General features: G+C 44.1%; 1 protein-coding gene across 1 annotated transcript; it reads right to left on the bottom strand.

The window, feature by feature from the left end:
• Window positions 1-3,053: 3,053 nt before the first annotated feature.
• Window positions 3,054-20,542, bottom strand: LOC126512504 (phosphoglycerate kinase 1-like). Its single transcript, XM_050160284.1, has 3 exons — window positions 20,441-20,542; window positions 4,303-4,338; window positions 3,054-4,142 (listed from the first exon to the last, which is right to left on the bottom strand). The coding sequence occupies exons 1-3, from the start codon at window positions 20,540-20,542 to the stop codon at window positions 3,435-3,437; spliced, it is 846 nt and encodes a 281-aa protein (XP_050016241.1). The 3' UTR covers window positions 3,054-3,434.
• Window positions 20,543-72,089: the final 51,547 nt, after the last annotated feature.

Consider the following 72,089-nt stretch of genomic DNA (forward strand, 5'->3'; position numbering starts at 1 on the left):
GTGTCAGAGAAGAGGAGTGTGCAGGTATGTTGGTGTGGGTGTTCTTGCCTGTGCAAATGTGTGTGGAGGGCAGAGATTGATGTCTGGTGTCTTCCTCTATCACTCTCCACATGGAGCTCACTGTTTTGGTTGAGCTGGCTGGCCAGCAAGCCCCAGAATTCACCTGTGCCCCCTGCCCTCCAACACTGGAGTTAGAGATATGTGGTGCTGTGCCCAGTTGTCAGGTGGATTCTGGGACTCTGACCTCAGACACTCATGTGTGCAGCAAGCACTTTACCCACTGAGCCATCTTCTGGCTCAACTCAAGCTGTTCTAGTTATAAAAGCCACCTCCTGGGCCAACTCTCTGGTCATCTGTTGCCAGCATCATTATAAATATGGATAGTCTCCTTGTGAGCGCTCCTGCTTCTGCCATTATCTGGGTGATCTGTTATCGACACAATTAGAGCAAGGTTCAATACATAAGTTAGGACATGTTCCTGCTCTGCCCCAAACTCTCCAAGGCTTCCTGTCTCACTTGGACAGAAATCTAGAATCTAGGCGTCTGTAGATCCCATGACCTTAGGTCAATGTCTGGCTCCCTTTCTTATTACTACCTCCTCCCTTGGGCACAACATCGTCTTTCTCGTTTGCCCAACTTGGCTCTGTCTTAGTGTATGGCCCCTGACTATGGACTTGGAGACCAGGGTTTGAGTATAAATCACTTGTTTGGAAAGTGCCCTTAGGAAACCGAAGGGGAGCTGGGAAAGAGGGAAGCACTCCTCTAAAGGATTGTTATCAAACCAGCAACCACTAGAGGCAACTGATCAAATTTCTATGGCAAAATCAGATCCAGCACTAGCCATGTAAATCATGGGATAATGGTGTTATCTTGCCCAAATAACAGAGGCCTGGGGAACTTCTCCACCAACTGTTGCCTGCTCCTGGGCTGTGTCTGTTCTCATTCCTTTTAGTGGCTTTGTGTGGGAACAGAGCAGGCTCCAGTGCCCAGAAAGAGCCCTGAGGTAAGAAGGATATGAATGCCGGGATGTTGATATTGGGCTGAGATGAAAATAATAAAGTTTAATGCGTAGATGTGAACAGGACCTGGGAAATGTCCACTGCAGGCCATAAGCTGGCTTGGATAATCACTTGCTGTGCCTTCTCACAATAATTCTCCAGAGCTCCTAACATAGGCACTTGTCTCCTGTGAGTTGTCTTTCTTCCTCCATTAAATAAGAGCTCCACAAAGTGGGTGCACTTTGGCCTGCTAGGTTTGCTGCCTTAATCCCAGGAATGGAGTCTGGTAGATTGCAAGAGTGAAATAAAAATTGAATGAATGAATCAGTAAATGAAAGATGATCTTTTCAACTATTTTGTTCCTATGTTTGCCATCTGAGTTTAATCCTTAGGAATGAAGACTAACCTATAGGCGCCTTTATGGCTGATGTTCCTGTTGTTTTATATTAGCTCTTGATTGTGAATGGCTTTGAACATACCCGCCCCCCAATCACACTGAATATCTTTGTTGTGTACATATTCATGTATGTGCAGGTACACATGCAGGTTTGCACACATGTACCTGTGTGCACATGTGCATGGCACTTCAAGGACAATCTTGGTTGTTCTTCACACACCATTAGCCCTTTTTCCTTTTTTGAGACAGGGCCCAGAGTTCACAAGCAGGCTAGCCTGGCTGGCCAGTGAGTCCCAGGACTCTGGGTCTCTCTGTTGGCATTATTAGAACATGCCATCACACCTGCCTTTTTTTCTCCACAGGAGTTTTGGGACTTGAACTCGAGAACCCACGCTTTTTTGCAGTAAGGATGTTTTGCAGCGGTTTCTCCAGCCCAATAGTGAAAATCTTATTGTATGTCAGTCCCTGTTCAAAGTGTAAGGAATGCTGTGGTACATCAACAAGGAGTGACTTTGGCAGGAAGCAACAGAAACACCAAAGGAAATGGCCTTACCCAAGTGAGGGTTTTAATTTTCTTGTGTAATTAGAAGTCTAGACACAAGCAGTCCTTATTCTTTTCGTCACTCTGAGGGGCCATCAGGGACTATGTCTGCTTCTCTTTCTTGTAGTCCCAAGTTTGTTCCCCCAGCATCAGCAGCTTCTGTATTCGAAGCAAGAAAGAGAAATGGCAAAGGGAAATTTTATGTTCCAGCGAATGCTCCCCCTTGGCATGCTTTCCTGGAAACCTTCCCCCATAGATTCTTACCCACTTAGTATCTTCTCCTGTCAACAAGAGAGCTAAGAAAGATGCTTTTAATTTCTAGTTTTTTTCTGTTTGGTGGACTCTTTGTTTGCACACACAAATCTGAGGGAAAAGATACAGTTAAATTGGGAGCCACCCACACTAGCAGGAACCGAGTAGGAAGCATGGCCTACCTGGGCTGTCACCATAGTGCAGAAAAACAGACTGTAAGGCCGTGAGCATCCCCTTCTGCTTGCCAGCTGCTCCCAACAGTCCTGAGTGCTGTGCAGTGGTCAGGGAGGGGAGGAGCCAAAAGGTGACTCAGATTCTGCCATTTACCTGGAGTTAGGGAAGAGCTGAGCTTGGAGCTGGCTTCCGGTGGCAAGAGAGAGGCAACCTCACCTTGACTGACCCACTGTTGCTTATACTCTAGGAAGAGAAAGTGGTAGAACCACGCCCACCTAGCTCTGTAAAAGAGAAGATAGCAAACGTGCTCTGTGAGCCCCCTTCTGCTCCCCACCCCCAGTCCCCCACCCCTGCTGGTGCCTTTTTCTTCTCTCCTTCACACAAAGCAGAAGTTTAAGTATTTCCTTGATAGGAAATGACCATGGGAGGTAAATATGCTAATAAGCTTTTGTTAGTTATTTTCATTTGAATTGCGCGCGCGTGTGTGTGTGTGTGTGTGTGTGTGTGTGTGTGTGTGTTCCTCTTGACAAAGTGTGGCACTCAGGTCTCACACAAACTTTTGTATACAAGCAAAACAAAACAAAAGAAAAAAATAATCATACTTTCCTTTGCTCCCCTGTCAGGACAAGGTGGGTGAAAGCGTTCTTTTCTTTTCTTTTTCTTTTTTCCGGCGGACATCTTTATTAATAATAGACCATCAACTTCTCCAAACCTCCAGCTGGAATTTCATCTTATTTCCATGCTGAGTCATGAACAGTGACAAAGCCAACCAGAGGCTACTCGAAGAGGACTAAGCTTCCATAGCTCACTTTCTTCTACAGGCAGAATAGAAATAGATGCACTCTAGAATGCACAATGGCTTTAGTCACTATGGAATTTAAATGGGATCTTGAAGAATGTAGACAAATCCCGATGAAGGAAGGACGAGCTGAGATGCTGTGCAACTGTTTAAGGGTTTCTGGTGCTGCATCTCGGTCACTAGCTGAATCTTGCACTAACACCAAATGGAGATGCGGAAAACACACTAAGTTGACTTAGGGGTTGTGCACAGGAACCAAAAGGCAGGAAAATACTAAACATTGCTGAGAGCATCCACCCCAGGAAGGACTTTACCTTCCAGGAGCTCTAGACTGGCACCACCCCCAGTGCTCACATGGCTGACTTTATCCTCTGTATTCCATTTGGCACAGCAAGTGGCAGTGTCTCCACCGCCTATGATAGTGATGCAACCCCTAGAAGTGGCTTTTACCACCTCATCCATGAGGGACTTGGTTCCCCTGGCAAAAGCTTCCCATTCAAAGACCCCAACAGGTCCATTCCAAACAATCTGCTTGGCTCGAGCCACAGCCTCAGCATATTTCTTGCTGCTCTCAGGACCACAGTCCAGGCCCATCCAGCCAGCAGGTATACCAGAGGCCACAGTAGCTTGGCCAGTCTTGGCATTCTCATCAAATTTGTCAGCAGTGACAAAGTCAACGGGCAAGGTAATCTTCACACCATTTTTCTCAGCTTTAGCCATGAGATCTTTGACAATCTTGGCTCCTTCTTCATCATACAGAGAAGTTCCGATCTCCATGTTGTTGAGCACCTTAAGGAAGGTAAAAGCCATTCCACCACCAATGATCATCTCATTGACTTTGTCCAGCATATTATTGATCAGCTGGATCTTGTCTGCAACTTTAGCTCCTCCCAATATTGCCAGGAAGGGTCGTTCAGGACTCTCCAAAGCTTTGGCAAAGTAGTTCAGCTCCTTCTTTTCAACCCCCAGGGAAATAAGCAGCTGCAGACATTGAAGTTTTTCTGTATCACATGTATTTATTCACATATATATTTATGCGGGTTGTACAGGCTAAAGGAGTGTTTTCAGGAGGGAGCCTGTTCTCTCCTGCCAGCATGTTGGTCCAAATCAAGGTGCCAAGCTTGGCAGAGAACTTCGTTACCCACTGAACCGTTTCTGCAACCCGGATGTGGACAATCTGTAATAGAACAGTTTGAGGGAAATTCTGTTAATGAGTAGGCAAACCTGGTGACTGAGGAGCTTATAAAAGGAAGTACTAGCTGTTAACTCAGTTCTGTGTCTTCCAGAGCCTGTCCATGGCAATGCAGAGCTGGGGGTTCATACATGGCCTCAGAAACACTTTTGCAGGCTGCTTCTTTTTTTTAATATTTATTTATTTATTTATTTATTTATTTATTTATTATGTATACAATATTCTGTCTGTGTGTATGCCTGCAGGCCAGAAGAGGGCACCAGATATCATTACAGATGGTTGTGAGCCACCATGTGGTTGCTGGGAACTGAATTCAGGACCTTTGGAAGAGCAGGCAGTGCTCTTAACCTCTGAGCCATCTCTCCAGCCCTGCAGGCTGCTTCTTATTTCAGAAGTCTGGCTCATACCTAAACTGCCCTTCCCCTGTAATCAGATTGATGACTATCTTAGTTATCATCATAGAAACTTCATCCAGTAAATGATGGAAGCAGCTGCAGAGATCCACAGCTAAGCCCTGGTCCCAACTCCAGGAGTCCAGACATAGAGAGGGAGGAGTGATACTATGAGCAAAGAGGCCAAGACCATGATGACGGCTGACCCCAACTGACAGCTGGGAAACCAACACAAGACCAAACTAGGCCCTCTGAATGTGGGTGACAGTTGTGTGGCATGGGAAGTTTGTGGGGTCACTGGCAGTGGAACCAGTATTTATCTCTAGTGCATGAACTGGTTCTTTGGAGCCCATTCCTTTGGAGGAATTCCTTTCTCAGCCTAGATACAGCGGCGAGGGCCTTGGACCTGCCTCAAGTGATGTGCCTTACTTGACTGACTCCCCACAGCAGGCTTCACCCTCTCTGGGGAGTGGATGAGGCATGAGGAGAAGGTGGGAGGAGTAGGAGGACGGGAGGGAGAGGGGATTGGGATTGGTATATAAAATAAGATTGTTTAAAAAACAAGTCACTGTCATGGAAGAATATGGCAGGATTTGGTTTTGGTTCTACAATGCCAAAGCCTGACTGGCATCCTTACTCTAGACAAGAACTCTACAACTGAGCTCTGATGCCCCCACTGATAGCCCTGTGTGTGTGATCATAATAGGCATTTTAAGGTGGTTGGACTTGTTTCTCCTTGAGCCTCAGCTGATGTGAGTTTTCTTTTTACTGGCCATCATTTTCTAGTGGTGCCTTATGCTGTGGTCTGTTGTTTTTCACACAAATTGAGAACTCTGGTGGCCGCTAACAACACCCTAGCTCAATGAGAATCAGCAAGTGCATTTAAGTTCACTTGTAAGAGAGTCAACGGGGAGTGTAAAAGTGTCAGTAAATGCCATGGTTGTGACGTTGCCCCATGTCTCGGTGGCTACTGATTTTTCATTGTTTTGCAGAATAAATGCTTCCCATCTTCGTTCATTTTTAGGTTGGGGTAGGGTCACTCTGTGTTTGCCCTTTGAGTGGAAACTAAGTGCCCTTTCAGCCCAGATGTCACCAGGATCCTAAGAAGACTCAGTGCTTCTCAAAGCTGCTGCGTACTGTGAGAGGGTATTCTCTTCTCTCTAGCCATCTCTGTTCTTTATTTGCATGTTTCAGATTGCATCCTCTGCCGCCATTCTTTCCCTCCATCCTCTCCTATTGTCCTCTTTTCCTTCCATCTTACTTTTTGTGGTGCTGGCAGTGAAACTCAGGCCCCACACATGGGACGCAAATGCTACGGGAGAGTTATCAGTATTCTGTCAATCATATTTTAAATAAATGCTGATTGGCCAGGCAGGAAGTATAGCTGGGTCAACCAGACAGGAAGTAGAGGCAGGGCAATGAGAACAGTAGTATTCTGAGAAGCAGGAAGCTCCCTCCACACTCCTGCACAGACCACCGAAGAGGCAGGATGTAATCTGCCCGGCTGTGAAATGTATGGAGCCATGTGGCTAACATAGATAAGAATATTGGGTTAATATAAGCTACAAGAGCAAATAAGAAGACTGAGCTAATGGGCCAATCAGTTTTATAACTTATGGAGATCTCTGTGTGATTTTCTTTGGGGCTTGCCAGCTGTGGGGAACAGGGCAGGGCAGATACCCCCAACAAGCAGGTCCTTTATGTTACAGGCAAATACTCTACCACTAAGCTGGACTCCTTGTCCAAAGTTTCTCTTCTGAGTTGTAAGATCTGTAATACAGCCAGGTACTGTATGCTCCCATGTGGTCCCAGCTACCTGGGAAGCTGAGCCAAGAGGATGCTGGAGTGAGTACCACCTTGGAAACCGCACGAATCTATCATGAAAGGGGAGAGGAGAGAAGGAAGGAGGAAGAGGTGTGGGGGATTCTGTTTAATAATGAGTTCGGACATGATGTTAAGGACATCATCTTCCCACTTTCTCTACATGGAGAAGCCCTCCATCTTTGCTCATGTACTCATAAAGCTTTATACTTCATTTTTCTTCTTGCTCAGAATCCATCCTGCCCTTGCACAGACTTGGCAAGTATTCTACATCTGAACCATGTCCCAGACTGTTTTCTTATGTGTGAGAGAGTCTGTCTCCCGAGTGGCTGGGATTATAGGCATGTGCTACTACTCCACACAGCTAAAAAACCAAAGCAAACCAAAAACTGTGTTCTTGATTCCTGAATTCCATGACACCAACACCCTAATTCTACTTATAGAATAAGCATAAAAACTGAAAGCTATTGAGAACCAAGATTTGTTCTTAAATGTTACTCGGATGATTTAAACATTGTATTACGTTAACACGAAGAAATTATTTATAACGATTTATAACCCAATCCTTAAAATAACAAGAAGAGATAGTGATATTATTCTGAGTGAGAGGGAAGCAATAACATGTAGTTTTGGACGAATATGCTTTTTTGAAATGAGTTAGGAAATCTGAAATATGAGGCTGGAGTGTGGCCGTAGAGTGGCCAAGCCGGAGAGTGTTAGCCAGCATGCATAGCAGCGGGCCCAATCCCCAGCATAGCCCCAAACCCAAACTAAACAAACACCCCCAGAAGACACCGTCTCTGAATATCAAGTCCTGAATAGAAAGGATGTAACTCTTTTCTTTCTTATTTTGTATTTTTCTGCTAAGTTTAGATGATCTTCATAGCGACCGGATGCGTCAGATTCTGCAGGAAGAAAGGCTGGCTCTGTAGTCAGCGGCAGAGCACCTGCCTGTCACGTGCAAGGCTTACAGGTCCATCCTGAGTCTGTCTCTCTCCTGTCTCTGTCTCTTTCTCTCTCTCAGCCCAAGACAAAAGTAACAGCGAGTATAACATAGGAGCTGAAGAACTGACCGTTCGCTTAATGTGTAAACAGAATCGGAGTGGCTGCAATTTCCTACACAAGTCTGGGAGGAGAGATGCATGGGTCTTCCAAAGCTCAGCATTTTTCTACTAACTATTTAGAGGGCTTTATGAATACTATACTGTTTAAAATAAATATAAAGATGAAGGGTTGAAATGGCAGTCAGACTCACAATGAAAAGATGCTAGATAGCCAGACATGGCGGCTCATTCTTATAAGCCCAGCACTCGGGAGGCAAAGGCAGGAGGGTCACCGGTTCTAGGCCATGCTGAGCTAAAGAGGGAGATCTTCTCTCAAAGAGAAATTTGAAAAGGACTGAGGTTGTCGTTTAGCGAGCAGCACTTGTCTAGCCCAGGCTCGGCATTGTGAGGTACTGGGTTCCATCTCCAGTGTTGAAATAGAAGCGGCGGGGCTGCATCCCCAACACCCCGGCCGCTTGCTAGCTCATGCCCGAAATAACAACACACAAACTGTATTCATTTAAGAACTGCTTGGCCCATGAACTCTAGCCCTTACAGGCTAATTCTCGCACCTGGAATAGCCCATTTCTAATAATAAGTGTAAGCACCCCAAGGTGCGCTTACCGGGAAGATTCTAACCTCTGTCCATCCTGGGTTTGAGCTTCATGAGTCTGCCTCAGAGCGCATAGCTATCGTGTCTATCCGGCAGAGCTGAGCATGGCGTCTCTGCTCCAGAGAGCAGAGCAGAGTCTGACCTCACTTCCTCTTCCACCCAGCATCCTATTCTGTTTATTCCACCCACCTATGTTCTAAGCTATGAGGCCAAGCAGTTGGTTTATTATAATTAACCAATTACCTTCCTCCATCACTCCAGTACAAACACACAAAAAGACAGGGAAAGAACAAAGTCATAGGAGAACATGTACAGATGGCCTCGAGGGAGAGCTGTGCTCCTCAGCCATCCACATGAGGGGCTGCTAGAGCCTGGCTACTCTTGTTCTGTAAGGTGAGCGTGAGAAGCACACACTGTGTACAGATGATGAGGAACTGTGAAAAACCCGGCATGCCACAGGAACTCAATTAGAATGATTGTGTTGGGTTCCCCCCTTATTTTTATTTTATTTTCTGATTTATTTCATATTTATTTATTTTTTATGTGTATGAGCATTTAGCCTGAATGTATTTCTGCACCATGTGTATATTTAGTGCTTGTGGAGACTAAAAGAGGGTGTCAGATCTCTAAGAACTAGAGGTACACAGGGGTTGTGAACCACCATGTAGGTAGTGGCAAATAAAGCCGCGTCTTCTGGAAGAACAGCCAGTGGTTGTCATCTCTCCAGCTTTTCCTTTCTGTTTTTGAAGATAGGATCTCACTCTATAGTCTGTGATGGCCCCACTCTTGCCATCCTCTTGCCTCAGATTCTCAAGTCCTGGGAGTACAGACGTGAGACACTGTGGCTACAGATTTTGGATTGCGATGTGTGCACGCTTGCCACCCACTGTTGGAAAGGAAGAAGAGCCCGAACATTACAAACTGCCGTTTTCTGTGAGATGTAGCTTTTCCTCTTGAACGTCCATTTCTGTGGGCTTCCTTCCAGTTAGACTGCCTAACGGGGTGACTGGCTTGTCCGGTCGCTTTATCTCTTGCCATTTAAACACACATCCTGTTGAGATAACCCCCGAGACTGTACTACACAGCCAGGAAAACTGTAACTGTCCGTATTTTGTCCTGTTCCTTCTGGTTGTGGGTGCCATTGATTAGTGAACGAGAAAGCTGAGGTCTATGAATGGAAGGAAATGTCCTCTGCAGGGAAGCTCTCTGCCGTGCTTGCTAAGTCTGCGCAAGGAACTGGGGTCAATAAAGTGACCAAGAGAGCATTCCTAAGTCGGTTTGTCACAGAGCATGGCCCCTATAGCAGAGATAAGACAATGGCAAAATGTTAAAGGACCATCCCTGAAAATCTAAAAGTGACCCCCAAAAGCCAGAAATTGAACCCAAAATAGGTAAAACAGACAATGGCTGTTGACAACGAAGTTATTCTCAGGAAAATATCACCAGCGTTAATGATTCTGCTGTGGTTGTCTGATGGAGAGGTGCTCTCAAGATGCCTTGATTGCTTGGAGTTACTTCAGTTATGAATTTTAATCATATAAAGTGGTACCTAGTGGCACCTAAACATATTGAAGGACATAAAGGATGAGTTAAAAATCATTCGCAGTCATTGTGGGCATCAGTTTGAAGACAGCCTTGGGAAGCGTTTTCCATAGATTTCTGTGTTGATCGTGATACAAGGGTGGAGGGCTTGTCAGTTTTCATTGTGGACACTTGTCATTTTTTGTCATTATTTCTTATATGAGGGAAAGCCTGACTTTTTATAATTCAAACCTGACTGAAACAACTTTAATAGAATTTGTTTTGGCGTATATCCATTGTGCATAGTGATGGGTTTTGACAGGCATTTTCAGACATATATAATACGTTGTGATAATCGCCATTCCTCCACCTTTCCCTCCTCCCTCCACAGATATATTTCAATTTCATTCTTATATGATGAACTACTCTTTTAGTTAACTTACATATTCATTTCAGATATGCTAAAATCTTTGTTCCTGATTGATTTTAAAATTTGATCCTAACCTTTAGAAACTCAGCTTTAATAAAACGTAAATTCACCCTGTAACCTGCTAGGCGACCGAGCCCTACGATGTTAGAATGAGAAGGGCCTTAAAGAGCATCGTTTCTCTCATTTTTGTTTGTAGGATAATTACTACCGAATTGTTAACCGCGGTGATATGTTAATGAGAATAATGTTAATAATTTAAGATGTTATTTTTCATGGCCTATTTTGATTTACAAATCTGCTTAAAACGAGAGAGGGACTACAGCACAACCCTTGCCTAGAATGTGCAAGACAAAGTGTTCCATCCCCCACACTGTCATGTATTGCAAACTGGCCCAAACATATACATTGATGGAGGTTTGCCTCGAACTTCTAATCCTCCTGCCTCTATCTGCCTCCACCTCTAGAGTGCTGAGATTATAGGCATGCACCACCATGGCCAATTTTGTGTAGCACTAGAGATGGAATCCAGGGTGGTGTAGGGGTTCCTTCTCTTTGTGTGTTGCTTTCCTTGGTTAATGAATAAAGAAACTGCCTTGGCCTAGTTGATAGGGCAGAACTTAGGTAGGGAGAGAAAACAGAACTGAATGCTGGGAGGAAGAAGGGCAGAGAGGGAGCCACCATGGAGCTTCCAGAGTCAGACATGCTGAATCTTTCCCAGTAAACCACTGGCATGTGGCGATACACAGATTAATAGAAATGGGTTAAATTAAGATGTAAGAATTATCCAATAAGGAACTAGAGCTAATGGACCAAGCAGTGTATTAATAAATACAGTTTCTGTGTGGTTATTTTGATGTAAGCTAGCTGGGCAGCTGGGACAAACAAAGGGCCCCCCTTTCCATGGAACACCAGGGCTTCATGCAAACCCTCTACCAACTTAGCAACATCCCAAGTCTGTTTCCGAAGAAAATTCATTTGAAAAGAGTTTTACCAAAGATGTCTGTGTTGACCAGAACAATTTGGAACTTTATAATAAAACCGATAAAAATTCAGGTAGCTCTTCCTCAGTTGTGCACAGAACTCAGCCCTCTAAACAGCCAGGGTTGTCCCTCTCACATTGTAGAAGAAGGTGGTTTTGTGTGATCCACTCCAACACTCTAGTGTCCAGCTCTCTCTGCCCACTGCCTTCCCTTGAGTAAACTGGAAAGCTAACAGATTCTCTCACTAGGATGAGTTCTACGAAGGTTTCCAGGTGTTCTTCTGCTATCCATGTTTTTACCTTTGGGGGACTCTGAGCCTTTAACCTGAGATGGACCAGTAGCTACTGTATACCAGGAAGCTGCACATCGCCCTTTCTGGTCTTTAGATAAGACACTGGAATGTGAAGAAACTTAGAGACTGCATACAGGAAGTTGGATTGATTGCCTATTCAGTTCTGAATCTGTGTTTACTCAGGTCTTACATCGATGTTCTTTCTAGCCCACTGTGTAAAGACATTTTTAGTCTGTAACAAGTGGCTGTGTTTTGAATTTGAGTTGTTGCTGTTCCCATAGCAATCACTTGTTGTCAAAAATGAATGCTCCCCTCACCTGGGGGCTCCTTTTAGTACCATTTGCTTTACCTTTACCCCACAGAGCCCTGTCCTCCCAGCTGTTGGTCTCTCACTTCCTCCTTCGGTTGGAATAGTTCTCTTGACCTTGCATCAAATGGCCTCTCTGTTCTGCAGACCCTCAACCGGTCTGGTGTGAAATCGCAGGCTAAACTGTTGCCTTTTAGCACACCTCCAGAACTTCTGATGGTGTCAAGAAGGAAGCCTCTGGGAGGAGGTGGAGGTGTGGCTTTCTAAATCTGGGTCACATCTACTGTACAAGTGTAAACGTTTTGTATTATTGTGTTTCTTTGATGTTTATCTTCTTGTTTAGGATGTATAATTTTGATTTGCATTTATAGTAGCTACATAAAGTTTCTTTTAAAATTAATCTGTATATTGCCATGTTGCAGTGACTTACCGGCAAAGATTTGGCATGTCTGACTCTGGCAGCTCCATGGTGTCTCTCTTACTCGGCCCTTCTTTCTCCCAGCATTCAGTTCTGTCTTCCTAAGTTCTGTCTTATCAACAGGCCAAGGCAGTTTCTTTATTCATCAATGGTAATCATAGCACACAGAGGGGACTCCGGCATTACACTACACACGCCACACCACACACACAAATACACCACATATACACCACCCCACATATACACACCACACACATATATGACATACACCACACACATACCACACCACACACATACCACACACACACACACACACGAATGTAGACAACAAGACCCATCCTGAGTGTGGTGGTGCCATCCTGGGTCTGAGGTCCAGGAACAACAGAAATGAAAAAGAAGAAGGAGTAAGTGAGCTGGGCACCAGCTTCCCTCTTTCTCTGCTTCCTGGCTGTGAACATAGAATGACCAGCTGCCTCACACTTCTGTCACCTCGGCTAGAGCGGCTTTCCCACTGTGTCTTCCCCACATGGTAGACGGTCCCCTTAAACCATGAGCCAAAACGAGCCCATCTTTCCTTACATTGCTTCCGTCAGGTATTTTTTTTTTTGTCACAACAGGAAAACGAACCAGCAGAGAAGGTGCTAAAAGGTGGAGACTTGGCTGGTTGTTGCCCTGCCCAGCAGATAAAGGTGCTTGCTGCTGAGCCTGATGGCCTGAGTTCAATCCCTACAATCCACATGACGGAATGAGAGAACTGACTCCTGCAGGTTGTCCTCCAACCTTCATACAGTTCAAAAAAAAAAAATGAAGTGGAGACATAACTGGGGCACATGTGCATTTAGGTCCCTGACCTTTGGAGTTAGGGACAGACAGGTCTCTGGAACTTATTGGTTAGGCAGTCTAGCCCCATGTCCATGAGAGACCCTGTCTCAGAAACAGAGTGAATCACTTCTGAAGAACAAGACCAAAGGTTGACCTCTGGCCTCCACACTCAAGTATATGCATGTGCACTTGCACACATGTACACACACATGCAGACATAGACACATATGCACATGCATCAACACCCTTGGACACACACACACACATTGGCACCTGCACACATACATGCATCCACACATGTGGACAAAGACACAAAGAGGAACTTTAAGATTTGTGAAGTTAGAGTCCTCAAAAGCAGGATTTGTGAACTCACAGAGAAGTGTGTGAGTCTTGACCTTTTCTTCTGCCCCATGAAGACACGGAATTTGTTCCTTCTGTTCTTCACGTGGCAGAGTGCTAAGAGAAAGTGCCATGTAAGAAACAGGGCCTCAGCACACAGCAAGACTGCTGGCCCCATTGTCTCCAGTTCTCCAGCTTCCAGAGCTATAAGAAATTCTTCCTGGAGTTTATAAATGGTGTAGCCTGGGGGTATTTTATTATGGCAACTGGGATGAGCTAAGGCACTCACAGAGCCACAATGAAGAAGATGCTTGCTGGCACCACACAACATATCTACCTATCTTTTCTTCCTCAGTTCCCATTAGAGCCCCTCACATCTAGGATTCACTAAGAACTCATTTTCTGTTTTTGTGGTGCTAGCTGGAATGGTCAGAACGAGGGGTAGCAATATTAAAGATATTGAATTGAAAGAAAGAGTAAATAAACAAGCATTTACACACACATCATAACTAACCAAAACTTTGATAGCTCAACACATACAGTATTACACTGTATAATATTGAGTGCATACAAAGTGTACATTCTAAGCATAAAAATATAGAATGAATCAAAGAAAAACAAACAGCCCTCTGGCCCTGACACGCCCAGTGCAGAGCAACCAAACAGCCGGTTGAGGAAGGAGCAAGGCATCCTAGAAAAGGTTTCCAGCCACAAACGCTTGGGTGGTCTGTCCCAGGTAGGGAGCCAGTGGCCTGGGTACCTCTTGGAATATACCCATTAACCTCTCGCTCCCTCTGCTGGCCTTGCCCAGAATGTGCACTACGTTCTTAACAGCCCTGGCTGGAGTCCATTGAAACTGCTGGTGATGGACAGAGCGTCCAGCAGCTGCCTTTTCTGCAACAGTTGTAACCTGAAAGCCTTCATCCACACAAGCAGTTTGATTGATTGTCCTTATTCAGATCCAAAGAAACTCTCAGCCCTGACCTCTCCTGTCTCCCTCTGTCCCAGGGAAGGGAACTGAAGGCCGGCCACCCTGCCCACATCCAAGGTTCTCACTTGGCTTCCTAGGGCTCCCTGCTACCTCTCTGGTTGCTCCTCAACTGTATTTTGCTGCTTTTTCTCTCCTCTCTCACCCTCTGCACAGCCTCCACCCCAAACTGGTGCCATTTGTAAGTCAAACACTTCACTGTGCAACCCTGTCTTTAGCTGCAGAACAGAGCTAGGTTAGCCGCTCTAATTAGACAGCCTCTTATGTCTCCATTTGTGCGTAATTCAAAGCTGTAAAAAGCTTTTCAAAATAGGTGTGTGCTCGACTTGACAGTTGTGCTAAAACAATGCCTCCGATGAGGAGGAAGCAAGACACACTTGCCGCTTCCCCTTCCAGGATTTAGAGAGAGTTGGCGGCCCCTCCCCCGTCAGGAGACAAGCGTCTCTTTGGGAACAACTCTCTTTCTGTAGCGCCATCGGAAGCCGCACGCGTCTCTTTTGCAGTTATTCGAGGCCCCCTAGCCTGCAACACAGTGACTGAAGAGTGAACTAGGACTTAGGGAGGCTGTCTGCATCCCATAAATAAACAATGAGAGCCTGGCCATTTCATTACAGAGCTTAGATACACAGGACAGATGGTCCGTGGCAGCGCTGCACGTGCGTAACCCATTTAAGAGACGACGTTATAGGGTCAGAGGCATTAATGTGCTCTCCGTGGCCTTCATCTGCTCAAGTTACGAGTTGCGAGTTATGGTTAACACGGCTTCAAAGCTATAGGTCAGGCGAATTACTGCAGTCAGTGACACCGAGAAGACCGGGGAATTGGTGAACGGCAAGAGGATGAATTTTAAATTGGCCTGGGGATTTATAGCTCTGAGCTTAATCTAATAGATGCTATTAGCCATCGATCCTTCTCATGGAATCGTAAGTGAAAAAAAAAATCAATTCAAGTTTACCTACATACACACATGAAGAGGTGATTAAGTGGTCAACTCATTGATTCGTCTGAGAGGTTCGGACTTTCAGATAGAGATCGTTCTAGGTGCTCGAAAGTTGTTATGGTCAGAGTCAGGGCTCTAGCAAACCTCACAATCGAGGCGCAGCCAGCTGCCCTCAGTCTTCAATGTGCTACGTCCTGGTTAAGGCGTGGCCCTGCCCATGACTGACTCATCACATCGTCTCTAATCAGTCCTGGAAGGCGGTCCCACAAGGTGTGAGAACTGCGCGAAGTCTTTCAGAGACGCTCAGTCTTTCCCCTCCCACAGCACGAGACTCCTGGGAGAACTCTAATTTCTTGGGGTTCATTGTTTCACAAGGAGCAGTACGAATAGCTCTCTTTAGAGCAATGGTTCTCAACCTGTGGGTTGAGACCCCCGCCCCCAGGGTCGCATCTTGAATATCCTGCATATCAGATATTTACTTTACGATTCAGTACAGCAGCAAAATTACAGCTATGAAGTAGCAATGAAGTAATTTTAAGGTTGGGGGTCACCACAACATGAGGGCCTGTATTAAGGGTTCACAGTATTTGTAAGGTTGAGAAGCACTGCTCTCGGGGAACCCTGCTGAGATGGTTAGTCTGCTAAGACTTACCATGGTAAGACTGCTAAGTCTTTTCTTAGAATATCAGTGAAGACCCATTAAGGGGAAATTCCTTCTGGTCAAGAGACTAGAATCTCTGGTCTTCATAAAGGCTTGATAGTCCCGTTGGGTAGCTCAACCACCTAACCCTGGGACTACCCCCTGAGAAGCAGAGACTGCCCCTAGAAAATGGGTTCTCAAGCCACGGGAAAGGGACAGCAGAATAACTATCCTTTTAACGAGATAACTTTTCCTTCCCAGATTCTGTCCTCAGCACAGTGTTTACAGAATGTGGCCATGCAGCTCTGTGAGTTTGTCTGCTTCTCTGAGTTATGAGAAAAGTGGTCTCTTTTCTTTTTTCTCTCTCAGTTCTAAACTTGCTTCTCCTAACATTTTGGGGTTCCGGACTCTTCCCTAAAGAGTACTTTCCCACTATATGACTCCTGCTATTGTGTCTGAGCTCTGTCTTCGTTGCAAAAAAAGGGGGGGGGGAGATAGGAAGGAAGAAGGAAGGGAGGAAGGAAGGAAGGAAGGAAGGAAGGAAGGAAGGAAGGAGAAAAAGAGAATTACTGCTGAACTTGACCTGACAATGAAATGGCCCATGTCATCTTGGTGGAGGAGATATTTGAATGGTACAAATGTGTTCTTTTAAGCTTTGTTTGTTGTGGGGTAGGTACATGCCACAGCGCTTGTGGAAGTCAGAGGACAGCTTGCTGGAGTCAATTCTCTCCTTCCTCCATGAGAGTCCTGGGGACTGAACTCAGGCAGAAGGCTTGGCAGCAAGTGCTTTAACCCTCTGAGCCATCTTGCGAGGTCTAGTAGATGTGTTTTGTTCATTCAGAATGCAAAAGTCTAGACATGAGTCACGGAGGCCCTCAGCCGGGCCAGCAGTGCTCCCCCATCCTGGAAAGAAGTGCCAGAGCGACAAACACTGGTGCATTTAAAAGCTGACATGATTTTCACATAACTAAAAATTAATTCTTGTAAAACATAAAATTAGCTGGGCATTGGTGGCACACACCCTTAAACCCAGCACTCGGGAGGCAGATGCAGGCTGATTTTAGTGAGCTTGAGGCCAGCCTGGTCTACAAAGTGAGTTCTAGGGCAGCCGGGACTGTTACACAGAGAAACCGTGTCTCGAAAAATAAACAAATAAAACATAAAACTATTGGTTAATTAAAACTAACCATCTCAAAGCAAGCAATTCAGTGGCATCCAGTATAGTCTCTATGTTGTCATTACCATAACTACCCAACAGATTTTAAACTTCATTATCATTAAACAATGATGCGTCCCTCTTGCTCCCTTCCCTCTCTTTCCCATCGTTCCCCCCCCCCCCAAAGGGTCTCACTATGTAGTTCAAGCTAACGTTGAACTCTCTGGTCATCCAGCCTCTGCCTCCTGAATGTTAAGATTACAAGTATGTTCTACACTGGACTGAGTTCCCAAAATCCAGTTGAAGAGTGAGAATATGAACAAAGAGGTCAAGACCACAATGGGGACATCCACTGAAACAGTGGGCCTGAGCTATTGGGAGCTCACCAACTCCAGCTGGACAGGGAAGGAACCAGCATAGGACCAAGCTAGACCCTCTGAATGTGGGTGACAGTTTATGGCTGGCAGACTATGGGGCCACTGGCAATGGTACCAGGATTTATCCCTACTGTTAGTACTGACTTTTTTGGGAACCCATTCTCTTTGCATAGATAACTTGCTCAGCCTAGATATAGTGGGGGAGGGCCTTGGACCTTCCTCAAAGCAATGTGCCTTACCTCTCTGAGGTGTGGATGGGGAGGGTTTTAGGTGGAGGGGATGGGAAGAGGGGAGAGAGTGGAAACTGGGATTGGTATGTAAAATGAAAAAAAAAAAGATTGTTTTCTTAACAAAAAAAAAAATAAACAAGTGTGCTTTACCCCTCACTCCCGGCTACTGGGAATTGGGACTCTGTGCTCCGTCTTTACAGATCTCCCCACCGTGGACATTTCCTGTGAACAGAAACATCCAATGTGTAATCTTTTTTCTTTTCCCCTTAGCACCATGTTTTCAAGTTTCAGTTGTGCACAAGCATGCATCAGTTCCTCATTCTACAGGACTCAGGACATGTTACCCCTTGCAAAGACTGGAGAAGATAATAAAATCCTCAGCACTAAGTGCTCATCCTCCACACAGATGAATGAGCAACAAAAACAGCTTAAGGCAGGAGCTTATTTTCCTCCTAGTGAAGGTACAGTCGGTTCATCATGGAGAAGAGGGTTCAGGGTATGGTCCATTGTGGAGAAGAGAGTTCAGGGTACAGTCCATCATGGAGAAGAGGGTTCAGGGTATGGTCCATTGTGGAGAAGAGAGTTCAGGGTACAGTCCATCGTGGAGAAGAGGGTTCAGGGTATGGTCTATTGTGGAGAAGAGGGTTCAGAGTGTGGTCAATGATGGAGAAGAGGGTTCAGAGTGTGGTCAATGATGGAGAAGAGGGTTCAAGGTACGGTCCATCATGGAGAAGAGGGTTCAGGGTACAGTCCATCGTGGAGAAGAGGGTTCAGGGTACAGTCCATAGTGGAGAAGAGGGTTCAGGGTATGGTTCATCCTGGAGAAGAGACTATGTTGGCAGGAGTCTTGAGCAGCTCACGTTACAACCACAGTCAGGAAACAGATTAATATTAATGGTCAGTTTGCTTTTTATATATATAAATATACATATTTATATATAGTCCAGGCCCCTACCCAGGGAATGGTTCCACCCTCATCTAGGGTGGGTCTTCTGAGTTCAATTAACTTAATCTAGAAACTTCTCCAGATGTGGCCAGAGGTTTGTGTCCTAGGTAATTCTAGATCCTGCCAAGTTGACACTGTTTATGATGTCATGTATGTGTAGCATGTGTGCCTGCAGAGGTCAGAAGAAGGCAGAAGATTCCCAAGGATTGAATTTATGGATGGTTGTGAGTCACTATGTAGGTGCTGGGAACTGATCCTGTGTCTTCTGCAAGAGCACAAAATGCTCTTTATCACTGAGTCATCTCTCCAGCCTAGGGTTTTTAGTCTAAGAACAAGAAAACCACAATAAACCATAAATAGGAAAGGCACATAATTTACATAATAAAATGAAAATACAGACCCATTATTAAAAATGATTACGTGTAGCTGGAAACAGTAGAACATTAAACAAAGTAGAGGGCTTATCTAAGTACAAGGATCTATAAGCACGCATGTGAGAAAAGAAATGCAATAACTTCAGAGGCTACGTGACCACAGGTACACAAAATAGAGGGATTTGATAACAACAGGTGTCATAGGGACAGATGGTTAGCCTCAATTGTCAACTTGGTCTGGAATCGACTAAGAGATGCACCTGAATGAGTCTTTAAGGATCTGTTCAGGGAGGGTGAACTGAGGGCAGAAGATCTACCCCCTACTTGGCAGCATCATCTGGTGGTAGGAGCGGCGAAACTGCGTCCCCGGCACCTGGCTGCCCGCATGGCTCTAGCTTATGCCCCAAAATAATTACACGGAAACTGTATTCTTTTAAACTGGCCCGGCTAGTTCCAGCCTCTTAACCCATTTCAAATAATCTAGCACCACAAGGTGCACTTACCAGGAAAGATCTTAACCTGCGTCTGTCTGGAATGGGAGAACCATGGCGACTCCTCGACTAAGCTTCTTTCTCCCAGCCTTCTGTTCTGTTTACTCCACCCACCTAAGGGTTGGCCTATCAAGGGGCCTAGGCAGTTTCTTTATTAATAAGAAATCACTCCCACATCATGCCTTTGCTTCTTTCTGGTGAGTACATCCATCCCATTGTCACTGACAACATCCTTCCCTGTCCGTACTCAGCTTCTTAGCCTTCCAATGTAGATGGAAGGCCAGTGGCTTTCCTGTGTCATAGTGGAGCTGCTAAGGCAACCAGGTCTGTGGACTGAGCAAATATGGATTCCTAGATTTTCTTGTTGAAATAGGAGCAGCGGGGCTGCGTCCCCAGCACCCCAGCTGCCTGCTAGCTTATGCCCGAAATAACAACACGCAAACTGTATTCATTTAAACACTGCTTGGCCCATTTCTATCTAGCCTCTTCTAGGCTAATTCTCGCACCTGGACTAGCCCATTTCTAATAATGAGTGTAAGCACCCCAAGGTGCACTTACCGGGAAGATTCTAACCTACGTCCATCCTGGATCGGAGCTTCATCGCATATGCCCAGGAGAGCGAAGCAGGGCCTCTGCTCCAGAGAGCAGAGCTGTCGAGTCTGAGCTCACTTCCTCTTCCTCCCAGCATCCTATTCTATTTACTCCTCCCACCTATGTTTTAACCTATCAGGGCCAAGGAGTTTTTTTTATTGCTTAACCAATGAAATCAACAGATTGATATGACATTTTCTAGCTTGCAAATAACCATTGTTGGACTACCCAGACCCTATTAGACAAACCAGTCTTCTAAATCCCCATTCCAATCCACAGTGTATTTTACCATCCATCCAATCTGCCAGTCTGGTTACTCTAGAGAACCCTGACTAATACAGAAAGCTAGTCTTGAAAGTTGGGAACGACTTCTCACCTGTTCAAGCTGACCCCTGAGTCGGAAAAAGGAGTCAGCTATATCATGACCCGGGGGCAGTGTATCCAAGCAGGAAGAGGATGCAAAGCAAAGTGGCTCCATGTGTCCCTGGTGGAGTTAAGGAATAATCGAGGGCTGGGCTGGGCTTGGTTATCTCTAGTTTATGTCTAGATGGGACTTCTAACACCAGGCTTCTTGAAGAAGAAACCCAAGGTTTGACATCTCTAAGCAAAATTAGAGCCTGTTCTTGGGCATAAAGCCAGCAAAAGCCCGTCTTGGTAGCATCAAGCTGTAGCCCACGGTTCTTAAGGAGGAAGGCACAGCACACTGGTGTTTCCCAAACACATCCTAGATTCTGCTTAATTTATTCTGCTGTAAGAGAACACAGACTGTCAGCACTTTGGATGGTGGGATGGGTGGATGGGGGGTTTAGAATGTGATCTGAGTCAGGAAGTATAGTGGGAGGCCACTTGTTCTTCCCGGCTGCCCGGCTAGCTTAGACCTGAAATAATCACACAGAAACTGTATTAATTAAATCACTGCTTGGCCCATTAGCTCTAGCTTCTTATTGGCTAACTCTTACATATTAATTTAACCCATTTCTATGAATCTGTGTATCACCAAGGTCATGGCCTACCAGCAAAGTGTCAACATGGTAGCAACTCCTTGGCATCTCTCTGACTCCACCTCTCTTCCAGCATTCAGCCTAACTTTCCCTGACTACCTAAGTTCTGCCTTGCTATAGGTCCAAAGCAGTTTCCTTATTCATTAATAGTATCACAGCACACAGAGGGACTGCCATATCAAGGAAGTATTAAGAAACACTCCATCGTGACACTCTCATCCAAAGTCTGCCAAGTTGGATCTTCAGAGGATGCGTGTTTCAGAGAATGCCGCCCTGGGTCCAAAGGGAACTGAAGAGAGGCTAAGAGTGCAAAAGGATCAATGTGCTACTCAGACAGCCCAGGTGTCTCTGAGCTGGAGTAGACATACATTGCAATTGCTGCTGACTGGCGGGGCGTCTTTTAGGCCCTTTGAAAACTCTAGTAATCATAAGGTTCTGGGAATTGAAAAAAACGAGAGACTGTCTCTAGCCAACATTTACAAGGACCATATAGGTGGAAGGATCAAGTGCCCGTCTGCTCTGACAGTTCTCTTTGCAACTGCAGAAACCCAGGTGAGAGGAGCAGGGCCTCCATCATAGTCTACGCTTCCAGAGCCCTGGGAAGATGGTGGCTGAGTCAGAGAAATGAGGGCCGCCAGAAGAAATCCCACAGGAGTTACTGTAAAATCAGTGCCAGTGCTTGAGAAAATTGAATCCACAAGACCAGAGACTATAAGCAAAAGAAGAAAAATCCACACTTTCCATCACTTCCCTAAGCAGAGCAAGAAATGGTGCAGAGAGGAGCAGCGAGCCCAGCTGACAGGAGGGCCATGGCAACACCAGAATGCATGAAGTCTCCCAGTGCTTCCGGGTTAGGCAGTCTTTATTTGGAAGAAAAAATACCCTGCAAAAACAAACTTAAAAGAGGTTAAATTTATTTGGATTCAAGAGGTCTCACCCCATAGTCATTACCTTAAAGCCCAAGGCAAGCCAGAGGCAGGCTAGCAAGGGCATGGCGGGGCAGAGCTGCTCACTGAATAATGGTCCAGGAATATTGTCTGGGTCCAATCATTTCGCCTCTAAGGGTGAATATGAATGTTCCCCAACAACCCTTCTTAATCATGGCCGTAGTTCTGAAAGCCAGCAAGGCAACAGAACCCCAGGGTTAGCCCATTATTACTAGCTACAGTATCCAGGCCAATGGAATAAATGCTTTCATCCAGTTCAGAACATGGAGGGGGCACCTAGAGGAAAAGGGCTGGGAAAGGCAGTAAGGCACCCCACAGTGGACAGCCAGCCCTTACCCAAGAGTCAGCTATGACCTTTTAAACCATAGCAAATTTTTCTTTCTTTTACAGTTATTACTTGAAAATTTCATATATAAGCATAATGTATTTTGATCAAATTCTTCCCCACTTCCTCCCCTCCAGTTCCTCCTTATACCCCTCATCACTTTTCCTTCCCAACTGCAATGATTTTTATATACTTTATTGAGCTCAATTTACTGAAGCTTCTGGTACCAGACTTGCCCTCCAATGCTTTCTCATTAAATGATTTAAAGTGGACTCCCTCCAATCACAGGGTCTCCAAATAGAGTCCTATATTATTGTTTTTTGTCACTACCCCCTGCTGTGGTAAGGAGTAGGTAAAGACAGGGGTTGAGGATAAGACATTGCTTCCAGAGGCATATCTCCAGTGATCCAGTACCTCCAACAACATCCCATACTACCTCCCAATAATGCTAGCAAATTATAAATCCAAGAATCCATTAATGGATTGACCTATAGGAAGAAGAGCCCTCATGATCCAATCACTCTCCAAAAGTCTCCTTTCTGGGGCTGGAGATATGGCACAGTAAATTACTTTTAGTGTAAGTGTGAGGGCGTGAATTCAAATTCCCTAGAACCCCATTTAAAAAAAAAAACCTGGGGCACAGGAACATATGCTTATAATCCCAGAAGGAGACGGGAGGATCACTGGAACTTGGTGGCAGTGATTCTAGGTAAATAGGTGAGGTCCAGGTTCGGTGAGAGACTCTGGCTCAAAAAGATGGAGAGCTATTGAGAAAGACCTCAGGCCTTCGCACACTTGTGCACCCACACACTTCCTGTGTGTGCCTTCCACTTATGTCCTGGCTTTCCGCACTGCTGCATTAGGAACCAACCCTTCAACATGTAAGTCTTTTTGTTTTGTTGTTGTTGTTTGAGACAGAGTTTTATTATATAGCCCCAGCTGTCTTGGACCTTGCTGGGTGGACCAGCCTAGCACTCACAGAGCTTCATCTGTCCTCACCTCTCCAATATCAGGAGTAGAGGTTGTGTACTACTGTGCCTCGTGTTGAGTACCACTGTGCTTTGTGTTGTGTGTTTTGAGGGGACAGTTCACACTCAAACCAAGACAGCTCGCATAAGGCTTTCCCGGTTCTTGGTAGGTAAATACTTGGTTGTTTTAGATCATTCTAAATTACTACGCCACCCACGTGGTCTTTCAGGGTCATATCTGTTTCTCAGTGGCCTTCATACTCATTGCACTTGTGAACTATCAGTCAGTGTGAGCAGTATCTGTGAGTGGATTCAGTCAAGTGAAGGGTAGTTGTCCATGGACCCATGTGCCTTGGCTATGATGGCAGCCATGGCTGAACCAGCATTCACTCAGACTGCACAATACATCGCCTTCCTCTTCTTAAAATACCCACCAGGACTTGGAAATGTGTTTAGTTCTTTCAGAATGAAGTGCTGAGGGAAAACACTGTCTCTCCGGCTTGGGCTAGCGATAGGCCTCTGGGTGGAAGGAGGCATTAGCCCATGTTCTCACTGCTGTTTGCGCTTTCATTCTCTGCCGTGGAAGCCAAAGCTCACTGAAAGCCCATTAAATTCCACAGCATTCCCCACATCTACTTTTCTTGGCTTGAAAGTTTGGTCATTTGTTTGTGAAAGATCTCTAAAACTGATGATTTTGTCATTGTTTTGAAAAAAAAAAGTGGTCATACTTGTAGCAGAATTGTACAAAGATTTCTCTGAGTTGGCTTTGAAAATATTAGCTTCCTATTACTGCCCACAACAAAAAGACAGCTTCCAACTTAAAAAGCTCGTGATGACAATTCTAACTCTGTCTTCAAAAATCTAAACTGTAGCCAGGTGGAGGGGGCGCACGCCTTTAAGCCCATCCCTTGGGAGGCAGAGGCAGGTGGATCTCTGTGAGTTCGAGGCAGCCTGGTCTACAAGAGTTAGTTCCAGGATAGACTCCAAAGCTACAGAGAAACCCTGTCTTAAAAAAAAAAACTCTAAATTGTGTGTATTTATAAATAAAGAATAAAATTTGTAATGGTATATATCAAAATGTTACATCATATGGGTTTAATATATTTCTGTCTTTTTTTTTTTGAAACAATGTAGCATTAGCCCAGGCTAGTCTCAAACTCAATATGTAGCTAACAATGATGATCTTGAGCTTTTGATCCTCCTGCCTCCTCCATCAAGTTCTGGGACAGCAACTGTGTGCCACCACGCCTAGTTTATATGCCCATTGGGATCAGACCCCGGGAAGTGTTCTACCAAGAACTCCATTCCCAGTCCATGCTATTCCTTTTTAGGGTCCTATTTTTCTGTACTGATACACATTATTTGTAAGATAAAGAGGGAAAAAGAGAAAACTAACCCAGGTTAACACCGTGGGTTAAGATCTTAGCTGTTGGGAGACAGATGGCATGCACACTCTGGAGCTTTGAAGTGAGCGTAATGGTTTTGTGGAAGAGTCCGTCAGAGCTGATGGGCCAACAGGATGTGATATATCACTCAAGGAATGGCAAAGGGGAAGCTGCTCTCACTAAACATAAAGGTAAAAGATAAAGGATAGAGCCTGAGGCCAGCAAGACTATGGCAAAACCAGAACTGAGGCCAGAAGTTACAGAGATCAGTTCTCATGGCCTTGCTTTCGTTACCTGATCTGAACCCCATAGAATCCAGGCTAGGCATCACCGAGGGCCACCTCAGGCTGTAGAGCAGGCCAGGGAGCAAAGAGGATGATGGGCAGACAGATGGAGCATCTCGCCAGCCACGCTATAAAGATGTTTATCTGATGCAGACTGTAACTCTTCTATGACTTCACAATTTAAAAAATAAAAGAATTTTATTGTCCTTTATTTTCTTTTCTTAGTTCTTCATAGAACTGAAATAAATTCTGTGTCCAACAGAGATGATTAACAGGAGAGCACTGGAGGTCGACCATAGTTTAAGTAGTGTTAAACAGGAGGGCCATCTCTTTTCTTGGTCTAGCCTTCTCCCTTTCTGAAGAACTTTACATCCTCAGATCTGTATGACAGAATCAGCAATGATTGTTTCCTCTCCCATGGGGTGAGCACATGATTGAGCCTGGCTAGTCAGCATGCCCTGTGGCCCCGGATATAAGAATAGGCAGGTGTGTGACCTATTGAGCCACTTGGAGCTGTTTCCTAGAGACTTCTGGACTCAAGATCTTAAGTCTAAGTAGTGGCCCTCTTCCCTGTGTAGAGAACCGGTTGGTAGAGGCCAATGCTATGGTGGAAAAGAAGATGGAAAGACAAAGAGAGTCGATTCCAGACGATGCAATTGGACCCTGCATTTACCTGAAGCTAGCACATGGCCTGTGCACATCAGCTTTATACATCAGTGATCTCTGTGCATATTATTTTGAAATCTATTCTTCACACTTGAATCTGAAAAGGTCCTGATTCTTAGCCTCCAGTGTGGAGGACAAGGGCCTGGCAGCAACTGTTCATTGAACTCCCATCAATACTGTTTTCATCTCTTCCTAAGATAAATGTGGAGACAAATGCTACTTTGTTGTTGTTCTGCCGGTAAGCAGAGAGATTTGGTGGATGGCCCTGGGGGATTAAGTTGTCAAGCAGGAAAAATCTCTACTCACCTGCAAAAGCTCATAAAATAATCATGCAATGAGACATCAACTGGACCAGTATATAGTTAGACTAATTCCCACAGTGGAGAAATGGGCACAAGCTTGAGTTGTGCCAGACCAAATATAAGTCTCCAAACCCCCATGGCACTTCTGATTTCCTCCTTTACTATTGAAGAAACACATACAGCCTGGGTATACATACATGACATGTGTATGCCTGGGTCAGGGGAAGAATCCAGGAACTGATTCTCAGTCAACACCGAGTCTATTCTATGACCCAATGTGGGGCATGCCAAGACTGTGTTTCCCACATTCACAGATAAGTGCATGGGCCACCTAAATGATTCTTTTTGTTCGTTCGTTTGTTTGTTTTTGCAATAGGGTCTCCCTCTGTACTCCAGGCTGTCTTTAAATTCCTTTTGAGAACTGGGGTTACAAGTATGAGCACCGTGCCCAGCTATGTAGACAATGTTGCAGAGTCTTTGTTTTAGATTACAGGAGCTGGTGGTGAGAAACTGCTGCTTGGTGTGTGTGTGTGTGTGTGTGTGTGTGTGTGTGTGTGAGAGAGAGAGAGAGAGAGAGAGAGAGGGAGACAGAGAGAGAGAGACAGAGAGAGAGAGACAGAGAAAGAGATCCCTTTTGAGAGTGTGTGTATACATGTACATGTGTGCGTATGCTATATATATGATATAGCATATGTGTACATATACAGCATGGGGACTATGTAGCTTTGCCTAGTGCTGTGTCATGTACTTATGGTCTCTTCACTAGTACAGCCCTATAAAACACACCGCCAGCATCTGATTTTACAGACCAGGTAACTGTACCTCACTGAAACAAAAGAGCCTGGGTTAGGCCATTATCCAGTGTGTGTTTCTTGTGTCTCTTTGAGCCAGGGTACAGTGTGGAGTGCTGAGCCGTGCGGTGGTGATGTCATACGTCTCTAATTCCTGTTGTCTCAACACTCAGAGCAAAGAAATAATGTGAGCAGACTGCCCCGTTCTGCCTGCCAGCCCCAAATAGCAAGTGGAGTGTGAACATGTGAAGCCATGCAGGGCTACTTGGCTCAGGGACAAGTAAGAAGAGAGAAGACAAGAGCAGAGGGTGTTAGGAGATGGATTGAGGCCCTGTGTCACGGGCAGTGGTCATGGCAGTGGCGTGTTTAAATGCATTGCTTTCTGCTAGTTTAGGAATCACACACAAGCTACTCACACACATTTCTGTGATTTCCTTTAGGCTGGGAATTGAATCCGAGGCCTTGCACTTGCACAAGCTACACCTCTGTCCCATTTGACATGGGGTTTTGAGAGCTCCATTACCTATTCCTTGCGTCTCCATGCTGAACCTCCCTCCATGCCTTCCCGACTCTGTCCTGGAGACTGAAGGAGTTGTCCCCGCTGCTCTCTGTCTGGAGGCCTTGTACCCACACTTTCCACTGCTGGACCTTCTGCCTGTCACCTGCCCCAACCTTCACTGAGTCTCTGCTGGTCTTCCCAGGGCACACGAGACTAATCGTCTGAAGAACATCTCTCCATGGTTCCATGTGCTGATCAGGAATTCACTTTCAGGTGTGTCCTAGCTGCTGCCCGTGGGCCACTTGGGTCCCAGGAAAGGCTGTGAATGTGGCCCAATACAAAATCAGAAGCCTGCTTATAGCATGATTGATTTGCAAAATTTTGGAACCTGATTAAGCCATTCGCAAGCCTGAAGCTGGTAGATGACCATGCTGTGTTACAGGGTCAAAGGGCTGGACATGCCTGAAAACCCAATCTTGGTTTATATGATTGCGTGTTCTCAAGCAGTCAGTGGCCTCATTAAGGGCAGAGACTCCCTCCTTTTGGCTTTGCTCATTAAAAATAAATTTCGTTTAGTTACAAACGTAGAGCTAAAAATCTATTTATTTGATGAAACAATGAAAGGGCGAGTGCCTGCACATATGAAGCTGAGAAGCAACCGAGAATACAGCAGGCATCTGGTCCAATCAGAAGAAGCTGAACTACCACATTTACCTTTGGCTTATTGTCACTGTCGACACACCGCGCTGTGCTTCTAAAATTGAACGTTGATGCTGGTCACGTGAGCGTCTCGTGACAGCACAGCTTCAGATTTAGTACACCTGGCAAAGAGCTCGAATGGCTGCATTTGTCACAAGCTCCCCTGTGCTGCTGAGGCTGCTGGAGTGAGGGCCATAGTTTGAACTTCGGCCATCTAAACAAAATAATGTAGTTACAGGAGTATATTAGCTTAGGGTGATACAGCCAACCAGATGCTTCTGGCTACAAGTAACAAAAAGCCCAGCTCGGCATGGCTTCCTTCAGCCTAATGGAATGGCTATACAGCCTAGTGCCTATAGTCCCCACCTCCCATGAAGCTAAAGAGAACTGGAACTCATGAACTGGAGGCTGGATTGGGCAACATAGCAAGATCCTGGTCTAAACTTAATTTAAAAGTTAGTTCCTGGGCAGGGCGTCAATGGCACATGCCTTTAATCACAACACTTGGAAGGCAAAGGCAGGCAGATCTCTCTGAGTTTGAGGCCAGCCTGGTCTACAGAGCGAGTTCCAGGACAGCTAGGGCTAAATAAAGAGAGTCTGTTTCAACAAACAAAACAACAACAAAAACCAAACCGAAAGCCCAAACCAAAACAAAACAGTAAGTTCTTTAACACCTTACCCCACATAACCTACACTGGTCGAATTAGTTAAGAGATGATTTATTCTCTTGATGCTGAGGGAACCAAAAACCTCTTTTCTGCCAGGTAGTACCATCTGGAGCAATAACTGCTCTAAGGAGAGGCAGCCATTTTGTCACTGCCGAGAAAGCCAACTGAGGGAAGAAAAGGGACTCAAGATGAGCAGCCGGACAGAGACAAACCTGAACCTCGATCTTACCCTGTGTCAATTCCATCATGTTAGTCTTTTTGAGTCATGTGAGAAAAATGAATCAACTTTATTGCCTATTTTTTTTTTTAAAGGCAGAGAGTCTCACTCTATAGACCCATAAGGCCAGGTTGACTTTGAACTTGCAGCAATATGCTTGACTCAGCATTCCAAGCCCTTGAACTATAGGTGTGAACCTAGGTGCCTGTCTTATTTTACAGACTCTTGCTATCTATGTAGCCCAGACTCACCTTGAAGTTGTGATCTTTCTACCTCATCCCTTCCAAGTACTAGATTTCTAGGCCTGGCTAAGAGACAGGGAAGGGAGTGACTACTGAATCCTAGGTGGATGGCACCTAATGTCTTACAATGTGAAGAACAAACTCCAAACAAAATATTACTCAGAACAAAATGTCCAAGCATCAGGGCCAGAATTCCATGTAAAAATAGAACCCGTGAGCCGGGTGGTGGTGGCGCACGCCTTTAATCCCAGCACTCGGGAGGCAGAGGCAGGCGGATCTCTGTGAGTTCGAGGCCAGCCTGGTCTAGAAAAGCTAGTTCCAGGACAGGAACCAAAAAAGCTACGGAGAAACCCTGTCTCAAAAAAAAAAAAAAAAAAAAAAAAAATAGAACCCATGTAAAAATACCGTGCAAGGGTGTGATATCACACACTTACAAACCCAGCATGAGGAGGCAGAGACAGGCTCACCCACTCTGGGGAACACTGACCAGTCAGCCCAGACTACTTGGTCAGTTCCAGGCCAATGAGAGACCTTGTCTCAAAAGCCAAGGTGGATGGCACCTGAGGAATGATACTTGATACCCACTGTCCCCATAGATCCACCATTTATTTATAGTTTATTCAGGAACGCTGGTAGGCGAACATAACAAGGAACTTCAAACTTTAGTGTATCTGAGAGCTAACATGGATACTTGTTTAAAATGTAGGTAACCCGAGCCTCACACTGGGTTGTGCACCCAGCTGGGTGCTGATGTTCATTCTGATAAAAGGTCTTGAGCTGTCCGTGTTCCTCGGAACACACTCTACTAAACAGGGTTTCCGAAGGCACAGACTTAGAAGCGGGATTGTACTCTCAGGTTTGAGCCTAGGTAAAGGCCAGAAATAGCCTCAGGAGAGGCACCATCTTGAGCCAGGAACACATCTCCTGGTGGGATTCCAGGCACCGGCAGTGGGCGGGGAGATATTTTGGGCTGCACCGCTGAGGCCCTTGCTGCTCCTCGCTTTGCGCTGTGGTGGGTCTTGGGAAGCCAAATGCAAACCCCAGCTGGTTTCTGATCTTGTCTCCTCGGAGGAAGGCTGGTCTGAAAACAAGGTTACCGTTTCCAAGGCGCTGAAGGAGCTTTGGGGGGTTTTTTATTGACATTCGTTTTTATAGCTCTGAGGAGGTTATTTCTATCCTTTCTGTCAGTAATGCGAGATAAGCTGGAAAGAAAATGAGATTCCCTCAGGAGTATGCGGTTTAGCCAAGTCCCGTAATGTCATTGTGAACTCTGAAGAGATTTATGGAGCCGGTCTGAGGGGCACCCTCAGACGCTCTGTGTTGGGTCTATCTGTGTTCACTGCAGGGTCTGTGTGTAAAACTGGGTGTTAAAGTCAAGTGAGCGCTCACAGGCGAGTGCTCACAGGCCTCACCGACTTCAGCCATCCCTCAATCCCCCAAACCTGCCCCCAGGAGACAGAGATGATGCTATAAATAGACCCACCTTGCAGCAGCTACAGCAGAGCTGACTGGAGTCTGTTCTCCTGGCTGCTGGCATTGTTTTGGCAGAACTGATCCTTAAAATAGCACAGCCTGGATGCCTTCTGCTTCAGGTTTCTGCAGGGTTATGCCCTGTGTGTGGTTCTTCCGGACTTCCTGTCGCCTGGGAAAAGGCCACAGTTTGGAAGAGAAGAAAAACAAAAAGACATGGGCCTTTGGAGGCACAGCAGAGGGTTGAAGTTCTGCCTGTGTGTCTTCCTGGCTTTGTTTGCTCTGGACAGTCCCTCAACCCTGGCTCAGAAGGCCGAGAGCCGTAAATGTGCTTAGAAAATGGAGACAGTCTAAAGCCGATCTTGTGGAGCCTAAGGGTGGATCCAGCTCTCTGATAAAGAATGCATGAATTCCGTCTATATACACAGACTGAACTCTCTTTAATACTGTTTATGACTTGGGTATCTCTGGGGTTTGTTGGTCTTTTTGAGTCAAGGCGCCACTATGTAGTCTTTGCTGGCCTTAGGCTCACAGAGCTCCACATGTGTCTGCATTCCAAGTGCCAGAATTAACGGCATGTGCCACCACCTCACATGGCACGAGCTGGGCATTTTGATACGGCTGTCTTCACTCTTCACGTATCCTAGGCGGCACGAGATCCACAATTACTTTACCATTTTCCTTCGTGTCTTTGATTGACAGCTGTCCCCCACCAGAAATCCGTTAGCAGAGCCCTCGCCCATTCACTAAGCATGTCTCGAGGAAGTGAGCAAAGGAAGGAAAGAAAAATGTGTTCAAGTTAGTGACCACAGGTCTGGAGAATGCCTTCTTTTAGAGTCAGGGATCATTTGTTTGCAAGAAACCAAAGCCCAGCCTAGCTAATATGAATCGAAAGTGATGGTTAAGTCTGGAAGTGTAGCCAGGTCTCAAGGGGCAGGATGCAAGAGGAAAACTGGGCACATTCAGATTAGCAAGTTTGTTTGTTCAACCCCACTCTCCCTGTCCCTTTCCCCTCCCCTCCTCTTCTCTTCCCTCCATCCCCTCTCCTTCTGTCCTGTTCCTTTCTGAAGTTAATTCTGTGTTCTTTAATTCCTAGACTTTGATCTTATGTGAGGTCAGATCACCTCAGCCCGTTTTTGAACACGAGGACTATATTATCATTATCAGTGGTATCAGTAAAAGGGATTGGTTTTGGCTCAGGACCTCCAAGACCAAGTTCTCAGCACACACACAAAAAAATTTATTTACCCCAGAGGAACAAAGGGCAGGGAGAAGGAGACAAAGATCAGAGATATACAACAAGGGAGAAGGGGAAGGGAGCAACGAAGAAGGGGAAGGGGTATTTGTCTTGGGGGCAGAGGACAGACAAAGGACTGCCTCTGGATAGAGAGGAGACAGATGTGGCCCGTAGGAAAATGGTTATAAGGTAAAAAAGGGGAAATCCTGTGTTAGGATGCAGTGTTTAATTTTAAGTGGGCATGTTAATTAGGGTAGCCAAAGGGAGGCTGTGGATTGCTGGACTTCAATACTTTGATAGCTGGACCTTGGTAGTCAGCCTCAGGAAGAGGAAGTGGCCAAATAAGGGAATAGGACCTTGGTGATTCGCTTTAGGGGTGAAATTTAAGGGCTTTCAGCATTGCAGAGGGACAAGAGAGAAGGGCAAGGCCTGCCAGAGTCCTGCTGACCATGCTTGAGCCAGCTGGAGTCCCTTCAATCATCACAGCCATTATTGCTATTGTGCTGCTAAGAATCCATCTTCAAGTTTATAGAGCCCTCGTATTAGTTTCTTTTATGTAATTGTAACAAAAGTGCTAGAGAGAACAGTTTAGAAGAGGAAGGGTTTCTTTGGGACCACTATTTCGGAGAGCTCAGTTAATAGTGCCACAGGGACCCATTGATTTGGGGTTTGTGGAGAGGCACAGCATCATGGCAGCAGGCACAGGTGGAGGAGATTCTTTACCTCATGGTGGGCAGGAAGAAGAGTGGGCCACAGAAATGGGGTCAAGGACAAGATATGCTGAAGGACCATCTCTTGTAAATTTAGTTGTGAGCCTAGCCTAGCTGAGCTATCTGTTCAGGCCTGCCCTCTTAAAGATTTAGTTATGTATTTTATGTATATGGGTGTTTTGTCTGCATATACATCTGCACACCAGAAGAGGGCATTGGATCTCATGGGACTACAGTTATAGATGGCTGTGAGCCACCATGTGAAATGTGGGGAATAGAACTCAGGATACTGGGAAGAGAAGCAGTGCTCTTAATCACTGAACCATCTTTCCAACCCTGGAAAGCCCATCACTAACTATCCATTTTCTGGTTGTTTGACTAGGAATGACCTCCATAGGCTCATATATTTGAATGCTTAGCCCCTAGTTAGTGAAACTATTTGGGACAGATTAGGAGGTGTGACCTTTCTGGAGGGGTGTATCTCTAAGGGTAAGCTTTGAGGTTACAGAAGACATTCTCAGTTCTCTCTCTCTCTCTCTCTCTCTCTCTCTCTCTCTCTCTCTCTACGAATCAGAATGTAAGTTCTGAGCTCCATCTCCTGTGCCATGCCTGTCTGTTGCCATTTTCCCCACTATGACGGTCATAGGCTATAAAGCCTACAATTTAATACTTTCTTTTATAAGCTGCTTTGGTCATGGTGTCTCTTCATAGCAACAGAAAAGTAACCAAGACATACTTCCTCCAGCTAAGACCTACTTTCCAAAGTTTCTCCCACCTCTAAGAACAGCACCAGTAGCTGGGGACCAGGTATTAACACACAGGTGCACAGGAGTTTCATATCAAGCCACTAACAGTCTCTAAACCCTTAAGACACACTTCAGGAAACAGTGAAGATGTCCATTTAACAGATGAGTAAACATTGGGTCCAATGAGAGACGTTGGAGAAGCTAGGAGGGATTCCCATGGCCCTTCCCCTTCTACTGTTCAGAGCCCCAGAAGCAGAGGGAGGGACTGAGACTGAGAAGGGGCCGTCACTATATCTTGTTCATAGCATTGACACTGTGCTAAGTTCTGAAGAGCCATCCATCCCCCCATTAATTAGTTAGATAACTTAATTATTAATTTATTGCAGACATCTTCCTATTGTCTACCATGCCTTTTGTGCTGTCCCAGGGAGTTTCTCACATGCTGAAATAAAACTGTAATAAGGAAGGCAGGCAAGTGCCCTCACCTTCTGGAGCCTTCTACCTGCAACACAGACATTTCTGCATTCTATCGAACAAGTTCATGGGCGAGATGATAAATGTGATAAATGTGTAGAAATGGCCAATATGACGTAAGATAATGCAGCTGGATTGTTGTTTCAGGAATTTTTTGATACTGACCTAGAGAACTAAAAATACCACGAAGTTCTATGATTTTCAAAAAGGGAGAAACGTGGAAACCTGACTCTTCCTTCTGTTGACCCTGTATGGATGGATGATCAGAGGCGAAGTAGCTCATTTGGGATTGGAGAAAGGACAAACGAACCATTCAGTCACGCTTTGTGACCCTCTTTGGAACCTTTTGAAGCTGAGTGGCTCCGAAGCCTATCATTTTTCAACAGCAATTTTTCTATCTGTTTTCTTTGGATGCCCATGTAACATAGCTTCAGATGGAAAACTCAGCTATGGCACGGAGCAGGAGCTCACCCACACACCTCAATTTCAAGCCCCTTGAAGGTTTCCTGACAGTGTTCCGCAGAAAGTGTCGCAACAGCTTCTGAGTAAGATGGCAGACTAGAGACCATTTCCTGTGACTCAGTGACTAGCCAGGGTTCTCTAGAAGAACGGGGATGGTGGGATAGCTGGCTATATGTTTTAAAAGAGGGATCTATTGCACCGTATTGCCCAGTAGGATCTGGATGGTCCAACAATGACTGTGTGCACACTGGAGGGGTCAAAAGACAACCCATGGCTGCTCATTCTAGGAGAAGGGACAGCTCTGAAGGCCTGGAGAATTCCTGTAGAGTTGCTTGTCTTCACTCGGGAAAGGGGAATAAGCTGGATTCTGAGAGCCGTGAGGGACGGCAACAGTGGCAGCAACAGGAGAGCCTCAGTGACCAGCAGGAAGCGGGCAGACAAGTGCTGTTTTTTCATCAAATCTCTTTAAGGCTGAAGGGCCACTGAAAGGTGCCATCCACGGTGGGGGAGGGTCGTCTCCTGTCAGTTCATCCTTCCTTGAAATGTCCTCCCAGACTGTTCCCGGGATGTATCTCTTAGCCAGTTCCAGATCTAATCCATTTGATAATCAGAATTAATTATGATGTCCAGCTAAGGAGAAGAGGCAGTGTAAGAGAGAACAGGCTCTATTCCAAAGAGAACAAGGAAGAGTTGTGAAAATAAACAAAGGTAGAAAGAAATCTGGAAATGCTGAAAAAAAAAATACAGGTGAAAAACCAAAGAGAAGTGCATCAAGTCGAACACAGCCCTCACATTAATCACAAATTAAGAAGATGCCTTACAGGTATGCCTACAGCCTGATCTGATGGAAGCGTTTTCTCTGTTGAAGTTCCTTCCTCTTAGATGACTTTAGCTTGTGCCAAGTTGACATAAAACTAGCCAGCACAATTGGCCCTCTGTCAGCCTGACACACAAACACATCACCATTGACAACTTTTCCTTTCCCAATCATCCCCAAGATCTCATATTAAAAACATAAATAACTTTAAAAGTCCCACAGTCCTTAAAAACTCGTTCAGCCCCTTTAAAATATTATCTCTTTAAAAACCCAAAGTCTCTTTTAAAAGTTGAAATCTCTCAACTGTGATTTCCTGTAAAAATCAAAATTAAGTTAAATGCTTCTGACTTCAAGAGGGAAGAATCAGGGCAGTCACAATCTTAAAGTAAACCCAAACCCCAAAAGTGTAAATAACTCAATGTCCGATTATCTGGGAGTCATATGATCTTCTGGGCTCCTCCAAGAGGCCACTTCTCTGGCTCTGCCCTCTGCAGTACACACAGTTTGTCTTCTAAGGCTCTGCCTGGCTCCATTCCACACCTGCTCCTCTTCTTAGTGACCACCTCCAAAATGCTGGGGTCTCTTGATACAAGAGGGTTGCATTTTCACTAGTAGCCTCTCCTGGGCACTTCAGGAACCCCAGCCCTGCTGCACAGTGCCAAGCCTCCGTTGCTGTCTGTGATTTCTTCATGCCTTTAAAACCAGTACCACGTGGGAAACTCTTACACTACCTAGTTCGACTGCCAACAGGAGGAACAACCTTGGCTATTTCTGGAACACAGCATCTGAGGAAGTATTTCTTTGAAGACTTCACCTTAATGATGCTGGCTTCTTCTTAGAAATCATAGCTAATTCTTCAACTCCAATTGACCAGCCGCCATTGTCCCAGAAACACAAGGGTTCCATGTTAGTGGTACTGGTATCTTATTAATCACAGCCAGTTCTTCAGCCCCAGCTAACTAGAACCACAGATTCTTAACTCAAATGACCTGGTAGTCTTTGCTTCCTCCTGAAACTTAATAAGCCAGGCCTCCATTGTCTGCACTGCTCTCAACCTTCTTAATCTTTCAAGCTCCCATGAATAGTTCACTGAGTTCTCAAATCAATGACTTTTCTAGCCCAAAGTTGCAAATTAGACAGTCTTCCCCAAAACAACATGGTTAGATCTGTCACTGCAACACTCCACTCCTGGTAACAACTTGTTTTAGTTAGGGTTACTGTTGCTGTGATGAAACACCATGACTAAAAACAAGTTGGGGAGGAAAGGGTTTATTTGGCAGACATTTTCATATCATAGGCCATCATCAAAGAAAGTCAGGACAGGAACTCAAGCAGGGGAGAAACTTGGAAGCAGGAGTTAATTCAAAGACCATGGAGGGGTGCTGCTTACTGCCTTGTTCCCCATGGCTTTTTCAGCTTGCTTTCTTATAGAACCTATGATTATCATATTCCTATATCATGGGCTGGGTCCTCCTACACCAATCACTAATTAAGAAAATGCTCAATGGGCATACCTACAGCCTGATCTAATGAAGACACTTTCTTTCCTTTTGATTTATTCTTCTCTCATATATAACATCCCAACCTCAGTCACCCACCTCTTCCTAACCCCTCCTCCATACCACCCCTATCTACCAGATCCACTCCTTGGGTCAGGCCTTCCTGGGATATCAACCAAACATGACATATCAACTTACAGCCCCCTCTCCCGTTGTTGGGAGTCCTTCTAGAATACCAAGCAACATGTATGAAATGAACCTAGATCAAACCCATATAGGCTCCCTCTCTGTGGGCTCCTATGAGCCCAGGTTAGTTGATTCGAGTTAATTCTTGTGGTATGCATGACCCCCCTGACCCCTACAATCCTTCCTTCCCCTGTTCCACAGAATTCCCTGAGCTCTGCTGAATGTTTGGATGTGGGCCTTTGTATCTGCCCCCCTCAGTTGCCGAATGAAGCCTCTCTGGTGAGAATTATGCTAGGTTCTAGTCTATCAGTATCGCAGACTATCATTAGGAATCATTTCATTGACTTTTTTTTTTTTTTTTTTTTTTTTTTTTTTTTTTTTTTTTTTTTTTTTTTTTTTGTCGCCTCTCTGGTTCCTGAACTTCTAGGCAATGTCAGGCATAATGTCCCTGTCGTAAGATGGGTCTTAAGTTGTATCAGTCATTGATTGGTCACTCCCCCAATTTATGTGCCACCTTTGCCCAGAATGTCTTGTAGGCAGAAAAAAATTGTAGGTTGAAGGTTTTGTGGCTGGGTTGGTGTCCCAATCCCTCCACTGGAATTATTGCCTAGTTACAGAAGACACCCAGTTCAGACTCCACATCCCTCATTATTAGAAGTCTTTGCTAGGTTCACCCTCATAGATTTCTGGGAGTTTACATTGCACTAGGTATTTACATCACCCCCCAAAATACTCCCCAATTTGAGTCATCTCTCCCAGTACTCTCTTCCTTCATCCTCCACTCTGACCTGATCTCTCCTATTCCCATCCCCATCCAGCCCCATTGAAACTCATTCAATTTCTCCTTCCCAGGGAGAGCCATTCACCCCCACCCCTACCCATGAGCCCTTCTTGTTATTCGACGTCTTTGGATCTGTAGACCATGATTCAATAGGTTGCCATTTTGTCCTATTGATGGTGTCTTTCGCCTTACAGAAGCTTTTCAGTTTCATGAGGTCCCATTTATTGACTGCTGTTCTTAGTGCCTATGTTATTGGTGTTCTGTTCAGAAAGTTGGGAGACACTTTTTTTTTGTTTGGTTTTTGGTTTTTTGAGACATAGTTTCTCTGTAGCCTTGGAGCCTGTTCTGGAATTTGCTCTGTAGACAAAGCCTTAAACTCATAGAGATCTGCCTAGGGAGACACTTTCTTAATTGAGGTTCTCTCCTCTTAGATGGCTTGAGCTTGTGTTCAGTTGACATAAAACTAGTGAGGACATCTAGGTAAACCCAAAGCAAAGACACTGAGTGTCCTATGCTCATGGCAAGCCCTCAGCCCACAGAAGCATCAAATCAGATTGCACACTTTGGGGAGGTAGCAATTCCTCTGTTGAATGGATCACTGTACTTTATTCAGAGGGCCGTATCTAGACACCATCTTAAGACAGAAACTAGATTACCTGGTGTGGAGGCTTGAAGGAAAATGTCCCCTATAGGTTTAGGAATTTTAACACTTGGTTCCCAGTCGATGGAATTACTGGGGAGTTATAAGATGTACAGTGTTGCTGAAGGAAGTTTATCACTGGCGGGTAGGGTGGAATATTTAAAGGTTTATATACCCTTTTCTCACTTCGCTTCTCCATTTCTAGGCTTCGTGTTTGCAGCTGAAGATGTGATTTCTCAGTTTCCTTATCCTGCCACCCCAAAATAAACTCCCTCTTCCTTAAGTTGCTTTGTCAGGGTATTTTGTCAAAGCAGCAGAGTAGAAACTAATACATCCCCAAAACCTGACAACAGGTAACAGCCACAAGTTAAGGATCTTTTGAACAGAGCAAACACTGCCTGAGAGAATTAGGGCTATTTAAAACAAGTAAACAAATAAATAAATTTAACCAATGACCTCTCTCCAGATAGTCAATTCTCAACACCAATCCACAGTAACATGAAAAGCCAGACAACATTAAGCCCTCCAAAAAGCTCTAATTCCACAGCAATGGCTTCCACTGAGAATGACTAAGATGGAATCCCAGACAAATATGTCAGAAGAATGATTTTGCATATGTTCAAATAAGTTTCAGAAGATGAATGAATCTCAAAAGGATACAGACAGGTGAAACAAGTAAGAAAGTCAAAAAGGTAAGAAAGAAACACCATAAAGAGACAGAAACACTGAAGAAAACCAAATGAAAGTGCTGGAAATGAAAAGAACAGTAAAATACAGAGCACGATGGAAAACTTCACAGCTGTAACAGATCAAGGAAAAGACAGACTATCAGAGCTCAAAGACATGGTGGAGGAATCTGAGCAACTGGACAAGGACAAAAATAAATCAATAAGAAGGTGCAAGTGAGACTTCCAAGACATATAAGGTACAATAAAAAGACCAAATGTAAGAACTGTGAACATAAAAGAAAGATAATACTTTTATTCCAAAGGTATAGAAAACATTTTCAACAAAACAATAGTAGAAAATATCTCCACATTAGAGAAGAGATGCTAATCCAGATGTAGAAGGCATTTAGAACACCTGGCAGATAAGACTAGGAAAGCAGATCCTCTCATTATATTATACTTAAACCACTGGATATACAGAACAAAGAAGTACATCAAGTCTCTAAGAAAAACATCAAGACACACGAAAGCAGGGCCATCAGAATAATAGAGTTCTCCACAGAAACTTAAGAAGCCGGGAAGGTTTGGAACAATGCATTACAAGTTCTTAAAGACACAATTGCCTCCCCATACTACAATACCCAGAAAAGCTATCATAACTGAAGGAGAAAGAAAAACTATCCATTAAAATAAAATACACTAAAGGAATCCATTACCAATAAGCGAGTTCTACAGAACATATTTGAAGAAATCCTTCAGATTTAGGACAAAGGCAAAGACATCCACAAGGCCACAAGGAAAAGTAGAGCATGCTAGAATAATAGCTAAGCTAGGAATAGGAAAATACCAAACACTGGAATATCTGAACATCTTTCAATACTAACTCTGAATATCAATGGTCTCAGTTCTCCAGTCAAAGACATGGATGAAAAGACAAGAAAAGAATACAGGAATCATGTATTTATTGTGTCCATGAAACACAGTTCACTCTTAAGAGAGATGCAACCTTTGAGTGAAGGATGAAAAGAGGTATTCCAAGGAAGCAAAGTTAGGGAACAGGTGGGTGTCATTGTTTTAATATCTGACAAAACAGACTTCAAATAAACAATATTCAGAAGAAATAAAGAAGACCACTACATACTGATTAGCAGATCAAACCATCCAGGGGATCTGACAACCCTAAACCTATATCCACACAACATGGGTGCATTAGATTTCATAACATACTACTAGGTGTGAAGTCACAGATTAACCAAAGCACAATAACAGTGAGTGACTTCTATACTCTTGCCAACTGAAAGGCCATTCCCTCAGTGGAGAGCATCCGAATCAATTGACATCATACACAAAACATATCATCCAAACACTGCAGAATACATTCCTCACAGAAACCCAGGGTGCCTTCTCTAGAACAGACCACAGATTAGAACAGAAATCAGGTCTTAGCAAGAAGACAAAAGCTGAAATAGTTTTACTATTCTGTCTTATCACAATGGAATAAAACTACAAACAAATAGCCAGAGAAACTACAAAACGCACATGAATGCATGGGGACTAAGCAACATATTATTGAATGTATTGATTAGTCACTGGAGCATGGGGGATCTGGTCCCCACCCTCACCTGCTATGTTGTGTGGGTGGAGAAGAAATGCCCTCCCTCCACCACACCCCTACCCCCTCACTGCCTGTGGCAGGTGGGAGAGATGCCCCTGAGGTCATAAGAGTGTGAGATCTGTTCCTGTCCCTTGCTGAACCTCACCTGAGCAACACAGTAGAGCTGGCCCTGAAGGTAAGTAACTATGAGGGAGAGTGGACCCTGAGGATATGGAGCAGGATAGCTGGGCCCCTCCCCTGCTCATCACTGCTAGCGGTGAACTAGCCAGGGCAGTGCTGGAGAATGCATCCTGAGGGTGAAGATGAGGGGGAGCTGGAGGGCTGACCAACTACCCAGGCCCAGAACCAGGCTTATGAGTTGGCCCACCCCAACATCTACCCCATCTGTCATCTGCTGGAGCATGTGGAGGGTCCAGTCCTGCAGACCTAAAGCTGTGGGATCTTCACAACATAGAGCAACAATATAATATCCAAGAGCGGTCCCAGTGAGAGCCCAGCATCAATAGTGTGGCAGAAACCAGAGACCTCGAACCAGACTTTTTGCAATGAGTACTTCCAAGTAAAGAGATATGGATAAAAGAGTTTATTGTATGACTCACTGTGTCACATGACAGCTCCCATGATATGAAATGAATGGGATAGAGATGCATGATGCAAAAGACACAAAGAATAAGTAAGAAGAAAGTTTTTAAAAATGTCCTTTGTATTGCAGACCAATTGCGGTTAAGCGGGGTGAAGGGTTTATTTTGACATACAGGTTGCTGTCCATCACTGAGGGGAGTCAGGGAGAGAACTCGGGCAGGAACCTGAAGCAGAAACCTTGGAGGAAGGTTGTGTGCTGGTGTGTCTGCCTGCTCCTGTTCAGCTCACTCCTTTTACGAGACCTCACGGCTAGGGATGGTACAGCCCATTGTATGCTGGGTCGTCCTGCATCAACTAAAATCAAGACGGTGTTCTACAGACATGCCCACAGGTCAATCTGATTTGGGGAATCACTTAATTGAGACTCCCTTCTCAAGTGACTCTCGGCTGTGTCAAGTTGTCAGTTAAATCTAACTAGGACCTAAGGCCAGCAGCTGACAACAGACATCTCATGAAATTAAAAAGGTTCTCTATAACCAAGGAAACAGTTAATCAAGTGAAGAGACAGACTACAGAAGGGGATAAAATAAATCTTTGTCAGCTACACATATAACAGAGAATTGACATCTAGGATATACAAGGAACTTAAAAAATAAACAATATGAAAACAAATTATTCAATCAAAAAATGGGCTAATGAACTGAACAGAGGGTACAAGAAATGGATAAATTATTAGAAACATATGATCGACCAAATTTAAATTTAAAAATGTAAAAAACAACTCCAGCAGATACATAACAAGCAATGAAATGGAAGCAGTGTCCCTACTAAGAAAAGCTTAGGACTGCAGAGCTCACTGTTGAATTCTGTCAGACCCTGCCCCCAGCTCCATCAGAGGCCATGTGGGGGCAGGGGGCAGAACCCTGGTAAACCCCCACTCCCTCAGTGACTGCCCAGTCTATTCCCAACTGTCCCTTCTCTCCTCATCCCCATAAACCTATCGACAACTTCTCTATTCAAAGCCCCCATTTTCACCAGAGGCCACACCCACTGACAAAACCCCTATTCCGGTAGGCAACACCCTGCTGAACCAGAGGCCATGCCCTGGTGGTCAGAACTCCAGCCCTCAACTCAAGTGAAACCTGTAGCTTGCACAATATCAACTAGATTGAGCTAGAAAGGAAAGTCCCACCACCACATAATGATCAAAACACTAAACCCAGAGAACAAAGAAAGAATATTAAAAGCCGCAAGGAAAAATGTAGAGCTCAAAAAAAATCAATTTTAAAAAAAAAGGATCTGGAGAAGCTACAGCATGATAATATAGTGAATGGATTTTTTAGAAATAAAAAAAATTTAGTACCTTCCTATTTAAAAAAAGCCACAAGGGAATAAGGTCAAGTAACATGTAAAGGCAGACCTAACAAAACTAACTAACAAAATGGAGACTCTAAAAGCCAAAGCTCCGTGGGAATGTGTCCTGTTGGAGTAGGTATGACCTCATTGGAATAGGAAGTGTGTCTTGGAAGTCAAGCCAGACCTAGTGGTTCACTGTTTCTTCCTGCTGTCTGTGAATAAAGATGTAGAATTCTCAGTTCCTCTCTAGGACCAGGTCCACCTACACGCTGCCATGCTTTCTACTATGATGATAATGGACTAAACCTCTGAACTGTAAGCCAGCCCCAGTGAATGTTTTCCTTTATAAGAGTTACCATGGTCATAGTGTCTCTTCACAACAATAAAACCCCAACTAAGACAGACGTTGGTACCAGGGACTAGAGAATTGCTTGTGAAGGCCCAAACTTGGGTCCATTTTTACGTTATTTGATGGTCAGAGAGTTAGGAGTTTGTTCAAAATGATTGGCAAGCATAGTTACACGTCTCAATTCAGGATGCTATTACTTGATTCTTTTGACATTAAGATAGCTTCATGCCATTCTGATGGGTGGTCAGGATATGCAAACATACTTCTGCTCCTTCTTTTGTAACTATGAGGTCACCTGGGGAGTGGCTGCCTTCAGGATAGTACACTAGAGCAGCTCCACTGCCTAGACAACAAAATGCTAGTGATTTGATATCTCAAAGGGTTAAAGCAATTGATTGTTTGAGCTGTCCTTTGTATCATGTTAATAAAATATTTTTACATCTCTCCATCCCCACCCCTCACAATCCCTGTTTACGTTGGGTATAAAAGCTGTAAAAAAATAAATGCACATGATTTTCAGTAATCACTAAAATACCCTCCCAGTACTATTCTATAGTTTCTGTTTTATTATTTTTATGTCTTCATATTCATTCCTAATATTTCTAAATTTCCATGTCTCTACCCTGGCAATATGTATTTTCATCGAGGCTGATCCACGACAATTGCTGTGATAGGTTGGACCATGTTTTTGTTTGGAGGAAAGTGGACTTTGGGACTTTCACTTAGGAAAGCCATCAAATGCTTTAAGCACTGTTTAATGGGTCACACTAGTAGCAGCATGGAAGACAGTGGTGCTGAGGGTGATCTGAACTGTGCGGGTCTGGCTGAAGACATTTCAGAACAAAATATTTGTCTGTAGCCTAGAAACTGTTCTTGTGATATTTCAGGTAAAAATGTGACTGTTTTTTGCCCTAGTCTGAAAAAGTGCTTGAAAATAAATTGAAAAGTTTCAGAATAATGGCATTGGCTGAAAAAATCTCAAAACAGCATGGTATTGACTTTGTCATATGATTATTAGTGTTCACTCTTATGCAGATCTCTAATAAAAAGGAGCAAACTGAAAAAGGAAAAATACAAAATGTACAATTTGAGGAGAAAAGGGGAACCAGGAAGTATAATGGAGCTATAGTATGGGAGGTCCTTCTGTATATGGGTTGCTTTTATTGGCTAATGAATAAAGCTGATTTGGCCTTTGGCAGGGCAGAATAGAACTAGGTGGGAAAACTAAACTAAATGCTGGGAGAAAGTAGGCAGAACCAGAGAGACATCACGAAGCTACTGAAGGAAACAGATGCCCCAGAACCTTACAGGTAAACCACAAGCCTCAGGGTAAAATACAAAATAATAGAAATGAGTTGATTTAAGATGTAAGAGCTAGCTAGAAATATGCTTAAGCTATTGGCCAAACAATATTGCAATTAATATAGTTTCTGTGTGTTTATTTTGGTTCTGGGTAGCCAGGAAACAAAAGAACAGTCTCTATTAACAGAGCTAAGTTCTACGTTCAAGGAGACAAACAGATTAATGAAAATGAAATGGAATAAAGGGAGTGGTAACCTCTGGACAAGAACCCACCAGCAAAACTTCCAAATTGTGAAAAGGAACTAAAGAAAAGCTTAGCGAGTGTGGTGGGGCACACCTTTAATCCCAGCACTCCAAAGGCGGAGGCAGGCGGATCTCTGAGTTTGAGGCCAGCCTGGTCTACAGATCAAGTTTCAGGGCAGCCAAGCTTAGGAAGTGAAGGAAGGTTGGTGAGGATGTAATTGAACAAGGAGGCCATATTCCAGTCCCAGAAAGAAAGAACTTGGCAGATTTGGCCTCATAATTCTGGCTTTAGAGTCAACAATAGAAAAGAGGTTATGGAATCTCCATACAAAACTAAGGAAAACCTCTGAGGCCAGGTGTGTATCAAGGATGTCCCTGCATGGAAACCTAGAGAGGCCATTGTGTGAAGCTGAAGCCTGGTTTGCCGTGGAGACCCCAAGATTTTGGAGATCCCAGAGTTGAGGGATACCTGCCAAGGAGAACTGCTAAGAAAGAGTGAAACCAGCCCAAAAGAAAGAAGTGTGTTGCAGTTAAAAAAGCTGAAAGGATTTGGAGATCTGAAAAGTATTTTGACGTCAGACATGACGAGGCAGAGTTTGGAGTTTGCCCAGCTAATTTTCTGTCTTGTCAAGTGTTTTCTCACTATGTGTAGTGAGGAGTGGCAGGCTGCTTCCAGCCGCCCAGGAGGGCTCCCTGCTACCGGTTAGCTTTACCAGAAATAATTACACAAAAACTGTATTTTTTTAAAACACTGCTTGGCCTATTAGCTCTAGCCTCTTACTGGCTAACTCTCACATCTTGAACTATGCTTCATTTCCTCCATTTTAGAAATATATNTCCCTACATTTGGAATGGCAATGTATACACTATACTATGCCATTATGTGTTGGAAGTATGTGATCTGCTTTTATATTTTGATTTTATAGGGGATTACAGTTAATAGATTACATGGATCTCAGAAGAGACTTTGCACTTTGTTATTTTGTTTTTGTTGGGGGGCAGGGTTTCTCTGTGTAGCCCTGGCTGTTCTGGAACTCACTCTATAGACCACATTGGTCTTGAACTCACAGAGATCCATCTGTCTCTGCCTTCTGAGCTCTGAGATTAAAGGCATGTGACTTTGGACTTTTAAACAGGCTTGAGACTGATAAACTTTGGGGGCTTTTGTAGTTGGACTTAATGTATTTTGCATTATGATATAGGTATAAGCCTAACGGGGCCAAAGAGTGGAATGTCATGGTCTGAATAAATATGGCTCCCATAGGCTCATGGGGAGTGGCATTATTGGAAGTGTGGTTTTGTCAGAGGAAGTGTAGCCTTGCTGGAAGAAGAGTGTCATTGAACTCAAGTCAAGCCTAGTGGCTCACTATCTCTTCCTGCTGCCTACGGATCAAGATGTAAAACTCTCAGCTTCATCTCCAGACCCCTGACTATATGCTGCCATACTTCCCACCATGAAAATAGTGGAGTAAACCAGCCAGTCCCAGTGAAATGTTTTCCTTTATAAGAGTTACCATGGTCATAGTATCTCTTCACAGTAACAAAATCCTAGCTAAGACAAAAGCCTACACACTCATGGACACTGAACAACTCTCTATTTAGTGACTATTGGGTTGAGTAAGAAATAAAAAAGAAATTAAATACTTTCTAGAATTCAGTGAAAATAAATGTTTATCATACCCAAATTTATAGGATACAATGAAAATGGGGATAAGAAACAAGTTTATAGCACCAAGAGCCTACATAAACAAACTGGAGAGATCTCATACTAATAACTTAGCATCACACCTAAAAGCTCTAGAATTAAAAGCAACAAGCATACCAAAGAGGAGTAGATAGCAGGCACTTAATCAAACTGAGGACTGAAATAAATAAAATAGAAACAAAAAGAACACTACAAAGAATCAATGAAACAAAGTGTTGGTTCTTTGAGAAAATCAACAAGTTAGACAAACCCTTACATAAATAACTGAAAGACACAGAAAGGATATCCAAATTAACAAAATCGGAAACAAAAGGGGGGATGTATAACAGCAGATTTCCACAGTAGGAAATCCAAAGAATCATTAGGTCATACTTTAAAAACTCATTAAATTGGAAAATCTAAAAGAAATGGATAATTTTCTCAATAGATACCACTTACCAAAGTCAAATCAAGATCAGATAAACAATCTAAATAGACCTATAACCCCTAAGATAATAGGAGCAGTTATTAAAACCCCCCAACCAAAAAAATCAAACAAACAAAAAACCTACGGCCAGATGGTTTTAGTACAGAATTCTACAAGACTTTCTTTTCTAAGAAGAGCTAATACCAAATCTCCTCAAATTATTCCATAAAATAGAAACCATGAAACATTATCAAATTTGTTTGTTTGTTTTAGAGTTAGAAATGGGTCTTTATTCAAAACTCTGATCTACCAGGTTAGTGTTCACAGGCTTCACAGCCTTTTGCTGGTGCTGCTTTTGCAGAGGCCTTGGCAGCAGCCATTGCTATCTTCTTAAACTCCTGCTTAGCCTTTTCTGCTTCCTTGGCAGCCCTGATGGCCTGCTTTAGCTGAACTTTTCTAACTTCTGATTTCTCTTGACCATTACATCAGCAAGGGATGCACCAGTGATGGCCCACTGGAATTTGAGTGAGTGGAGGGTTCTTTCCCTTTTCAACATTTTCCAACTGTACTTTTTTTGTGTTTTCTTCTGTAGAGGACAGTCCAGTTTATCTGCCGAGGATTCCTTTTGGAAAGGATGTTTGGTGTGGGAGAATTATCTGTATTCTGTCAATCATGTATTTTAATAAAACACTGATTAGCCAGGCAGGAAGTATAGGCGGGTCAACCAGACAGGAAGTAGAGGCAGGGCGATGAGAACAGGAGAATGCTGGAAAGGAGGAAGCCCATTCCTCCCAGTCCTTCCCAGACCACCGAAGAAGCAAGATGTAATCTACCCAGCTGAGAAAGGTACCAAGCCACGTGGCTAACATAGATAAGAATAATGGGTTAATATAAGCTACAAGAGCTAATAAGAAGCCTGAGATATTGGGCCAATCAGTTTATAATCGAATGTAGACTCTCTGTGTAATTTTTCTCTGGGACCAAATGGCTGGGGGAGAGGGCAGGACAGAAACCCCAACAAGCCCAGCCCTCAATGTTACAGATGTGGTCTTATATTCTGCATTAAGAAACTGGAAAACCAGGCCAACCTGGTCTACAAGAGATAGTTCCAGGATAGGCTTCAAAGCTAGGGAGAAACCCTGTCTCAAAAAAGAAAAGGAAAAAAAAAGAGAAGAAAAAAGAAAAAAAAAAGAATAAGAAACTGGAAAACATTGACATAGCGCTGCCCATGTCCAGGGTAGAGTTTGTACCCACTGAAACAGCACAGCTCGGTCTTCACAGTGAGAGCTGCTGCCTAGCCAGAGGAAAGATGGCAAAGAACATCAAACTTGTTTTATGAGGCCCACAGGCAACATAACACCCAAACCACACAGTCAAAACCACACAGTGATTCAACAAAGAAAGAGAATTACAGGACAATTTCCTTCATGAACATAGATGCAGAAATACTTAGTAAAATACTTACAAACTGAATCCAAGAACACATCAAAAAGACTGTATTCTTTGATTAAGTAGGATTCATTCCAGAAATGTTGGGAAAGTTCAACATACAAAAAAAAAATCTATCAATGCAATCCACCATGCAAACAAACTGAAAGAAAAGAACCACATGATCACCCTATTAGATGCTGAAAAAGCCTTTGACAAAAGTCCAGCATCCCTGCATGATAAACAACTTGGAGAGATTAGGGATAAAAGTGGCATACATCAACATAATAAAGACAATTTACAGCAAGCCTAGAGCCAACATCAAATTAGATGGAGAGAAACTCAAAGCAATACCAACTAAAATCAAAAACAAGACAAGGCTGACCACTCTCTCCGTATCTATTTAATATAGTTCTAGCTAGAGGAATAAAACAACTGAAGGAGATCAAAGGGATAGGAGTTGGAAGGAAAGAAGTGAAAGCATCACTGTCCACAGGTGATTTGATAGTATAAATAAGCGACCCCAAAAATTCTAGCAGACAATTCCTACAGCTGATACACATCTTCATCAAAGTGGCCTGATATAAAATTAACCCCCCAAAATCAGTAGCCCTTCTATATACAAATGACAAATGGACTGAGAAAGAAGTTAGGGAATCAATACCCTTCACAATAGCCACAAATAATATAAAATATCTTGGTTTAATTTCAAGCAAGTGAAAGACTTGTATGATATAAAAAATCAAATCTTTGAAGAAAGAAATTGAAGAGGCTATCAGAAGATGGAAAGACCTCCCATGCTCACAGATTAGTGTAGTGATGAGGCACACAAAATAGTAAAAATGGCTATCCTACCAAACACAATCCACAGATTCAATGCAATCCCCACCAAAATTCCAATACAATTCTGTACAGACCTTGAAAGGACAATATTCAACTTTATATGAAAAAAAAAACAGGATAGCTAAAACAATCCTGTACAATAAAAGAACCTCTGGAGGTATCGCCATCCCTGATTTCAAGTTGTGTTACAGAGTTATAGTAATAAAAATGACATGGTATTGATATAAAGTCAGACATATTGATCAATGGAATCAAATCACAGACCCAGACATAAATCCATATACCTATGAAAACCTAATTTTTGATAAAGAAGCCAGAAAGACAAAATGGCAAAAAGGAAACATCTTCAACAGATGGTGCTGGTCTAACTGGATGTCAGCATACAGAAAAAAAGGCAAATAGATCCATATTTATCACCCTGCACAAAACTCAAGTCCAAATGGAACAGAGACCTCAAAACAAAACCAGGTACATGGAGTTTAAAAGAAGAGAGTGAGGAATAGTCTTGACTGTATTGGCGCAATCTTATTCTTCCTGAATTGAGCACCAGTAGCATAGACACTAAGATAAGAAATCAATAAATGAGACCTCATAAAACTGAAATGTTTCTGTAAAGCAAAGGACACTGTCAATAGGACAAAATGGCAGCCTACAGAATGAGAAAATATTCTTACCAACCCCATATCTTATAGAGGGTTAATATCCAACATCCATAAAGACCCCAAGAAACTAGACACAAACAAAGCAAATAATGCATTAAAGTGGGGTACAGATCTAAACATAGAATTCTTAACAGATGAATCTCAAATGACTGAGAAACCCTTAAAGAAATGTTCAATATCCTTAGACATCAGGGAAATACAAACAAAACAACTCTGAGATTCCATCTTACACCTGTCAGAATGGCTAAGGTCAAAAATGTAAGTGACAGCTCATGCTGGCAGGGATGTGGAGCAAGGGGAACACTCCTCCATTGCTGGTGGGAGTGAAACTTGTACAACCACTATGGAAATCAATATTGTAGTTCCTCAGAGAGTCGGGAATCAATCTACCTCAAGGCCCAGCTATACCACTCCTGGGCATATACCCAAAGGATGACTCATTCTACCCCAACGATGTTCATGGTGGCTTTATCCATAATAGCCAGAAACTGGAAACAACCTAGATGTCCCTCAATCAAATAATGGACAAAGAAAATGTGATACATTTAAACAACGGAGTATTAATCAGCTCTTAAAAACAATGGCATCATGAAATTTGCAGGCAAATGAATGAAACTAGAAAAAGAAAATTATTCTGAGTGAGGCAACTCAGACCCAGAAAGACAATTTTATACTCACTTATAAGTTGATATTAGTTGTAAAATAAAGGATAACCATGCTGAAATCCAAAGAGCCAGAGTGGCTAAGTAACATGAAGGGTTCAAGGAGAGACATATAAATTTCCTGGGAAGGGGGCATAGATTCTTGAATGGATTAGGTTTGGTAGGAGAGGGAAGAGGAGAAATCAGGTGGGGTGGGGGACAGATGGAGGGAGAGAGTACTGGGAGGAACAACTGGAATTTGGGAGCATTTGGGGATGATGTGAAAACCTAGTGCAGTATAAACTCCCTGGAATCTTTAAGAGTGACCCTAGCAGAGATTCCTAGTCATGGGGGATACAGAGCCGGAAGCAGACACCTTCTATAACCAGGCAAGGCTTTCTTTCAGCAGTGGGACAGAGATACCAACCCAGTCACAAAACCTTCAACCTGCAATCCCTCCTGTCTCCAAGATATGCTGGGGTAATGATGGTTACCAACTTGTGGAAGTGGCCAACCAATGGCTGGTCCAACTTAGGAGAGGGAGCCCATGCTAGGAGAGGAAGCCCATGACTAATATTCCTAAATGGCTAGGAACCAGAGGCTTTATAGCCCAGAGACCCAGGATAGAACCAAACACGACTGGGGGTGGGGATTCAATGAAATGATTACTAATGATATATTCATAGATTGGTGCCTAGCCCAATTGTCTTCAGAGCAGAGCCAGCCATCCAGCAACTGATGGAAACAGTCAAATGCTGCACAGAACCAGGGGAACCCCTCAGAGGTGGAGTGGGGTTTGCAGGAGCCAGAGAGGTCGAGGAAACCAAGAGAACCCTGCCCACAGAATCAGCTAAGCAGGGTTCATGGGGGTTGACAGAGACTGAAGTGGCACTCCTGGACCTTCTAAGCTCATGGATTAGCAGATTAAATATTGTAAGAAGTGCTATATTATCAGGAGTAACCTTTACATCCAATGTAGTCTCTATCATATTTTAATCACATTCTTCATAAAACTAGAAATAAAAAAATCCCCAAATCCATGTGTATAACTGGTAAATTTAATTGTCAACTTGACAGGATTCAGTATCATCGAGGAGAGTAGCCTCCATGTCTGTGTAGGGGTCTCCAGAAAGGTTTAACTAAGGCATAAAGAGCCAGTCCGAACACTGTTGGGTGAGGCTCAAGTCTACTTTGGGAGGGGCTGTGGTTTAGATGTGGTTTGTCTCTGTGTTCGTGTGTTGGGAGCTTGGTCCCCCCCCCCCAAGGAGGGGCAGCATCAGAAGGTGATGGAATCTTCAAGAGTGAAGCTAGTGGCGCGTCTGTAGGTCAGTTGTGGGCTTGATCTCAGAAGACGTTAAGGTATTTGTCGTTAATTCTTGAGAAAAGATTGTGACCAAAACCTGATGGTCCCATCCCGTCTCTCTGTCTTCCTGTCTTGATACTGAGCCTACCATCCACCATGAGGTCCTCACCTTGAGCCTCAGAAACTGGCTTCACTTGAAAAAGTTAGTCTGGCTCAGCAATTAATAATTACATAGATTTTGGAAATGATCATTACAAAAATTTGGGAGATAATGTTTTCCCTACAGGTTGGCAAACTCCGGGACCATGAACACAGATGCCCCTGTGCATGCTACAGTCTTTTTTTCCTCCTTCTAGCTTGATGAGTCTAAGTAGCTTTGGCCCAATGAAGATAAGACAGAAAGAGACATCCATGACCTTTCTAAATCTGCATTTGTTTTTCACCCTCAGCCTGGTGGTTCTCGTTAGTTTTACAGACTGGAAGGAAATAGATTTTGTGCCGTGTAAATTATTCTGAGTTCATGGTATTGAGCAGGAAATCAGAGTTGAGTCCTGAGAGGTGTTCTGTTGAGCCAGTTAGCACGAGCCCTGATGATGAACATGAAACATCCTTGCCGTGGCTCCTAATGCATTTTCCTTATCCAGAATTCATGTGCAGGACTCCACCACATCAGTCCAAGTCCCACCCGTGGCGATTGGTGTTTAGTTTCCATTTTATTAGCAGGATTACTAATTCTTTTTTTGTTTTGTTTTGTTTTTTTTATTTTCGAGACAGGGTTTCTCTGTAGCTTTTGGTTCCTGTCCTGGAACTAGCTCTTCTAGACCAGGCTGGCCTCAAACTCACAGAGATTGGCCTGCCTCTGCCCCCCCCCCCCCTTAGGGCTGGGATTAAAGGCGTGCACCACCACCGCCTAGCTAGGATTACTAATTCTTAAGAGATAATAGTGGCAGTTACTTACTGAGTTACTTACTGAGAGGATGTTCAGTAGCTTTGAGTTAATGAGTCCATGAAGTAGACAGGGAATCCCAGAATCCATGCCTTTTTGGTGGGCTATAAGCCCTTAGAAACACAGCTACTAAGTCATCTGAGTTCCACAGCACACACCAAGCATCAAGAAGAAGCAGGCATCTGTCATGGACTCGTGTGTGTGTGTGTGTGTGTGTGTGTGTGTGTGTGTGCAGATGGATGTGCACATGTTTATAGAGGCTAGAGGATAACCTCGGGTGTTGTTCCTCAGGCACTAACTACTTTGTGTTGAAACACGGTCTCTCACTGGCCTGAAACTCACCAATAGACGAGGCTGGCTGGCCAGAGAGGCCCAGAGCCACACCTATCTTGAAGTGCACACCACCACAACCAATTTAAAAAAAACAACAACAACTGGGTTTTGAACTTAGGTATTCACGCTTGCAGGGTAAGTACTTTGGCCATCAGGCTATCTCCACAACTTACAAGCCCCATTTTAATGTGTGGGAAAACTTAAATTTTGACAAAAGCTGCACATGTTTTGGAAAAAGGAACTTGGTCTTTATTCTCTCAGCTTAAGCCAAGTCCTCTGCTGCATTCAGAAAGTATCAGAAATAAAAATTTAAAGGAAGCATTTAAGAAATTTTTATTTAATTTTTACATATATGGATGTTTTGCCTGCATGTGTGTCTGTATTGCTCGCCTGCCTCTGTGCCAGAGGAAGCTAAAAGAGAGCATCCACAGGACTGGGTTCCACAGGCCTGGAGTTACAGATGCTTGAGAGTCCCCATATGGGGGCCGTGAATTCAGCTCGGGTCCTCTGGAAGAGCAGAGACATCCATCTTCCCAGCAGGAAACGTCGTTTTTTTTATTTGATTGGTCAGAAACATGTCTTCTACTTCTTGAACACTCCAAAGAGACGGTGAAAAACCATGGTTTCTAGAGTGAATTCTAGAGACGAAGCATTGTCAGAAGACTGATCAATCAAGTTAAGATAAAATACAACTCTGTACTGGGCAGTGGTGGCACACGCCTTTAATCCCAGCACTCAGGAGGCAGAGGCGGGTGGATTTCTGTGAGTTTGAGGCCAGCTTGACCTGCAGAGTGAGTTCCAGGACAGACTCCAAGGCTACACAGAGAAACCCTGTCTCAAAATACGAAAGAAAAAAAATACAACTCTGCTTAAACAAAGCTTATAAATTCAGATATAGTTGTACAAGAGAAAACATTTATTTCCAGTATACCTGGTCTGTACTTGGTCTCTCATCCTCTCTGATATTGCGAAATGAATAGTTTCCTGTGTGCAATAATCTGTGACAAAATGTAAATTGACATAGTGTGTTACTGCTCTGTTATGAAAATCAATTGTAATTAAAGGGAACACTCAGCTGACAACGTTGATAGACCCGAATATATTTGGGAGCTCTTAATTTTCTTTACTCTTAATTGCTTCTTCTGGCTGTTCCAACTCTGAATGATTTGTTATCCAAATATCAAATAAGCTAGTCTGAATATCATTAAGTGTTTGAATGACTAAAAGGATAGACTAAGGTTCCATTTTCATTAATAATTTCTCTGATCTTGGACTTATTCTTTTCCATTGCTGTCACTTCATTCTCACTGATGGCTATGTGGGAAACAGTGGCTTGACCTTCTTCTGGCCCCGACATGTATGCACTTACATGCACACCTACAGGAATATCAATGCATGTGCAAATAAGATGCTCTTTAATTACACATGCCCACGTGTGTGCATACACAAATACAAAGAGAGAGAGAGAGAGAGAGAGAGAGAGAGAGAGAGAGAGAGAGAGAGAGAGAGAGAGAAGTGTTGAGGAAAGGGGAGAACAAAGATCCCATGTCACTGACTCTCATGATCCAAGGTTGGCAGGTGGGAGAGGTGCAGGGAGTGATTGTTTTCTGTTGCTATGGCAGCCTGCCTGAGATGGAGTAAATGATAAGACATGAAGTTTGCTCCTTAGGGTTTCAGAGGCTGAGAGTACAGAAAACATGGGGCAGCATCTGGTAAGAGCTTTCACACTGGGTCAGATGTTGGGCAGGGAATCGAACAGTGAGAAAGTGAACTCAGTTGAGACAAAACATGAGCCAAACTCTCCTTCATTAGGAGTCTTCTTGTGTGCTGATGTCCTTAATCCTCTCACAAACGCACAGTCCTTGTCATGCAATCATGTCTTACAACGCTAAACAGCAGCAAGTACACTTCAGCATTAGTTTAGAAAAAGCAGGCCACGTCGAGTCCTTTGATTGACTGATTTTTTTTTTTAAAGATTGATTTATTTTATTTTATTGAGACAGGGTTTCTCTATAGCTTTGGAGCCTATCCTGGAACTTGCTCTGTGGCTCAGGCTGGCCTTGAACTCGCAGAGATCCCCCTGCCTCTACTTTAATCCCAAGTGCTAATATTAAAGGCTTGCGCCACCATCACCCAGCTTATGCTATTATTTTTAACTGTATGTATGTGTGTGGATATGCGCATATGACTCCAGGTGCTCATGAAGACCAGGGGACATCAGGTCCTCCTGGAGCTGGAGTTCCAGGCCTGATGAAGGTACTGGGAACTGAACTCATGTCCTTTACAAGAACAAGATACGATTTTACTTGCTAGGTCATCTTTCCAGCCTCAAATAGTAATTTTTGTAGCTTTACTTTGTTTTTTTTTTTTTATTCATTCATTCATTCACTCATTCAAGACAGGGTCTCAATTTGTAATTGAGCTAACCTTTAACTTGATGTGTAGCCAAGGCTTGCTTCAAATTTATGATCCTCCTGAATCCATGTTGTAGGAGCCCGCTTGTTTGTTCCTGGCTGCTCAGCCCCTAAATAATCACGCAGAAACTATATTATTTGCAATACTGCTTGGCCAATAGCTTAAGCATATTTCTGGCTAACTCTTATATTCTAAACTAGCCCATCTCCATTAATCTGTGTATCACTGTGTGGCTATGTCTTACCAGGTAAAGTTCCAGTGTCTGTTTCCACCAGAAACTACGTGGCATCTCCCTGACTCTGCCTTCTTTCTCCCAGCATTCAGTTTAGTACCCCACCCCTAGCTCTACTCTGCCCTATCAAACCAAGTCAGTTTCTTTATTAATTAACCAATAAAAGCAGCACACAGACAGAAGGACCTCCCACATCACCTCCGCCTCCTGAATGCTGAGATTATAGGCATGTGACATGGCACTGAGATGGTTGGACTTTTCATGTCATATCAAGACTCAAGTTGAGTCTAGAACCATGAGAAGGGATTAGGGAGGCCCTTGTCTTCTGAATGGAATAGTGGGGCATGTGGAAGAATTTTAGGCTTGAGATCAAGAAGCGTATTCACGTTAATGTGATAAAAAAAAAAGCCTGTTGCTGGGCACAGTGTGTGTAAGCAGTCAGCTGTCTGCTCACTTTGCATAGGGGAATAACCTACTTAACTGAGGAAAACTGTGTTCCTTGACGTGGAGGCAATGTAATGAAAACACTTTCACGCAGAGGTTCTTGTTCTATTCTTTGCAAATGAACCCCACTTCACAGATGAGAAAACTACAGTTCAGCAAGATGGAGCCTCTTGCTTTACCAAGCTCACCAGGCTTGCAAGAGGTCAGGCTGGATCAGAGCTGTGACCCATCACCTCCAACCCCTGGCTCTTTCTAGGAAACAAGCCTGGGTTCTGAGCAGAACATTCTCTAGTTTGTCTTCCGAGAAGCCCTGTAGTGTAGCACATGCTTCTCTGTGGGTCCCTGAGCACCCTTGTCACAATGCTTGCTCTTCTGATAGGAAAGAAGCTATCTCAGAGATGCATTGCATAAAGTCATTACAGCCACTATTTGATGAGGCCAAGGGAGAAGGCCCTCAAGGCTTAAAATACAAGCTGTGTGCCGTATGCAACAGTCAGGGGCTAGCATCTCACAAAACATAGTCTGATGGGAAACCTCTGTTGCCCTTTAGAGACAGGTACACGGCAGGACTCACTCAGACTGTGGTGTGCTTGTTCTTGTGTTTGTGTTTTTGAGTTGAGTCCGTAGCTATTCTAATGTGCTGTCTTCTGATCTCTCTTCCCTGTCCTGTTTTGAAACCTTTCCCAAAAGACCCTAGCTCTCTGGGCTCTGGATACTATTAGCAAGATAGCATTTCTCTCTTCCCACCTTTTATCATCTGGTCCTCTGTGTCTTCCAGAACTGGTGTGTTTAAGACACAGACCAAGAAGCCTTTTTCAGCATCCTCTTTTACATATCAGAAAGGACCTGAGAGGAGATGGTGGGGCTTATGTCTGAACCCCAACAGTCTGAGACATAACTGAGACTGCTGCAGTAACCAAGCCCTACTTGCCATTTGTATGTAAGTTTCCATCTCATGTCCTCCATGTCCCCACTGTCTCTGGGACCTCTCAGACTTGACTAAGATCTAACTGAACTCCACATAGAATCTGAAACTTTGCGTGCTAAGTCATTTATGGAAAAAAATGTATGCCCTAATAACTACTCAGTTACACCAGTAGTCAGGGGTCCTCAGGCAGGGGTGGCTCACTCCATCCCTCAGTAGACCTTTGGAAATTTCTGGAAGCATTTTTGCTTTTCACATCACAGGAAGGAATGGGTCAACATTTAGGGGTAAAGGATAGGGATGCTCCTCGGTATCTACGAAGCCCAGGACCACCACAGTGAAGAACCACCGACGTTGTTGGGCCTGTGAAATCCAGATGGCAGACAGCACAAGCTGAAGGTGTTATTCCATGCCAGGCCTTGTCGTAGAAACAAGAGAGTCCAAGTCAAGCAAGACTTTTCCCCTGGCAGTTCACTCTCAGGGGGAAGTAAATACATTATTCAGTTGAAAAAAAATCATAAAACACCCAAAGCCTGTCTTAAAGATATGTTCAATTTTCTTGTGTAATAAAACCGCCAGTCGGTTGCTAGGGGATTGCTTAACTAGACAACTCAACTATATCTGGGTGACTTTCTTCAGAAAGTCACTTTGATTTTTTCCTCCTACTTGCAAAAGAGTTGCCATAGCTCCATCCTCACCAGACAATCCCCAGGTGAGAGAAGGTGCAGGGCTTAAGGGATCTCCTCTAATGGACTCTTCTTCTGATGAAGGAGAAAAGTCCTTTGTACAAGTCCACCAGGGCCCAGCAGCCTTCTTCTTCTATCACGTTTGCACAAAGTGCCACATCGGTTCATGGTTACAGCCTGAAGGGAAAGTTTCCAGTGGTATTGCTATCTGCAGTGTGGGCCAGGGGTCAGGAATTTCTGTAAAAGGTCGTGTGATGACTGTTTTGGGTATTATACAAAGTATAAGGCCTAAGTTACACATTTTTAATTTACAACTTTTAAAATGTAAAAACTGATTTTAGTTCATGGGCTGTACAGAAAACAAGCCATGAACACACAGTGCAGTTATGCCTTGATAAGAATAGATAGAAGAGATGGTGGCATCTCCAAGATGACTGCCCATGAGCAGCATCTCCAGTGCTCATGCTTGTAGACAGAAGAATGGGAATCCATGAGAGCCCAAATAGAAGGATATCAAAGATTTATTAGGGAACACTCACGAATAACAACAAGGTAGAGAGCTGCTGTCTACCACTCTGCCTGGGGTGAATGGAGCCAGCAGTCTGATCTCTGGCCACCACACGAGAGAGCAGCGCCTGCCCCCTTCTTTCTGTTAAGGAGTTACAAGAAGCTCTGTGTCTATTGGGCCAGATAGCCCAATGCCATGGGCGAGGCGAATATGACTACACATACCCTTGTGTCAAGAGGTTTGTTGGACCAACTAAAGTGATGGTGTGGGAATTCAGAGGCACAATCATGGATACATTGTTACCTCTACCTCAGCCTCACGGAAGCCCACTGCTGAGTTGTGGGAACACCTTGTGGCCAGCTGAGAGGCTTGCATTGTCAGCAGGTACCTGACGGAAGAGTCTTCAGTCTTAGATGAACATCAGCTTGATTGTAGCACTAGCTGATACTTTTTTTTTTTTTTTTTTTTTTTTTTTTTTGAGACAGGGTTTCTTTGTGGCTTTGGAGCCTTTCCTGGAACTAGCTCTCATAGACCAGGCTGGCCTCGAACTCACAGAGATCCGCCTGCCTCTGCCTCCCGAGTGCTGGGATTAAAGGCACCTGCTAGCTGATCTCTTGACCATAAACTTGGTGAAGCTGCTTCAAGGCCCTTCATCAAAGTATCTATAAGAGGAGACATGTCTGTTGTCTTAATTTCCTTAAATTTGGGAGTTTTTATAAATAAACCGTAGATAGCTAATACAGAGAATTCCTGGGGGTTGGGACTGCCTTAGTCCCCAGTCTCGTAGAATGTAATTTCAGACACCTGTGAGAGAGTGGGAAGTGTTGGTGATGGTGAAGCTCCTGAACAACAGACAGGGATTCTGGGAACCAGGATCTCGGGTTCACTTGTTAAATAAGGACTTTAACCCATTGCTTTGGACTTCCTATGCAAACCTTGGGATGAGGAAGGTCAATAATTGTGAGAAAAACAGGAGAACCGGCAAGAGTTTTTGTTATTCTCTTTTTTGTTTTATTATAATAGAAAGCTCAGTTCTATTTTCTTGGAATCAGGATTTTGCCACTACCCCCATCAATCTTAAAAAGTCCAAGTGTGAAACACTAGGCAGAGATCATCCGTGGAGGCTGATTCAGGACCAAGGACAGTAGCTGATCAACTGCTCCTACCCCCACCCCCATCAGAAAATCTGGGGCTTGCTATCCATTTTCCCGGATCCCATCCCTGATCTATACAACTAGAGGAGCTGCATCACATATTTCAGATTCAGCTCTGATAGTTTGTAAGTTCATGTTCCAGGTTATTTGCAGTTTCCAAACCTGATCAGATACCATCAGTGTTAGCCAGTGCAGAAGGTCAGTCCTGTCCGTCAGCTGGACATCATGTTGAAGGTGCGATACTTGGCTCATATTGGTTTACCAGGGGAAGGGGGCAAGCGAGGGCATGAATTTATTTCTTGTTACTTGGCCACAGCTGCACGCTGTCCTTTGCCAAAACCCTGCAGGGGAGACAGGAAACAGTCATACAGATTTTTTTTCCTTCTGATGCTTGTAGTCTGGATGACAAGGGCTCCCCACTCCCTCGGAGCTCTCCTTGCTGACGTCACTCTCCTTTGGATGCACACTGTTCTCGTCCCCTGCACAAGACTGACTCTCAGACAGGGAGCGTGGAACATCCATTTTAATTCTGGAATGACTTTAATTCACGGTATTGCCATGCATCGTAAGCCTCATCTATCTTGTAGAACAGAAAGCTTAATCTCCCGATGAAGAACTGTGAGGCTGTCATTATTAGACCTTTTCTTTCTTTCTTTCTTTCTTTCTTTCTTTCTTTCTTTCTTTCTTTCTTCCTTCCTTCCTTCCTTCCTTCCTTCCTTCCTTTCTTCTCTTCTTCTTCTTCTTCTTCTTCTTCTTCTTCTTCTTCTTCTTCTTCTTCTTCTTCTTCTTCTTCTTCTTCTTCTTCTTCTTCTTCTTCTTCTAATGTGACTAAGTTCACCAGTGAAGTTGTTTCATCTGCAAACAGGGCTGGCGATCCTGTGATACCTGTGATACCGTGCACAGCTCATGTCAGCGGAGTATTCCTCTTTTCATGCGTAGATGGGAACCCCGAGCCTTAGTTCAGTCTACGTCTCATTTCAATGTTAGTCCCATTGCTGCCTGGCCAAGACTCAAGCCTGAGTGTGATGGTGAGCTGTCTGTCTCTTACAGAGGCCTTTTCGAGGGGCAGTTTCCACTTCCTGGTGGTTGACGCTGATTGCCAACTTGATAGGATCTGCAGTCACCCAGGTGACAAACTTCTGGGAGTGTCTGTGGGAGAAATTTTACATTGGGTTACATAAGGGTGAGGAGAAAAGACCCACCCTTAATGTGGGAACCAGTTGTGGGCCTGGACTGAACTGAAAAAATAAAAAAAGGAGGAAGTTAGCTGAACGTCAACCTTAGTTTCTTTTTACTGCCTTTTGTTAGGAATATCTTCCTAAAGCAAGCTCTCCACTGACGCAAAAACCCCAATCAAGCCAAATCAAAACAAGCCAAATTAAGAGATATCCAGGTTTAATTGGAGTTCTGCACTCTCGAGTGGCCCTCAAATGTGACCACCAGGAGGAAGAAAAGGAGACCACGTGTTCCTCTTTTGGGTGTTCACTTAAATATTCTTGGGAGTGGTCCTGACCTACCCAGGGGTAGGATAGATGCAAGGGGCTGGGGCCTAAGCTCCCAACTTAACACCTTTTTTATTAACCATTTATTATTATTATTATTATTATTATTATTTCCTGACTGCAGTTTTCCCTCCCTCATCTCCTCCCAGCCCCTCCACCTCTTCTCTGTCCCCCATCCCCACCCCATCCACTCCTCCATTTCTTGTTACAATTGTGTAGCTTGGTCTTCTTGTAGGACTCCTAACAGTAGGAGCAGGGGCTGTCTCTGACTCTTTTGCAGCTTTTGGGACCATTTTCTTCACAGTGGGCTGCCATGTTTTCTCCACTTTCTAATGTGGATACAATGTGACTGGACCTACACTCCGGCCCCCATGCCTTCCCCACCATGGTAGTCTGGACTCTTTAACTGTGAGCCAAACAGAACCTTCTTCTTGGAGTCGCCTGTCTCAGGCATTTTGTCACAGCAGTAAGAAAAGAGGGGCAATCTGCAAGGCTCCATAAAAGATAGCTGCCTGGAGAAGATTATCTGCGATTAGGGCTGGGCACACGGCTCAGTGGCTGAAAGCCCTTGATGCATAGGCATGCCAGGGTTTGGATCCCAGCACCTACATAAAAAGCTGGGTATGGCTGTATGCATAGGCTTGCAACCAACCAGAACACTCCAGGGAGAGACAGAAGCCTCCTGGTGACCTGCCTAGCCTAGATATAGTGGGAGGCTCTGCTCAGAGGCAGAGTGGAGAGGGACAAAACAGGACACTCAGTTTCCCTCTGACCTCCATACCTGCTCCCTGCTCTCTCTCTCTCTCTCTCTCTCTCTCTCTCTCTCTCCCTCTCTCTCTCTCTCTCTCTCTCTTTCACACACACCACACACACACATACACAAACACATGCATGCAAGTCATCTGTAATAGAAGAAAATTATGCTAATTTATTTTTCTAAAACTAACATAGGACACAGGGAGGAAAAGGGAACATGAACAAGACAGAATCGTGAAAGAGAGACTGTAAAAGATATTCCCTACTTTGTGTAAACAAGGATGTTCCTGTTTGGGTTAAGGTTTCATTTCAGCCCCTGGCATCCCTATATCCAAAGAGTCTGGGATGTTTGTTTGGAAGCGTCCCTCAGCCCTGGCCTCCATATACCCACATGTCTGGAATGTTTCGGTTAAGGCTTCACCTCAGCCCCTGGCGTCCCTGTATCCAAAGACTCTGGAATGTTTGGGTGGAGAGTTCCATCCCAGGTTCCCTTCCCTAGGAGTTGCCTTAGTCCAAACTCCACTCCCAGAAAGCCTGCCAACCGATGACTCCTCCTCAGAGATGCTCAAGACCATTCCCACAGAGTAATTAAACTGCCCCCCAGAGAACAAATACATGGTTTCCCAGTCTTCTTTCCCAGGCCAGCTAGGAGCACTGGCATCCATTAAACCTCGGCTTTTTCTAATTCAGTTTGATTTGGTCTGATTCAGTTATTGTATCAGTAAAGAGATTTATTGGGACACAAAAACTTTTCAATTCCCTTTTATGAACATGCATGTTTAAGATATCTTTCTTTCATTTACAACTTAAAGGAATCTTAATACATGACTGTCTGTGCTATTAAGAGAGTGAAGCAAGCCGGGTGCTGGTGGTGCACGCATTTAATCCCAGCACTCAGGAGGTTTAGGCAGACAGATCTCTGTGAGTTCAAGGCCAGCCTGGTCTACAAGAACGAGTTCCAGGACAGGCTCCAAAGCTACAGAGAAACCCTGTCTCAAGAGAGAGAGGGGGAGAGAGAGAGAGAGAGAGAGAGAGAGAGAGAGAGAGAGAGAGAGAGAGAGAAGCAAAATAAGTTTCCAAAAGTGCTTTGTTGATCACTCTACAAGTCACAGTAATGCCCTCTAGGTGTTAATCCCTCACAAGCATTGCTTCTTCCCATCCTACCCTGCAGCCCCAATGCCCTGACAATGGGCAAACCCTTCCTTTGATCCAAAGCTAATGCATTTCGTCTATCACAGTTCTCAATAAGTTAAATAATAAGTGGGCAGATCTCTGCACTCTTTCAGTACGGGTTTACTAAGTCCAGCTGCTCACAATCAAGTGCAACCAGCTTGCTGCATTGCTTTCTGAGCAGGGCCTTAAGGGACGCCCTGCTCTTTCATGTTTTGTTGCAAGAGCATTGGCCTAGCTGCTGTCTGGGGTGGGGCCAATCCACCATCCACCACCATTGGTTTCCTGGGCACCGAGAGGAACCTTTTCCAGCCACATTCCTGAAATTCCAAGGTAGGACAAAAAGTTTTGCAGATGTTCCCTTACATTAATTTCTTTCTTCTTTTTGGATGCTTGTGGAGTCTTAGTGTCCTAAAGCATTTGAAGGGAGAGCGTCCTTTATCCTCAGAGCCACAATTATTCACGGCTCTGATTTGTTTCCCAAACATGAACTATGTTGTTGGAAGCATGGAGCTTGGACTTTCTCCCACAAGGTGGCAACCATCGAAATGGGACTTACAGATGGTACTGATGTTTTCCACAATGGCGGAGGCTGAGGTGGTGTGGCTCCAAGTCTGCTACACTAAGCTTCCTGTTGAGAAAATGTGTTCGCCACCTTAAGAAACCACTTAGCAATTCCTACAAGCAGGTCTGTATATCCAGAGATAATTTTTGTAGAGTACTTAGTTTGTTTTAAATACAGATCCTTTCTTGAAGAAAAACAAAACTGAGGCAGGACCTCTTGTAGCCCAGGTTGACCTCAGACTCTCTATGTAGCCAGAGATGACCGTGAACTCCGCATGCTCCTGTCACCAACTCCCAGGCTCTGGGACTCTAGGTGTGCACCATCATCTCTGGCTTACTTTGGGTTTCCTGGGACTTTACTATCACCAGAGTCTATTCTTGAAAACTTTTATGTGGTCACTAAGTCATTACTGATGCTCACTCAAATTTAACATCTAGACATCTTAACATCATTCAAACTTAACACTCGGTCCATGCCTAGAGTCACCGAGGCTTCACGTGCCATATTCATTTACCATGCACTAAGTAGACTGCTTCTCTTCCTCAATAAGATCAGATTCATTATCTATCTGGGCCTTGCACATTTTATTGCCTCTGGCTTAGGACACAGTTTTTTTTTTTCCCAATCTTAATAAAGTCGCAATTCCAACTTGCAATTTAGATCCCAACTCAAACGACTCCCAAGGGCCTTGTGCTACTTTCAACTGAAATGGTTACCGGTCACTCTTAGTTAGCCAGAGTTATAGCTCCATGACAACAGAAGTCTTATTGTGTTCATATCTAAGTGACCACCTTTTGCAGTCTGTGCCAAGCGTTTGATAGGTACTTGCTGGATGGAAACCGTGCCTGGCTTCCATGCGCTTTCGCACACTGGCATGCAGATGCCAGATGCCTGGTGGGTACTGGAAGCAGGTCATATAGATAACTTAGAACGTGTTTACGCTTTCGTTAAAAATGATTGCGGGTTTTAAGTTCCAGCCTCACTAATTGTGATGGCTAGTCTTAGCTGTCAGCCTGACTACATCTGGAGTCAACTGGAATGCCCTTGAGAGATTTTCTCGATAGGATCATTTGAGATTGGAAGACTCACCCTACATCTGGGCCACGTCTTCTGTTGACAGCCTGTATGAAAGGACCTGGAAGGTGGAAGCTTTGACTTTTTGCTTGTTTGCCCTCACTGTGGCTGGCATGTTCATCTTCTTAAGGCATCTTCAGGATTCCAAGGGAGAGTGAAGACCAGCTGGGGCATCCAGACCTTTCTGTCAGGAGACAGCCATTGTTGGACTACGCAGCCCATCAGCTGTTCTAACAAATCTCCTTTTAGTGTGTGTGTGTGTGCATGTGTATGTATTCATTCTACCAGTCTGTTTCTTTAGGGAATTAATACACTAGTCAAGAAAGAGGCACTATTCATGTAGCCCATGTCCTTCTGAATTATATGTGTGTTTTTCTGTGGCGAAGGGCTGTGAGGTTCCTTGTATTCCCAATGACATGCACAGCACTGGCTGAGGCACACTTGCTGCTAATCTGGACCTAGTCAACTGCAGCTGCACTAAAATATGCACTTGGGTGCAACAGCCTCACCTTGCAGGCTAGGGAAGCCTGCGTTAACTTGCTATGCAAGTTGTAAATCAAATACTTTCATTTATATGGTTTTATTAATATCTCTCTGTCTCTGTGGTCTCCGTTTTTCTCATTTAATCACCAGGACCTACGCACAAAAAGTAGGTGTGCTCTAGGCCAGTGAAACCTTCCCTCCAGAGAAGGCTGCCAAGGTGGAGGCACCTGAGGAGTGATACGCAGGACTGTCATCTGGTCAGCACGTGTACCCACACACTCGGTTATTGTTAGGCTAGCTAGCAGCAGAGATATTTCCAACACAGCCCAGTACCTAAAGATATTATGAGAATTTTATTTTCTGTAGACCAGAATGTTGCATGGGTAAAGCCAAGTTTAGACTGCAAAGCTTTTGGAAAGTTTGTTTGGGGCCTTGGTGACAGCGACACTCAGGTTCTCCAGGCATTCCAGCAACTCTCCAGTCTCTATGTCAGCCTCTCAATAATGCAGTTCTAGCCTCCATATTTTCAGTTTTCTTAAACATGTCCTAGCATTTGCATCTGAGCCCTGTCTCCTGCCCCAGCCTTCCCGCTTCCTTACCAAGGGATTCACAGAGCGGCTGCTGTGGCTGAGGACTGGAGTCACAGTCAGAGCCACACGGAGAATACTCCTGCTCTCAGAGCTTGTGTGAAAACCATGCCCTTCCTTCACCTCCTTTCTGCAAGTTGTATTTTCTGCTAGTTGAGTATTCCCCAGGTCCCTTCGCCTACCCTAGTATTTGTGAGAAGTCTGTGTAACCAGTCCTAGAAACTCCATCAAATTAGATTGATTCTTAAGAAATGTATTGGTTCATTAAACTAAAAATTCTGTGGTAAGTCACCTTCAGGCGCAGCTCAGGGGCCTGAATTGCTGTTCTGGAGTCACTGTGGCAGAGTACCCGAGTGCTTTGCATAATGAACGCTCATGACTTCACAGATCTTAGAAGTGTGGGACCAAGGTGCATGCAGAGTCAGTTCCTTCCCAGGAGATGAGACAACCCCCTTTACAGAAATGCCATTCATAAGAGAGCACAGGCCTGCAATAATGAGTTAAGTATATCTCCATTTCTGAATTATTTTATTCTGAGGAACTGAAGGTTGTTATTGTTGGTAAACAGAGAATCACCCACATTCCAGAACCAGGTGCTCCCCTGGCCCACTTTCAGCTGCTCAGTGCCATCAGCTACATCATTACCAGCTGCCAAATCCGACACATTTCCACGGCTGCCATGAGTCATGTGTCCTTTATAAAGCTTGCCCCCTTCCTATCTGTCCTCACCCAGAGGCAGCCTTTTGTGTTCCCCACCCCCACCCCAGTAAATCTCTTGTGTGAGGTCTGGGGTGTGGTGTGATCTTTGCAGCATACCTTGGCCCTCCCATCACCACAAAAACCCTGAAGTGTCCCAGTTTATGAATTATAGGAGGAGGAACATACTTCAACCCTTGACGGCAGCATCTTTGTGTCTCCAGGCTCTGTGTCCTGTGTTTATAACATTCTTAGCCAGACTCCCTCTAAATTTCAACAAGAATGGATTCCAGTGTCTCCAAGTTGAAAATAAGTGGTTTGTTGTTGTTTGTTGTTGTTGTTTTGAATTTTTTTTTTTTTAAATTTCCTGCTTTGCTTGAAGCCTTAAGTTTTCCCCACAGGCTCATGGTCTCTAGCTGGTGGCACTGTCTTAGGGGGTTGTCTCTGTAGAGTGTGGCCTTACTGTCAGAGGTAAGTGACACAGAGGTTATATTTACTTCTACACCTTGAAGATTGCCGCCACTTCTGGTTTTGGCCTGGGCTCTCTGCTTCCCAGTTCATGACCATGATGCAAGCAAGACTCTTCCATCGCATGGTCTCATTGCTGGAAACTCCACGATGTCTTTCTGCCTTTCTCGATGTGATGGACTGACACTGTGAGCCTAAATAAATCCCTTCTCCCTCCAGTGATTTCTGTCACGAATTTTGTCAAGGTGGTAAGAAAAGTAACTGATGTTTGTAGTTGGCCTGACATGGATCTCAAACTATCACCTGCATCCGCCTGGTACCTGACCACAAGTATTAACTCTTCAAAAATCCCAGGCTTCTGTTTATGCTAGGGTAGATGAAGGAAAAACATAGATTGAAGTGAAGAGGGGCATGGGTGTCCCCAAGGAAAAATAGCAAGTATTCACCAAGGGGACGAGAGATGACCACTGTGCTCAGAGATGCTGTCTGATATGGTTTTAGCATAGCACCAGCTGCATCTGTGAGTCTTAACTTTCCATCACCTATATGAATCATCTTCAACATCTTGAAAATGTGAAATTTCATCATTCTCTTTCCCAACGTTTTTAAACTTTTTTCCCCTCTAAGTAGCATTTGAGATGGCTGAGTTCTAATTCTATAAAAGCCTTAAGTTCTTTGTATTCAGATGGGGACTGGGGCTTCCTGCATTTTTTTAATCTTACTGACACAGTGTCTGTCTGCTATCTGAGACTATCGGGTACAACACAAATTCTTAATGCGGCTGTTGGTAGAATGAGCTCAAAAATAGCAACAGTCCCTGTTCGTTATTCCACAGACTGAGACGGTTCCTGATTGATGAAGTTTTCCCCATAAAATTTTAAGATCTTTACCAACTCCCCAAGCTAAGCATTTGCTCCAGAAGTTGTTCCTAAGTTTACAGAGCTTAGAACACCCACCTTCTCCTACATTAACATTTATACCCACATCTCTGTTTTGAACAAAACTTTCTAGAAGTTCACTTCCTCATCTGACAAGGCCTTCCTGAGAAAAGAGACACTGTGCCTTCGGCACTTATTAATATTCATCATTATTTCTAAATGAAGACCAAAATGCGATGATGTTGTCAGCTTATGGAAATGCATTGTGAAAAGTCGCAAAATATTGCTAGGCAGAGGATGCCACCTAAAGCTTCAAACAAATGTTGGTACAGCTTGGATCACCTAGCATCGTGCTGTGGATAACCCAGAAAATGAGCACTCTGAATGTGGGTTTCTGCATTAAGTGTCATACGATTGGGGCCCCAAGTATAATAAAGGTTGGTAAGGCTGCCTTGAAATTGTATAGGGTTAATTAGAAGGAATTAGTTAAGATTCTCTAGAGATATAGAGCCAATAGGAAGTATGTATAAAAGTAACATAAAGAGAGCTATTTAACCAGGTGTGGTGGCACACACCTTTAAGTTCAGTACTCAAGACAGGCGTTTCTGTGAGTTCAAGGTCAGGTTGGTCAACAAGTGAAACCCTGTTGTGGAGTTGTGGAACTTTTGTTTACATTGTGTAAAGATGCATCACTGTGATTGGTTTAATAGAAAGCTGAATGGCCAATAACCAGGCAGGAAAGGTGGGACTTCTGGGCAGAGAGAGAGAAACTGGAGAAGAATGGGAAGTGAGTGGGGAGATGCCAACCAGATGTGGACCAAATCAGACATACGAAATGGAGGATAGGATATGGCAGAACATAGATTAATAGAAGCAGGTTAATTTACATTATAAGAGCTAGGCAGGGCAAGCCTAAACTAAAGGCCAAGCTTTCATGATTAATAAGTCTCTGTGTCCTTATTTTTGGGCTTGCAGCCAAAAGAGAAATTCCAACTACAAAATCCTGTTTGGAACAACAACAAAAAAAGAGAGAGATCTTTATTACGAAGAATTGGCCAGTATGGTTGGGAGGAAGTACACAGATTTGTAGGTGCACAGCTAAATCTGAAACTCAGAGTCAATGACTTCAGCTCAAATGTGAAGGTGCACAGGCTTGCGATTCTGGAGAATTGTCTTTCGGGTGGGTCATGGAGGTAGGAGACAGGGCAATGTCTCTGATCAAAGGCAGGCAGCCATGCAGGCCGCAAGGGCTCTCTGCTTAAGGCTAGTCCTTGGTTTATCTAGGCCTTCAGTGCACAGGTCAGGTCCATCCACGTTAGGGAGATGTTTTATTCCATCTTCATATTTAAATGTTTAATCTCATCTGAAAATAACTTTGTAGAAAGATGCAGAATACTACTGGCCCAAATGCTGGGGCTCCCCCATGGTTCTAGGAAGTTAACACAGAAATTAGGCATCATATATGCAGACCTACTTTCAACTCTCTGGGCAAATAGGTGAACTGTTCCAAGAACCAGCCTGCTTATCTACATGACTAGAATAAAAATACCTGGCTAATAAAACTTCAGCCAGATGGCCTGGCACTCATCGATAGCACTTGGCAAAGTGGCTATCATTGCTGAGAGTTTCTTTTTTCATTTTTAATTCTTAGAAAATTTCATACATTTATGTAGTGCATTTTGATCATATCGAGCCATCTTCATATCATCCCCACTCCCTCTCGTTCCTTCCACCCCATCTCCATTCCAACTCCATGTCTTCCTTTTCTGTTGTTTTAGTAACCCAGGGTCCAATGATTGTTGCCCATATAGACATGGTTGTGGAGAATTCACTGGGCAGCCTACCATTAGCCATGGCCCCAAAGGAGAATAATGTTTTTTGTCCCTTGGCCAATATCAACTGATAATAGCGCTGAGAAGGGTGGGGCCTCATGGGGGGCCCTCCTACCCTTGCTGGAATTTTGACTGTCTTGATCACAGGTGCTGTGAATTGGGCACGTCATGTCGGATCGTGCATGTCAATTGTGTAATGGCCAGCATTGGCCAGCTCTTCTTCCCATCCACCAGCTCTGATGTTCTGCACGTGCCTTCTGCCACATTGCCTGAGCCTTGGGGACAGGGAGGTTAATCTAGATGGTTCACCCATAGCTCAGCACTTACTTATGCTTGGCACTTTGACCAGTTATGAGCCTTGGCCCTAACTGCTACACCCTGCAGTAAGAAGTTTCACTGATCGAAGTTGAGAGCAGCCCAAGTCTGTGAGAATAAAGATAATTATTTACAAGGCAGTCTGATAACATGATCATCTAGCAAGACAATAACAAGAGGGTCTACCCCAGGGCCAGTGATCTCCCCAGTTGTGGGCTTTTGAGCAGGTGCACAGCATAGCATGAAATCCCTCCTGTGAACCGGACCTCATATCCAATCAGAAAGTGATTGTGAATTCCCATACTCATCATACCACATCATTGCACCAGTGAGCAAACCTTGCCACTCATGTCTGTATTGGCGCATGCAGCGTCAAGTGCCGGCTGATATCACAGATGCCTTTTCTCCCCCAGAAGCTTGCATAGCACCTTCTGGAAGCATATAACTTAGCCAGCATCCAGGGGGTTTCCCGTCAGTCAAGATGGATTTCTCCATGTCCTGTATCCAAAGTGAGTGGTCTTTGGCAACAGGGTCTTATCTAGTTATGGTAGACAGCCAAGAGCAATAACAATGGCTTGTGTTGTTCTGGGTGTCTCTGGGGTCTCCCTGACCAACATAGGCAGGTATCCCATTTACAAGAGAAAAGAGACAAGCAAAAGTCATAGTGAGACAATCACAAGGGCGCTTGAACCTTTTGCTTGAGCATGACATTTCTGTAGATGGAATCTTCAGAAAACCCCAACTTGGTAAGACTTTTGAAATGTATTTTTATTAATTCTATGAGAATTTCATAAAATACGTTTTGATCTCATTCACCCCCAGATACACCCACACTTACCTACTCACCCAACTTCATCCCCTGCCCCCTTTAGCCCATCAAGTCCAATTTATCTGTCCAAATGTTCTTGGCGATGGACCAGTCTCTGGGACATGGCTGACTCACCAGGGTTCACACCCTTAAAGAAAACTGACTCTCCATCTCCCAGAGGCTCTCAACTGCCAATAGCTCCTCAGCTGGGGGTGGAGCTCTGGGCTCACGCCCTCCTCTAGTGTGGGACTCTGACTAGTGTTTGTGTGGGTCTTGTGCATGCTGTCACACACTTGTCACATGCTGTCACAAGCCCTGTGGGGTCGTCAGGGCAGCTTCCCTGCTTTACCTGCAAACCCTCTTCCATCCTAATCACCCACGCTTCCAGCTCTTAAAACCTTTCTGTCCTCTTTCGCACAATGGTCCTGGATCAGTGTGGAAGGATGTGGAGGGAAGGTGATGACACAGATGTCCCATTTAGGGCTGAGCATCCCACAGTCTCTTATTCTCTCTGTGGACCAGCTGTAAGCTTCTGGGTTAATCACTTCTAGTGTAAGAGGAGGCTTGAGTGTCATACTAATCTTTGGGTAGAACACTAAATCGTTGGGATTAGTTTAATACTATGCCCATTAACCTGAATAAAAGTAGTGATAAGAATTTCAACTTTGAGAGCAGGGCCTTACCAAAGTCCCAAAGAACGTTTTCACTGCTTGTTGAATCTACCATACAAGAATAAGTTATGCCTGTGGGTGTAACGGCGTAAGCGAATGCAGACAGATTGTCAAAATATAGACAGCTTTAATGGAGGAATAGACTTACAGAACCACCATTCCCGCGGAGACCAGGAAAGCAGAAGCGAGCGCTGGGAGCATGCTCGCCAAATTTATAGGAAAACTTTAGCCTGAGGCGAACACGCCCCCTAAGGGGTGGGACTTATCCCTACATCTCCCCCTTTTGTCTAAATAAGACAGAACTAAACCAAATACAACTATATACAATAATAACAAATAAATATAACAAACAATATTGAGAATCAAAAGTTTTGCTAAACATTCTATCTCAAGGAGTCTAAATAATGTAGAGAGTAACTACAATTATATAATCTTCAACTCCATCAAAGATCCGAGAAGGCAATAAATATTACTTAACAAACGATCCAAATGTGTAACAATTGACAAAGACAACTGACTACCTGAGCAATCACCCAAAGTCTCGTTTGCAATGTTGAGTCAACCAACTTTGGCTAAGGCCTAACATAACTGACATACCATTATTAAAGGCAAGGAACTTTTCAAAACTATCTTACCCTGTCTTGGCAGGATATGACAGTCCTGTTGTATCCATTGATGCACGCTCTGTATCTTTGTCAGTGGTTGAGGTATGGGCTTTTCTTAACCCAAAGGCCAGTTCTGCCAAGAAGACAAGCTCCCAGTGGAGTGTCTTTGGTGCTCAACGTTCTCTCGGGAATAGAGCGGTGTTGCCAGGAGCAATTGTGTCTCACTATCACGAAACTCTGAGTTATATTAAAGGCCATATTCTACAGCTCTCCAAAGAGGTTGAAGATTATCTATCTATACTGAGTATAATCTCTATATATCTAAAGAACCTGATTAGTCTAATTACAAATGACAAACTTAGATGACTATTAATCTATATAATTCTCAATATCTATCTAACTTAAAGACTAAAACAATAAACAACTGTGCAATATATGAAGACAATGATCTTCATCTGTAAACAATGTCATTACATATCAAATGTAAACAATGTTATTACATAAATAGTATCAGAGGTAGAAATGTACATTGTGATATGGTAGATGTATCAATACAATATAAGCATATTCTTATACAAAAATAGAGGTAGGAACACTCACATTCAATATTCAATATGTCAATATACAGAAAACAGTACCAATACAATTTTCTAAAAACAGTAACTCACAAATACCAATCATCCCATCAAACCAGTTAATCCCCCCCCCTTTTTTTTTTTTCGAACATACCCCTAATTCCATAAAACATCTCCCCATCCCCTCAACCCCAAACCAACCACTAAAAGATGTCCCTAACCCTGAGGGCAAACTCTGTTGGGAGAGGGGACGTCGTCCTCTAAGATTGCTTCAAGCT

The sequence above is a fragment of the Alexandromys fortis genome, unplaced genomic scaffold (assembly GCF_014885135.2).
Source record: "Alexandromys fortis isolate MF-2015 unplaced genomic scaffold, M_Fortis_MF-2015_v1.1 scaffold_111, whole genome shotgun sequence".
Lineage (NCBI taxonomy): Eukaryota > Metazoa > Chordata > Mammalia > Rodentia > Cricetidae > Alexandromys > Alexandromys fortis.

Coding starts and splice junctions, on each gene's coding strand:
- LOC126512504 (XM_050160284.1), bottom strand. CDS start 20,542: ATGGAGCCACTTTGCTTTGCATCCTCTTCCTGCTTGGATACACTGCCC. Junction 4,339..20,440: donor TCAGGGGTCAGCTTGAACAG/GTGAGAAGTCGT, acceptor GTTCTATTACAG/ATTGTCCACATCCGGGTTGC. Junction 4,143..4,302: donor TTGCAGAAACGGTTCAGTGG/GTAACGAAGTTC, acceptor CAATGTCTGCAG/CTGCTTATTTCCCTGGGGGT.